This window comes from Lycium barbarum, chromosome 1, assembly GCF_019175385.1.
Source record: "Lycium barbarum isolate Lr01 chromosome 1, ASM1917538v2, whole genome shotgun sequence".
In the NCBI taxonomy this organism is placed as follows: Eukaryota; Viridiplantae; Streptophyta; class Magnoliopsida; order Solanales; family Solanaceae; genus Lycium; species Lycium barbarum.
In genome coordinates this window covers 1123445-1194119 of record NC_083337.1, presented here as the reverse complement: position 1 = coordinate 1194119, position 70675 = coordinate 1123445, and the positions used below count along the sequence as shown (strand labels likewise).

At 34.1% G+C, this 70675-nt stretch overlaps 6 protein-coding genes and 1 long non-coding RNA gene across 14 annotated transcripts in view; 2 read left to right on the top strand and 5 right to left on the bottom strand.

Moving 5' to 3' along the window:
- Positions 1 to 795, bottom strand: part of LOC132631258 (uncharacterized) — a 2731-nt gene extending 1936 nt beyond the window's left edge. Inside the window, exon 1 of the long non-coding RNA XR_009578850.1 lies at positions 545 to 795. This is a non-coding gene — a long non-coding RNA (uncharacterized LOC132631258). The remainder of the gene's footprint in view (positions 1 to 544) is intronic.
- Positions 796 to 2966: 2171 nt separating this feature from the next.
- LOC132628297 (rab GTPase-activating protein 22-like) lies at positions 2967 to 11004 on the bottom strand. Its single transcript, XM_060344098.1, has 15 exons — positions 10574 to 11004; positions 10284 to 10351; positions 9911 to 10167; positions 8348 to 8443; positions 8072 to 8175; positions 7823 to 7995; positions 7603 to 7680; positions 6874 to 6996; positions 6326 to 6414; positions 6091 to 6196; positions 5816 to 5913; positions 5098 to 5355; positions 4489 to 4572; positions 4038 to 4106; positions 2967 to 3232 (listed from the first exon to the last, which is right to left on the bottom strand). Exons 3-14 carry the CDS (start codon positions 10022 to 10024, stop codon positions 4086 to 4088), a joined length of 1344 nt encoding a protein of 447 aa, XP_060200081.1. The 5' UTR covers positions 10025 to 10167; positions 10284 to 10351; positions 10574 to 11004; the 3' UTR covers positions 2967 to 3232; positions 4038 to 4085.
- A 4295-nt stretch (positions 11005 to 15299) lies between these two features.
- LOC132630606 (vascular-related unknown protein 4-like) lies at positions 15300 to 16712 on the bottom strand. Its single transcript, XM_060346436.1, has 3 exons — positions 16321 to 16712; positions 16126 to 16188; positions 15300 to 15591 (listed from the first exon to the last, which is right to left on the bottom strand). Exons 1-3 carry the CDS (start codon positions 16651 to 16653, stop codon positions 15460 to 15462), a joined length of 528 nt encoding a protein of 175 aa, XP_060202419.1. The 5' UTR covers positions 16654 to 16712; the 3' UTR covers positions 15300 to 15459.
- Positions 16713 to 26404: 9692 nt separating this feature from the next.
- Positions 26405 to 31882, top strand: LOC132626940 (homeobox-leucine zipper protein PROTODERMAL FACTOR 2-like). Its single transcript, XM_060341984.1, has 9 exons — positions 26405 to 26447; positions 27074 to 27138; positions 27631 to 28095; positions 28249 to 28350; positions 28805 to 29005; positions 29091 to 29277; positions 29770 to 30035; positions 30985 to 31080; positions 31541 to 31882. The coding sequence occupies exons 1-9, from the start codon at positions 26405 to 26407 to the stop codon at positions 31880 to 31882; spliced, it is 1767 nt and encodes a 588-aa protein (XP_060197967.1).
- A 1420-nt stretch (positions 31883 to 33302) lies between these two features.
- On the bottom strand, positions 33303 to 44804 carry LOC132628284 (uncharacterized). Of its 4 annotated transcripts, XM_060344083.1 has the most exons (16): positions 44627 to 44802; positions 42737 to 42877; positions 41502 to 41593; positions 41192 to 41288; positions 39196 to 39239; positions 37287 to 37375; positions 36812 to 36903; positions 36585 to 36731; positions 36195 to 36342; positions 36025 to 36101; positions 35188 to 35259; positions 34877 to 34924; positions 34656 to 34783; positions 34409 to 34565; positions 34081 to 34291; positions 33303 to 33781 (listed from the first exon to the last, which is right to left on the bottom strand). In XM_060344083.1, exons 1-16 carry the CDS (start codon positions 44741 to 44743, stop codon positions 33735 to 33737), a joined length of 1707 nt encoding a protein of 568 aa, XP_060200066.1. In that variant the 5' UTR covers positions 44744 to 44802; the 3' UTR covers positions 33303 to 33734. The 4 variants fall into 4 exon arrangements, with proteins under 4 accessions (XP_060200066.1, XP_060200075.1, XP_060200069.1 ...); XM_060344092.1 differs by lacking the exon at positions 41502 to 41593 and having other exon boundaries at positions 44627 to 44764; XM_060344086.1 differs by lacking the exon at positions 41502 to 41593 and having other exon boundaries at positions 41192 to 41277; positions 44627 to 44764.
- A 1618-nt stretch (positions 44805 to 46422) lies between these two features.
- Positions 46423 to 51483, bottom strand: LOC132628278 (tryptophan synthase beta chain 1). The gene is made up of 5 exons (XM_060344071.1): positions 51122 to 51483; positions 48784 to 49140; positions 47294 to 47736; positions 47081 to 47175; positions 46423 to 46752 (listed from the first exon to the last, which is right to left on the bottom strand). The coding sequence occupies exons 1-5, from the start codon at positions 51434 to 51436 to the stop codon at positions 46577 to 46579; spliced, it is 1386 nt and encodes a 461-aa protein (XP_060200054.1). The 5' UTR covers positions 51437 to 51483; the 3' UTR covers positions 46423 to 46576.
- A 7407-nt stretch (positions 51484 to 58890) lies between these two features.
- Positions 58891 to 69383, top strand: LOC132628256 (FHA domain-containing protein DDL). Of its 5 annotated transcripts, none has more exons than XR_009578099.1 (11): positions 58891 to 59045; positions 60112 to 61127; positions 61393 to 61421; positions 62274 to 62340; positions 62595 to 62652; positions 63498 to 63590; positions 67781 to 67895; positions 67979 to 68021; positions 68125 to 68170; positions 68276 to 68346; positions 68989 to 69383. XR_009578099.1 is itself a non-coding variant. In XM_060344032.1 (11 exons), exons 2-11 carry the CDS (start codon positions 60141 to 60143, stop codon positions 69023 to 69025), a joined length of 1551 nt encoding a protein of 516 aa, XP_060200015.1. In that variant the 5' UTR covers positions 58891 to 59045; positions 60112 to 60140; the 3' UTR covers positions 69026 to 69383. The 5 variants fall into 5 exon arrangements, 4 of the variants coding, with proteins under 4 accessions (XP_060200015.1, XP_060200032.1, XP_060200024.1 ...); XM_060344032.1 differs by having other exon boundaries at positions 67979 to 68026; XM_060344049.1 differs by having other exon boundaries at positions 58892 to 59045; positions 60115 to 61127; positions 67979 to 68026.
- Positions 69384 to 70675: the final 1292 nt, after the last annotated feature.

Genomic DNA, 70675 nt, shown 5'->3' with positions numbered 1-70675 from the left:
TGAGTCATTAAACACTTATTTCCAACTAGAATTCATATCGACGATAACTAAAATACTAAGCGATGGTAATGTGATCTTCGACATATTATAGGACTCACATTCGTCCACACTACACATATATATATATATGTTAATGTTTCTCATATATAAGGATTGCATTAAACGCACAAAGTTCTCCAAATCAGTCCGCAACGCTTACTATGTCAATTTGGGACATTAAATTCTCATTTCCAACATAAAAGTCGCCATAATAACCATTACGACGCTAAACGACATTAGGGTGCCCTTTGGCATATAGCGTGACTCATGTTCATCTATCACTACCCACATATTTATATGATTCTTAGCCATCCTACACACTACCACAATTAAACATGCTACTTGAAAATCAATTCATACACTCAATTCCAACACCCATTTACACAGCCCCAAACACAATGCACACACTCCACTTCCAACATACTATATTCCACCAATTTCATCCATATTAACATACTACAACATGAAATAACGTTCACAACACAAAAACAAGAGCAAAACATACCTTTCTTCTTCAATCCACCAAATAGTTAGGGTTTGCTAATTGACACAACGGATGGTTGGATGACCCAAACAATACTTCCACGCTACTTAGGGGCTTCAATATAGTGGGTTTGTATCAAGGAAATATTTTTAGAGAGGCTCAAAATGATCTTGCTTTTTCCTCTCCTTGGCCGAAAACAGTGGAGTTGTGGAGCTCTCCAAGTTCTTATTTTATTTGCTAAGTGTTGAAGTGGGAAATGAGAAAGATGACTTAGTTTTCCTCTTTTAAGTGTCCACAAAATATCTCTCTTTGTTTATGGCCCACACATGTGTTGGACCAATTAAAATTGGTCACACAATGTGTGGGACCATTTCAAGTCCACACGGCCACAATGGCATTTGGTGCAAGATTTTTAAATCCCAAATTTATGAATTGTGGTCCCAATTTTCCCTAAGTGTTCAATACCAACAATTTCATATATAACTTATATCTCAAAATAAAATCAAATGGTCAAAAGTCCCGACTTCAATTCCCGGAATAGTCTTGGCCTTAATTTATCATAGTTAATCCGGGTTGTCCCAATGTATAAAAATACGGGACTTAACATAAGTATAGAGAATTTTGGTTGACTGTTGACTAACAGAATGCTCGTAAGGAAAATAGCAACAAGCGATGTCTTGTTTTTTTAGTTTTTATCTACTGTTCAATACCCGCTTTAGCGTCAAACTAATCCGCATTCGCGCCGCGAAACCTCATTTTGGGGAGGGGGGGGGGGCGGTGGAAGGTAAAGCTCTCCCTACCAAAGATGACTCTGTTATAAGGGCTAAAACCTGAAATCTCTAGTTAATTATGGGGGAATACATACTTATCACCCCACCACAACCTTTGATAATGAAGCAATGTCTGATTGATGATTAGTCCAGTAGAAGAAAAGTCCTATAAAGTGTCTCCGATTTGTCCACAATAGTATATCTTTTTTTTTTATATATAAATACAAGCAGCACAGCATATATGATCAGGGAAAAAGAACAAGAAAAACTTTGAAAAATGAAATAAAGTAGTCAAATTTGAAAACGGAATATGGTCAGTAAGAATTCATGTGACTATTCGAAATTTTTTTGAGACCGAGACAAAAGAATTCATGTGTCTATTCGAACTTTTTCTTGAGACTGAGGTGAAAGAATTCATGTGTCTATTAGCCATCCAAAGCTTTTGGTCGTCCCAAATCTTTGTTCTACCAAAAAAGAAAGTGGTTAAACTGATTGAGGCAATATGTAGGATATTCCGATAGACGGGGGTGTTGACGTAACAAAAAAAGCAGTCATTGTTTGGGACAAATTATGCAGACCTAAAAAGTTATTTACAAAATTACCGGGTAACTTCAAGAAAGTACATTGGAGGAGGATAAAGCTTGCTTCTTGTGTTCAACAGGATTTGAAACTATCTCTCATATGTTTTTCGAGGGTGCATTTTCTGCCTATGCCTAGAGTAAAATACTGCTATGGCGAGGGACTGGTCCGACCAGATGACAAATTTCGGGCTGACAAGAGGAGCTGGATTGGATGATTATGCAGATATTATGGGCAAATCTGCTAGTGCAAGCATTTTTATAATGGTTGTGGTATCTGGCAGGAGAGAAATATGAGAATATTTCAGAATAAAACAAGGTATGCTGAGAAGATTATAAAAACTATCATTCAAGAGGTGTTCTACAGAGGAAGTTCAAAGACTAAAATAGGAATGGAGCTGAAATCCTTGAATTATTACCCTGTTTAGTATCTCTACTTAATTTAGGAAGGTACGTAGTTAGGTGGTAGTTACGGCCCGTTCTACCGGAGTTATGCTGTAAATTTTCATTTTTTTTTTTTTTGGTTATGCTGTAATACTTCCAGCTTGGTAATAAAATCGTTTATTGCCATAAGTTATCGCATTATGGCCAGAAATAAGAATTTAATTTTATACACTGGAAAAAAGGGCAATACTGTGAACGAAGCATCCCGTGGTTACATAGGGTTCGTGGAAAGGCCGCACTCTAATGGGGCGGAATGCAAACAATATACCATGACGCAAGCATTAGTAGCTAATTTCACGGTCCGAACCCGTGAACTATAGGTCACACAGAGACAAGTTTACAGTTACTTTTACCTTTGAATTCTTTTTTGGTCTTCTTACTTGTAAGTATGTAATTCCCTTTGAAAAGGATTTAGCTTAACTATATACTTTACCCATTGTAATAACTTATACAATCAGTGTAAAAGAATTTACTTATATCAATATACTGTTCATTATAGGTCACTGACCATCTTCTGCAGGTAACCAATTACTAGTATTATATTTTTCATAATTCCATTATTTTCTTCAATTTGATAACCATTTCTTTACTCATTTTCCTCTCTTAGTTTTAGTCCTATCATAACATGAAAGAATAACAAGTCACAAGTCAAAACCAAGAAGATACATGGCTCTACTAGTAAATTTATACTATTATACAAGTTTTGGAAGAGTATCTTTTGTATACATCATCCCTGAGGGCATATTTACTAGGAAAAAAATTACATGTGCATGATGGTAGTTCCAATTATGGAACCAGAAAGAATTACAATTTACATATTTCTCTTACTAAAACAATAGCACAGTATACAAAAACAGCCATTGTCCCTTGACATGGCCGAAAAATCCGAATATCAAACTTGTCAGAGCCTTCTTGGCCTGCATAAAAAATGGCCAAGTTCATTTAGAAAGCTAGGAACCAGAGGCGAATCCAGAATTTAGAGTCGGTAAGTTCGGAACCAGTTTGATCTTGTTACATAAATGGACCTTGGTCTAACTCAACCCCAACAGCTAGCTCTTGAGGGGAGGTCTGCCTAAGTCTACATAAGCAAACCACCAGTCCATTCCCCAACCAATGTAGGACTATAGCCCACTCTAACACTCCCCTTCATGTCCAAGCCCAACTGGAGCATGGACTGGGAGCTCAAACAGGGATGGATTTGGCTCTAATGTAATGTTACAGAAATGGGTCTTGGGAAACTGAAATGGGTCTTGGGAAATTTAGTCCCAAAAGCTAGCTTTTGAGGGGAGCTTTACTCAAGTCCATATAAGCAGACCACCAGTCCATTCCCCAACCAATGTGGGACTCCAACCAATCTAACAGATCTTATTATATACTCCTTGTTCCAATTCATGTGACATAGTTTGAATCAGCACAAAGTTTAAGAAAAAATAAGATTTTTTAAACTTGTGGTCTAAGACATGCCATAACATTTGTGTGGATGTAAAACTTTTCAAACTTGTGCCATTAAGTATGGAATAACATCTGTGTGGTTAAAAAACTTTTCATTAAGAAGTGTGCCATTTTTCGAAACTGACTAAAAAGGAAAGTGTATCACATAAATTGAAGTCAGAGTACATTTTATAGGTTATTTTACATATGCATACATTGTTCGAGCCGTAAAAAATGTGTTCAGAAAGATAGCCACAAGGTTAAAGAAAGTGAATAATAAAAGTTACTTACATGAGCTCCTTGGTTTATGAATCACCTAGCAGTTTCTTTGGGCTCGGGCTACCTGTTGGTGTTCGCCGCCTGTTTTAACCAGCATCAGTATTTGGAAAGATAATAGATTCTTGCAGAATTAATCTTGCATATATTGCTAATATATTCGGTTATAAGCCAATAATAAATGACAGTTTCTGATAGACAACGCCCGCACCAATGGCGGAGCCAGGATTTTTTCACTAAAGGGATTCAAAATATAAAGAAGTAAGTACACAAAGAAGCTTGTGTATACATAAAAAAATAAAAAAATAATATTTTAAAAAACAATTTTGACCCTTGCGGCCCTAGCTCCACCCTGGGCCTAACCACACTGTTGTGCATTAGTTTAGAATTATTGCTGGATTGGCATTTGAATGTAGCCAGCTGGATTGGCATTTGAATGTAGCCATCAACAGGATTCAGAGATTACCTTTTTAAGATACTTCTTGTGAAGTTTCATCGCACCAGTGCAAGCCTTTTTAGCGTCCAAGTTTCCGTTAACGTCATTCAGTATCTGGAAATAATAACCAAATGATTAAAGTATGAAACCATAAGGGACAACCAATGAATTTACCCAAAAATTGAGTATACAAGTATGTATTACTCCAAGTGGATAACTAATTTAGAATCTATCATTTCTAATTAAAATGACTATCATTAAATGTTTATCCTGAATTCTTAGTGTTTGAAAGTTGCTTTCCACGGACTTCTAATTATTTCACTGAAATCATTTGAAATTGCCTCTATACTAGTCCTACAGCAAAAATGCATGGGTATTTTTAAGATTTTCACGACATGTGCTTATTATTGCCAACGTCGTGACCTCGTGGATTATGAAAGTTGCCTACAAGAAGACCTTAGGAAAAGGAGTTTAACTAATATCCACTAATGGTGTAAGAAATTTTTATACTATCAGGTCACCTTTACCTGTTGTACCAAGTATCCTTTGTCTGACTTGACAGTGTAAAATTTCTTCGCACCGTCAGTGTATATAAGTTAAACTTCAAAGTAGACACTTAAAATTAATGTAGTTGAAAACCTTAACAACATCGTCCAGTCCTCTTGCTTCTGTCAGCAATTTATCACTCTTGTCTTTCAGGACGCTGGCTACTAGGAAAACGGAAATAGGGAGGGGAGCTTCTGCAGCTTTTCCAGCATTTTTCATGTTTTCTCGCTCATATTTCCCACACTGACGTGACTTTGATTTTGCTTTAGATTCTTCAGGTTTGTCCGCAGCTAATTCAGGGTCTTCATATGTAAGAAACAAGTCTGGATCATATTCCAGGGCCCACATCATCTGTTCGAAAAAGGTCAAGACAAAGCAAAGAATATTAAGGAACAATAAGAACATGATTATTAGCCTGTTTTGGCCAAGCTTCTGAGAAGCTAAAAGTGATTATTTTGGACAATTGAGGTGTTAGGGAAAAAAGAAGTGCTTTTGAGTAGTAATAGAAGTTGTATTTTAGAAGCTAAAAATGGTAGTTTTCCCTTAGAAGCACTTTTAGAACACTGACCAAGTGCAAAGTACTGCTCTGATATTCGCAAAAATGTTTTTCAAATTGGTTTGCCACACACAATATGCTATTCTCGTAAAGTATTTTTTCAAAAAATACCTCTGACAAAAGACACTTTTCAAAGCAGATTTTGAAAGCTTGACCAAACAGGCTATTAATAGTACTTAGCAGGTAGCCAAATGGAAAAGCAATCTGAATAACCAGTCAGAACCAGGGAGAGGTTTTTCAGTAAAGAAACCTTACCTCCCAAAGATATAATGAATCGCAAAAAGAAAACTCTCGACGGAACAAAACCATGAGCATACGGACAGCAAACAAGTAATCACCTCCACCTAATTTATCTGTCGGCCAAGATCAGAAGGAAACAACTATGTTACGTTTTTCAAAAGAAGATACGAGGAAGTATTAAAAAAAAGAAGGAAAAAGGACGTCATAATTCTCTCTCTTTCTCCTCTAAGCTATTAAGAAATTAGTGCTTAGTGCTCAGTTTTTAAATATTAAAGTAGAGAGATTTTTACCTAAGTGTTGGTGAAGTTTGGGATCAATAACTTGAGTTACTGAAGCTAGATTATTTAGCTGCGATTCTACTCCAACAGAACTGTCAGTGTACCTGAAATTTCCTCTCTATGAAAAACACAAAAGTTGGTATCAGTCACAAAAATTGCAAGTATATAACATACAGTCAAAATATAATACTTGGAAAGAACATAATTGATGCAAGAGTGCTGTTTGAGTAAGATTATAGATATGTACCAGTCTTCTCATTAAACGTTCGAAGCACCAAAATGCATCTGCTTCATCGTCAAGAAGAATAATCATTGGAGAGCAAAGATCACTCATCCCTGTTCAGCAATGTCAAGATCTTTATAGTTTTAGAACAAACAAGAAAAAAGTATAGATAACTACAACAACAACAACAACAAGAAGCCCAGTATAATCCCACCATGTGGGGTCTGGGGAGGGTAGAGTGTACGCAGACCTAACTCCCACCTTGAAAGGTAGGGCGGCTGTTTCCGAAAGACCCTCGGCTCAAGAGAGGAAAAGTATAGATAACTAGATAAGCATATAGTCACGCTACTTAAAAAGAGGTCAATAGATTGAAAAGAAAATGGTACTGCCTCCGTTTCAATTTGTTTGTCTCAGTTTGACTGGGCACAAAGTATTGAAACAGAGGAAGTAATAGTTTTTTCTTTGATAATTGCAGATAAATGCCATAATTATTTGGGGCTCATTAATTGTAGGATCAAAGAGAAACCAAGATAGTAAAATAATAATGTCAAGAAGATATTGCGACAACCCACCTTGACAATAATTAACATCTTTGTCAAACCAAGCATAAACAGAAAGGATATCCCAAAGCTTTGATAGATTCTCTTGTTTCTCATAAAAGACAAGTGACCTGTCAGTGCGAGCCACATCGAGTCCTAGCATAAGCACAAATCCAAGAATAAAAGTTACAAGACATAAACAAGAAATTATCAATGTGAAGAGAAAGGAACGACAAATATTCTCATATTGAAAAGATAAATCTGTTAGCGCATCTGTCAAATCCATACTAGATTTGGCTAACTGAAAAATGAACGGAGATGAACACTTTTGCAGATTGACTAGGAAAATAGTGTTATCTTCCTGTTTCTTTAACCAAATTTAATAAAATGATGAAATATATATATATTTTCAAACCGAATAACAAGTCGGAGTAGAAAATCACAAGGATTTTAGTCTCCACAACGGGAGTAGAAAATCACGAAGATTTTAGTCTCCTAATGACAGAAAGTAAGATGAATACAGAAAATATCAATGTAAAGTAAAATTTAATTCCGAGCCCACAGAATCCATTGTGTGTCCTTAAGGAATTTAATCCCTTAATTGGCCTCTGAATTTATAGCCAATGTAGGTGTACCTGGTGCTTTTTTGTGTGTAATTGGTGGTGCCTTTTGGAAAAGAGACACAGAAAAAGCTCTATTTCCCATTCACACCAAAAACCCAATAAGTAGATCAAGGAAAATAAATCTATATAGATGACCAACCTATCTGGTGTAACGAGAGTTTCCACTCTATCACTCTTTTATCATGCTCCTTTACCATTTCGTAATCATCGGAAGCACCTGTTATTGCATGGTCAGTAGATGATTAAATCTCAAAGGCATAAAGGATCCAACAACCCTACAGACATATAGAAGAAAAGAACAGAGAGAAAAAGAAAAATGAAAAGGACACAAGTTGAGAACTCTACATCATCAGGATTACCATTTTGTTGACCAGCTGAAGTCGCTTCTTTTGCTGCTTTTGCCTCTTGAAGTACTAAAGGATCTAGAATAGGATCACCATCTTCTGTTATTACAGGTGCAGTAATAAATCTACCACTTCCAATCACCGGAAACATTGTGCGGCATTCTTCTTTTAGTATAGCATATTGTGTCCTGAATGTACACAAGAAATGCATGCGTATCATTTAGTAAGCAATTTATACTTTTGTTAAAAAAGAAAGTAAAGTACCTCCGTTGTTGTCGTATATCCTCTCGTTCCGCATATGTGCTCTTTGGATCATAGCAACCAAGTAAGAATTCCCAAACTTCACCTCTAATTGATGGATGAATTCCCTAAAATGTCACGGATACGTTATGGTTACTATATTACTATACTAATCATATCGCCTAGAATTAGTTTAGGAAAGAGCAAAGCCAGCATGAACAACAAAAATTGAATAGCAATATTTGTGAATCATATGCCATATAAACCTTCAGAAACTTTAAGTGATGAAGTGAAGCTTACCCCTCGATGGATTCGACCGAGTGTTTTGCCTATATCAAGATAACCTTCTGGAGAAAATGCAGCACGCCATTTTCTTGCACTTAGTGTTTTCCCATTCTGAATAAGTAAATTGCTCGATAGTAAACATGAGCCGAACATATGAAAGCAAGGGAAGGATGGATATATGACACATTAACCACAAGAGCATTAACAATTCGAGCCTTAGATGGCTCGATTAGTATGTGTTACAAGCTGAAACATGAGGTGTAAATCTCAACACAAAAAGAAGAAAAATAAGGGAAAAGGGGGGAAAGAAAAGGAATACTTCCTCTATTAAAACTATTTCCTTATTAATCCGTTCCAAAAGACTGACACGTTTCTATATCTCGAAACAATTTGACTTTGAACCTCATTTACCTAATAAGAAGTTTTTATAGTTCCAAAAATGGGATGTGTGCAATCAAACTACATGCTCCCATAAAAAAAGGAAGTACAACATTCTTCAATACCCACAAGAGCGATAACAATCCAAGCCATTGACGGCTCAATAAGTATGTGTTACAAGCTGAAACATCACGTGTAAATTTCAACACAAAAAGAAGAAGAAATTAGGAGAAATGGGAACAAATACTCCCTCTATTAACATTATTTCCTTATTAGTCTGTTTCTTAAAAAATGACATGTTGCTATATTTGGAAATAACTTAATTTTAAGCTTCTCATTTTATCTAATAAGAACTTTTTATAGTCCCACAAATGTTATAACATGTTTAATACATCAAGTTTCGAAAATATTATAGACACACAAATGCTATATCAAAGACATCTTTCTTTCTTTGGCCCCGCTTGTCCATAGATTTGTTTTCAGTGTATTCTCATGTCCAAGCACAAATTCAACTGTGTTTTTATGTCCAAACACAACTTCGACTTCAAAATAACTAAACTTCGAATACTATTATTTGATAACCAAAAACTTCAAATACTATTTTTTTATTCAAATATCTGCCGATTCATGTCAAAACGCCTATTTAAACTTAGTGCTGAAGCAAACCACATCACATAAACTAGAACGAAGAGACTATAATAATAATGGTGATATAATAGGTGTGCTATACAACAACATAATACCCATGTAGTCCCACAAGTGAGGTCTAGGGAGGGTAGAGTGCAGTGGCGGAGCCACATATAGCCGAGGGTGTTCATCCGAACCCCCTCGGCGGAAAAAAAATATTGTTTTTATAAGGTTAAAATTATTTTTTATGTATATATAGTAGATGATGAACCCTCTTAGACTTCTTTGTATGTTTACTTTTTATATTTTGAACCTCCTCGGAGGAAATCCTGGCTCCGCCACTGGTAGAGTGTACGCAGATCTTACCTCTACCTTGGTAGATAGAGAGGCTGTTTCCGATAGACCCTCGACTCAAGTAACACAGAAGCAACATCAGAATAGCAAGAAAACTAACGCAGAAAGGACAACAAGTAGCAATAGAAAACTAAGAATAAGAGATATGCGAATGCTAAAATAAAAATATAAGAAATTGACGGAAATAATACTAGTGTGCTATGTGCCGAAAATACAAACCTTGATTCTAAATTTGGACTTGGGAACATCCTTACATTCAGGCCGAACCTGATAGAATGAATCAGCTGGAGCACCAGGGTCCCTCCACATTTTTGTAATATCTAAAGTAGCCATCTTTATATATAAATTCCACTCAAATCACATCCAAAATTCAATCTCAAAAAAAAACCAGCACCCACCAGCTTGCAGCTCCTTACCCAGATCAAAAATTTCAACAAGAATTAAATTACCCAAATAACCCTTTGCTCTGCTGGTGTCTTCAAAAGAACCAAAAAACAAAAAAACAAAAAAAACAAAAAAAAAAAAAATCAGTCCAAATTTCAATCTGAAGAAGAAAAAAGAAAAAAAACACCCACCAGCTGCAGCTCCTTACCAAGATCAAAAACTTAACTTTCAGCAAGAAACCAATGTGACCCAGATAACCCTTTGCTCTGCTGGTGGCTTCAAAACAACAAAAACCATTAAAAAAACCAACAAAAATAATTCATGAAGAACTAAATCAATAAAGGGAAGCCTAGTGCACTAAGCTCCCGTTATACACGAAGTCCGGGAAAGGACCGGACCACAAGGGTCTATCATACGCATCAAGCATTAGTATGGTATGATCACATCCAAGATCAAATTTTTTAAAACAATCTATAAAAAACAGCTGTAGCTCCTTACCCAGATCAAATTTTTAACAAAAAACAAATGTGACCTCAGATAATCTTTTGCTCTGCTGGTAGCTCCAAAACAACAAAAACCACAAAAAAAAAAAAAAAAAAAAAAAAAGAAGAAGAAGCAAGAATTTTTTTATTTTTTTATTTTTTTTTTCCTTTCTTGCTTTTGTTTCTGCTGTTCTTGCTGGTGGTGGCGTTGTGGTGGGGGGAAAAGGTCTTTTTTTTTTCTTCAAAAATATTTCTTTTTCTTGTTATAATGAAATATCTGTTTTACACTCTTTGATTTGTTCTCTCCCCAACACATGCACACACAAATATTTGGGTGTTTAATGTGTTGAAAACTTATAAAATTATGTTTATGGTCTTACGTTTTTTGTGTCTTTGTTTTCTACCCATTGTGTTTTTTTCGTGTAGAAGAGTTTAGCGAGAAAGACGCGGGATCAAAGGACTTGGTAACTAAATTTCCATCCATACGTTGGTACTACTGAATTTTTGAATGGTCGTTGAAAGGTCTATTTGACTTTGAAGGAAATTGGAAATGGTCAAAAACAAAAAACAAAAAAAAATCATTGTGTATTGATCTGATCAGCTTAGGCGCACCTCAACTTTTTTACTAGGTATAAGACACTTTTCATCGATACAAGTTCTATCTTATCATATTTTTTAGGAAATTTTACATGGTGTTTATATTAACTATAATTAAAACTAATTAACTATCCTATCTATATAATGTAATTACCTACCGTAATTATGTTATACACCTCCGTCCCAATTTATGTGGCATCATGACTTGGCACGGATCTTAAGAAGGAAAGAAAGACTTTTGAAATTTGTAGTCCAAAACAAGACTTAGATATTTGTGTGTCCGTAAATTATATTCAAAAATTTAAATTATTCTAAACCTTAGAAAAGTGACATACTTTTTGGAACAGACTAAAAAAGAAAGTGTGTCACATAAATTGAGATAGAGAGAATATATTAAAATAAGAGTACTACGCCATAGAGAAAAATACATTGAGAACAAAGTCTCTTTCCTCTCCCTCCACCGACAGAGTCGTCTCCCACCGGAAACTCTAGTTCTAGCGCCGCCGTCATCTCTGTCTACTCCCTCCACTGACGTCGTCATCTGCCGTCGAAAAAATCAAGAGTTCCAGCGTCGTTGTCATCTTCTCTTTCTTGTGTATCTCAGATCTTGCTGGATTTTAGTTATTCATCATTTTTTTAGTGTAAATACAGTGTATCTTTTTGTACTTTCGCCTATATTTTTTTTAATTTTTATTATTTGAATACAGTCAAGTTGAATACAATGAATTGAATGCAGTGTATAAGTACCTACAAATGAATACAGTGTAAAAGTAGCTACAAATGAATATAACCAAATTAAATACAATGAATTGAATAAAGCTGTATGTCAAGGAATTAGTAGCCACGAGTCGTAATTAGCTATAGTACAGCCATGACAGTTAGAAGCGTCCAAAATATAGTTGTTTCTGTAAGTTTTTCTATTTTTTATATAATAATATGTGTCCGGACCAACTTCTGTGCAGAATTTTCTATCAGAAATGGTCAATTTCAAAAAGTTTCTCAATGTGGGTTGCCCAGGTCAATTTGGGTGCATCTTAGTTATTTTATTGAGTATTTGTTAATTACCACTGGTACATATACCATTTTGTATATTTTTTATATGATGGTGTGGACTTGAGCCAATTTGCGCACACCTTGACTAAGCTATCAAGTATGTGCTACTTTCCCTAGCATAGGTACCATTTGAACATTGTTTTTAAATGTGGTGTGCGTCAATCCAACTTGCGGACACCATGACATTTCATCGATACCTGCTATTTCTACCTGCAGAAATACCATTTCACCATATATGTTTTTATGATAGTGTAGGTTCGAGGCAGCTTATGCACACTATGACTATTCTATCGCGTAGTTGTTGAGTTAAATCTATAGCAATAATTAAAGCTTCACCTGCCACTGGTTGGGATCCCCTCAAACTTGTACCCCTTTTATTTCATTTTGTTTGATACTAATTTTTATTATTCCGTTAAAAAAACGATATATTTCTATATTTCCTTAATGAGAAACTTTTTAATGATGCAGAATTGGGTAACTATTGCATACTCAGAAGCAAATCAAGGTTAAGGAAACAAGGGATCTTGGAAGCCTTAATAGAAGGTTCTATGGAGGATTTATTTAACCTTTTGGATTATAGTAATTAATGGATAGTAACTCAACCGGTGCATTTTGATTTTTGACGACATTATTACTTTAGAGTTGCATCTTTCTCAACAGGTGGATTTAGAGCAAGTTTTATCCGTTCAATTAAACCTGTTGTTTTCGGTTTCCAGGAATTCTCTTTAAGGGTATACACAAATATACATTAATAGAATACCTATTCTAAATTTATTTACTCAAAATCATAAATTCGCCTCCGACAGAAATCTATATATAATATTGTACATAAAAAACATTGAGGTTGACTTTTCAAATGTCATCTATTCTAAGCAAATACCATTCTCTGGTGATCAATAACCAAATATGGCATGTACCACATTGTACGTTGTTATCTATGTACTATATGTTATCTTAGTCAATACCACAACGTAGACTTGGAAATATATGTCGCTTCATTGCCTTGAAAGTTAAAGATGATTTGGAACCTAAGATCAACGGAATATATAGCACAAAATCGCTTTTTCTCATTGTCATTGGGTCAACATGTAAAAAAAGTATCAATAAAAAAAGGAGATACCACATTGAGTCCCTAACCAGGTTATATACTGCCCAATTAAGTATTTTTTTTCCCTGATTCAACTGTTTCATCACATACCAAAACACAGAATCTGCAGATGGGGAATTTGGAAGTCCCTTTTTTATTATTTTTATAATTTTCTATTGTTGCATGGTTCGAAATTCTGTAGATAATAAGCTAGCTCGTTCCTTAACTTTATCCTCTAATCTGTGTCATTGTATTATGCAAAAACGTATTCGCATCAAGTGTTTATTAAATCAACAAATGTATAATAGTTATTTATACATTAACTATTATCACTAATTAACCATGATTTATAACTAACTTCATTTTATCAGCTAATCATGATAAGTTAATATAGTTAATTATAAACAAGTATAGAGGGTATAAAGAAAAGTTTCTAACATTGAAAATTCTAATTATTAAACCGTACCGTCATTCCAAGTTTCCAACTATGTACTCTACAATGAGCATTATATTATTCTAACAGTAGCGGATCTAGAGCAGGTTTGTGCGTTCATCCACTGAATTCATTACTTTTGATTCAATATATATGTATATATATTAATTAAGGAAGAAGTTGAGTCATTTTATTACTCAATTAAGTACTTGGGGATAGAAAGTCTAATAATTAAATGTCAAGAAATAATATATACCAGGTAGGTATTATTTTTGGAAGGTCCGATATTCTCGATTCATCTGACTCAGGAGAAAGAGACCAAGATGGACCAGTCTGATGTTAACATGAACATGAGCTAGATTCTTTTGTCTTCTTGTTTTTCAAGAGAATCGGTTCTTCCACCCCACGCGACTTTAATAATACGAGAAAGGAAAGTACTTGATCCATAAAGTTCTTGTTGGACCTAGAATTTATAGCTAGTGGATTTGTATATATGTATGTATACATGTTATATTTTTATTTTTTTTTCTTTTCAATATTTTCGCAAACTAAAGGGGCAGTTTAGGTAATTTGAAAAGAATGCTACGTTTCACCTAAAAGAAGAAGACTTTACGAAAATATTTTTTTATGAAATGGCTAATTTCAATATAGTGTATATATTGGGAATGGATCATTGTGGACTTGTGGAAGTCAGCTGCTAATTTATCCATAATTTCTGATTTTCCCTGTACTTAATAAGATCTTAGGAGAATGTCAACTCTGGCCTTTAATACTAAAAATCAAATACTTTATTCCTTCATTATATTTTTCTCTGTTTTAGAGAATTAATGAATGAAATCTCCAAAGAGTAATGTGTTAAATTAATTAACTAAACATATTTATTCATCATTGAGAATTTTGTTGGTTATGAGGAACAGATGAATTATTCAACAATCCCTTAAGTTATCAACAAATACATTAATAACTTTTGGAGGTGCATCAGTAATTGACTCATCGGAAGCTTTTCCACGGACTTTCTATCAAACATTCCATACTTCTGACAGATTCTCCTTGAATTTTCTTTTTCCATTGGAAGATGACTTGTTTTTACTAGTGTGATTAATTGAATGAAATAGGAAAACAAATCTTAAAATGAAAAGGAATATGACATACCTATAAATCTTTATCTAAACGTGCATTAATGGTACTACACCTCTCATATAGCTACATTATCTACTTTTTTTCAGACTTTTGCGCACCTCTTAAAAAATATATTTAATATATATTTTAGTTTGTAAGAGTATTTTTTTAATCATTAGATATCTCTCTCTCAATGACTCATTTACTTAGGTGAATTTTGAAAGAGAAGTAATAAATACGTCTTGTTTTTTTTTTCTATAACTACAGATATTTTAGAACGATCTATTAAGTTTTCCAAAACGAGAAATAACACATATAGCAAATGTCAACTTCCATTTGCAGCTAAAAAGAGTGATATATATATATATATATCTCTTTACCATCATTTTGCAAGAAATTGATAGAGGAGATACATATATGGTACATAAGTTTATGTCTTTGGATTCTAACTCAGGATATGAAGTCGGCTTTGTTAGGAGCGTTTTACTCCTCAATGTAGATACCGAACACCGGGTAAAAAACCAAATAAGAGTTTATGTCCATGTGCATAAAATCAATAGGGAAATTATATATACACTTTTATGTAGCAGTACCAAATTTATATTTCCATGCATCACTTTCTGAACATAGATATAGGTACTAAGCATAATCCTTTTTTCTGCAGTTCTGTACGGTCATTATTGTCCTTTGTAGAAATATTCAATCCACTAGTCATCATTTGCTGGCCAGAATTATTTCCCCTTCCCTGTTGAAAACAAATTTCAAAAGGGATATCTTGAGTACATAAATGACAAGTTACTATATATATGAAGTGCTACGCGGTGGAGTCTAAATTTTTACTAAAGGAAATCAAAATATAAATAAGTAGACACACAGAAAATCAAGGGAGTCAAAATATAAATAAGTAGACACATATTTTGATTTATCTGCCCAGTGTAATTTTCCGACGAAATTGAGAGTGCAACATCAACAACTTAAAAGAGATTTTTCTGCATTTCATTTTCTATGAATTCCTCCCTTTATAGTTCTATCCAGAAAAGAATCGTACCTTTTTGTATTTGAAACTTTCTAAACTTAAAATTTTTCATTTTTCCTTAATGACATGTTCTTATCTCCATAAAAATGTGAGAGCATAATTTAAGACTACAAATTCTAAAAGTACTTTTATTCTATCTTTCTTTCTTAATCTTTATGTTCAATCAAACACCATGAAATAACATAAATTACAAGGATGGCGTACTAATAGAAATAATCCTTTTTTTTTCTCCCTCTCAATTACCTCTATAATACTTGCAGTGCTCTTCCCTTTCTGACTATTGCAAAACTGATCCATATAAGAAACCTGAAAAATAAAAGAAATAGAAGAACAAAACAAATAAATGAGTAGATATATACTAAAAAGAGAACAAAAACCCTAAAGTAATACTACAGTGTTAATAAACTTTTATTTAGAAATTATAATAGATTGGCTGACCTTGGGACTATTGACAGGTGAACTTGCTGTATCTTCAAGATCATCATCAACTTTTGCTGCTCCTTTCATCTTTCTCTTCTTGGAACCAACAAATTTCTTATTATTATTTTCATTATCATTAATGTCTAAAGTACCAATATTATTTCTATTGGTGATGAGTTCATAGGGTGCTAAAGAAGCAGCATCAGAACAAAAAGAAGTTTGTTCACTACAATTATTGTTGTTGGACTTGAAATCTTGAAAATAAAATGTCCAACTACTTTCTTCTGGAGATTCACCTGAGTTTGCACTATAAGAAAAACCCTTACATGTAGAAGAATTATCCATTTGCATAAAGAAAAGGAAAATTAAGGGAGAAGAGATTATAAGTTTAGGTTTTTGGTCACTCTCAATGAAACTCAGAAAAGATGGTTGAATTATATATAGTGGAGATAAATGATTATAGAATAAGAATGTTAGAGAAAATGACAAAAATGGTCCCTTATGTTTGAGTAAGTTTAAAATAATCCCTCAAAAATATATAATTAAGCAACCTAGTCCTTTAAGTTTGTCAAAGATGAATACTTTTGGTCTCCGTTAAATATTCAACAATCTCTAAATGTTAGAATTAACAGGACTATGGAAAAGAATTAGCAGAAGAATATATTTGGAGGTGCAATTTGTGCTTTTGATCTATTTTTGGCGTCTGGTGCAATTCCGTTTTAGGTTTTACAATTTCTGGTATTTGACAGGAGTGTCCTTGAGTTTTGGTTAAATCCTATTTTCATAGTTCCTGTTAAATCTAACGGCCACAGTCAAATATATGATGGAGACAAAAAGTGTTCACTTTTGATAAATTTAAAGAACCAAAATTGCTTAATAATATATTTATGGGACTATTTAATACCTACTCAAAATAGAAAGGACCATTTTTATTGTTTTCTCAGGAATGCAATAAAATGAATTTACAAGACTTGCAGGCTTGGTGCGGGATGGCCGGGGGGGGGCGGGGTGTTGTAATGGAATCTTGATTGTGGGCCATAGGAGAGTTGAATTATAGAGAAGTTTAGAAGATGCAACAGAAAAATATATGAGGGAGAAGTTAGAAGGATTTGACCTTTTGTCATTTAGGATTAGATTAGTGGAACAAAGATTTGCCAAATCTTATTTTCTATGGTGCATTTCCTCTCAATTTAATATATTGAAATGGTCATTAAGTCATCAAATGACTTAGACTTTTTCATTAGTCATTTTCTTCCTTCTTTTTTCAGCTTTCTTTTTAGTTTGTACAAATTTCTCGGAAACTTATTGCATTTACTATTCCTTCCGTATCAATTTAGGCGAAAGGCTTCGAGTACAAGAACAAAAGACTTAATTTTTTTTTTATGTAAATTTGGATTAAATATTTAAATATTTTTTAATAAAATTTATATATAAGAAAACTACATGCAAATTATTGAAAATAAACATATATAGCTAATGAATCAAACTATTTTTAAAAATTTGAGAAAATCGTAGTAAAAAACACTATTTGACGCCCCAAATTAAAAAGTGACACCTTCACGTAAGATGGGACGAAGGGGAAAATAGGCGTTTGGATAATATTTGGTTGAAGTTGAAGTTTAAAAAGAATATTTGGAAGTTGAATATGTTTGGATCGGCAAATTTCATTTTTATTTTACTTGAAATACTTCTCAATATTTTGATATTTTATATATTTCAAGTAATGAAATGCATTATTTACAAATAATTATGTCAAACTAATGCTTGATAAACTTAAAAGAAGAATATTGGATTTGATAAGCTGCTAAATTTTTTGCTGGTTATATGTTATCACAAAACAAATGATTTAATTAATAAATGTGTGTGATTGTCAAATGTCAACTCATGAGACCTTATAATTGGATGTTAATTATGTCTTGACTTCAGCAAGAGCCAAGAGTATAAAAACGATTTGACATAACTACTTTTTTTATAAATATTTAATGAGCTTATGACTAATGGAATTTATAATCATTATTAGTTAGTTTAGTATCTCGACTGACGTATCAACAAAAAGTTTCATTCTAATGATTATCATTTGTTTTATAAACGTGTCATTATCCATTCTTAATTAGTACTCTTGTCCTTTTTATTTGACATTTTATCCTAAAATTATTTGATATAAAATATTTGTTGCTTTAGAAATTAAGAACGCTATAATTAATTTTTACTACTCTAAAAAGATATATATTCATCAATTACTCATTTAGGGATGAATTAATAGAAGAATAATTTAGTCAGATTCCTTGCATTAAAGTTTTTAATTTTTTAATGAGTGTACTAAAACCTTAACGATAAATAAAAAGGATAAGAGGGATTACTTCGTACCTAGCTAGTTGCACTTGTCCATCACCGAGAATTATGGTGGGTGAATAAGATCCTTTCATTTTTAATTAGAGATCTCGATTTCGAGTCTTCGATATGAAAAAAGATCTCGATAGAGACTGCTTTCCACCTTAAATGGACATACGTGGCGCATATTCAAATTAATTCGAGTCACAATAAGTATCGGACACCGAGTATGAAAAATAATATAGTTGCACTTGTCCAAAGTGAATAGTTAAAAACCCTTGCTTTGCCCAAGAGTCAAATCAAGAAAGCGAAGGATAAGACAAATAAATAAAAACCCTCTAAAGTTGCAATTAAATAGAAATGAGTTGGTATAAAAATTATGTGACTTTTACTGGCTCGATTAATTTGGATGTGCACCGTCTAAGAGGAAAGTGATCTCCAAAAATTAAAGTAGAAAGAGATGTTTCAATATTTTTTCCAGTATATGTTTCATTTGAGAAAGGATTATTGAAAAGGAAAAATCTTAGAACCAAGAATTAGGTTAGACAGATTGACAAGTACAAACATAAATAGAAAGAGAAGTACATCTTAGTGCTTGGTTTGAGTAATTACTACAAAGTACATTACACAGAGAACTTCAGTTAGGCTATGTTTTTTAATTAAAATGTGTAATATTTATTTTTATTAAGATTGAAAGTATTTGAATTTAAATACACATATATTATATATTAAAATGTTGTATTTTAATCTAAATGCTGTATAATTAAGATTTTTTATTTCATCATTATCTGAATAATTCTAATTTATTTTTAATTAGATATTAATAAATATATTATTTTTAAAAATAAATTACTGGTGATCGGTGGCCTACGCATACAACTGTCAATATGGGTTGGGCAATTCGCAGAATTGCCCTTCTTTTGGGGTGGTCTTTAAATTTTGTCCCTCATATTTGAAATCTTTAAATTTTGCCCTTCGCTAAATCTCATGGGTTTCAGGTTCGAACCCCCACACAGTCAAAATTTTAAAAAAAAATCGCAAGGCAGAGTTTAAATTTCGCTATGCCCCCATCGGCATACACTTGTGAAGGAATTAGCAAAGTTATGCCGGACCCGGCATACTTATGCCTTATGGGCAGACTTGGCATAAGTATGCCGGTTCCGGCATAACTTTGATAATTCCTTCACAAGTTTATGCCGGATACGGCATAAAAGTTTGCCCATTAAAAGTATGCCCCCATCGGCATAAACTTGTTAAGGAATTACCAAACTTATGCCGATGGGGGCATACTTATGCCTTATGGGCAAACTTTGCCTTGAAGCATATATATGTATTTTTTTTTTAACTTTTCAAGGTAAACCTTAAGTAATGCCTTAACTAAAAGTGTGCCCATAAAACATAACTAAAAGTATGCTCCATAAGGCGTAAGTTTTCCTTAAGGCATAACTAAAAGTTTGCCTTATAAGGCAAAGTTTAAATTTTGTATGCCCCCTCCGGCAGACTTTGCCTTGAGGGGCAGACTTTTAGTTATGCCGGATCCGGCATAACTTTAACTTTTTCTTAAAGATTGTATGCTGGATTCGGCATACACTCCCCCAGTCCTGCCTTGCGAAATTATTTTTTTATTTTATGCCTGAGCGGGGGTTCGAACCCAGAACTTCATGTATTCGCCCATCTTTCCAAGCAAAGGGCAAAATTTAAAGACCACAAATATGAAAGGCAAAATTTAAAGACCACAAATTTGAGGGGCAAAATTTAAAGACCACCCCAAACGAAGGGCAATCCGCGCAAAAAAATGATATGGGTTGGCCTGCGAAGTCGGCCCAACCCAACCTTTTATTTAAGTAGGGTTGGGTTAAGATTTCTTTGGCCCATATAGAAGTGAGGCTCAAAAGTCCAGCCTCTCTTGGCCCGCCAGCCCTTGAGGCCAGAAAAGAATAATAAATTAATTAATTTAAAAAAAATATAAGTAATTAAACAAAAAGATAAAAAGTAATGAGAAAAAAAATGTACTTAATACTAAGAAGTAATTAGAAACTGGAGTAATACTTTCTAGTCTTAGAATTTATATTATGTTTAATTTCTTTTGAATGTGATCTGAATTAGTGATTAAAAATAATAATTTATATTTGTTCTCTTGAATTTTTTCTTCTATGATATGGATTTGCGCAAGAATGGGTGGTAGAAGATTTTATTTTGCAAAAGTTTCATGTTCAAATTGTACCAAAATTCACTTAGAAAATGTTTTTCAAAAGACGAAAAAACTAAAAGGGATGACCCGTCCTAGCCCGCAGCTCACTTAGGACTGGGTTGGGCTGTCATTTTGCAGGCCCTTCAATTAAAAGAGTCAGCCCGTCCTAACCCATTTAATTCTTTGGCCAGCCCAACCCATTTTGACACCTCTACCTACGCATGGTAATTGTATGGTGATAGCTACAATAAGTAATGGATGTGTGATGGCGGCCGATGGTGGTCATGTGTCTATCAAAAAATTGAAGACATCATTTATACTTGATGCTATCCACACGAAGGTTCAATCACATTCTTTCTTTGTCTTTATTATTATTGCAGGACAAATTAAACATTGAAATTTGAAGGTGAAGTATTAATCACTTTCCCTTTTTGTATTTTTGTGTGCAAACATCTTCTTTATGATGTTGTTTACCCATGTCTTTATACAATTTAACTTCTGTATTACTCACAATCATCGTTTCATAAACTTACAAAAGTAGTCTTGATAAAGACCTAGCTTCCAATTTTCACTCGTCGGATATGATAAAAATTATTATCATGTCATAATTGGTCGAAGGGGAACTAAAATTGGCCACTTGTATATATTTATAAAAATTAGTCTCACAAGAAAATATGTGATAGGTGGGGGGTGGTGACTCTCTCAATCTTACACCAACCTTTCATGATCCCCATTAATTTCCACTTTCTATTACTCATATTGATAAACAAATTAAAAATATTAGGGGGAAAATAAACATAAACAATATGAGACACAAGAGAAAGGGATGCATGCCCACTTTATGTTGTGCCAAAATTGTGTGTGACTCCTCCTTTCTCGTGTTTAGACGGCACCTCTTTTTCTAATTTGAACTTTTTATAATAAATCAAATAATTAAAGTATATTAAAAAAAATTGACTGCTATATTCTTTATGTTAAGAAAAAAAATTATTTAGGCATTAATGGGATTCATTTTTAACGAAGCCTCAACTTACTACTAAGGATGATCTACCATTTACACTTACTGAAGATATGGGGTTCGAATCTTGAAAATAGAGTAATTCGGTGAAACAACTCCAACACAGGGTGCATCCGCCATTTATTCCAAACTTAATTTAGTTCCAGAATTAAGGTTGAGTACTATGTAAAAGAATCTGCCATCTGTTTTGTCTTGCTAATTATGCAGATTGTGATATATGAATGTCATAAATTGCATACCATCAAAAGTTGTGGTAAGAGAGTTTGTACTTCTTTATCTTCGATTAAAGGTCTCGGAATCAAATTTTGAGAAAGAAATCATATTTGACGACGTAGGACCTTTTGAAACAAATTTGAATTAATCGAGCCCTAAAATAAATATCGAGCACAAGTGAGAACAAAAAAAGGTCCAATGATAAGGTTAGGAAGAAAAATGGCGTTTTCGAAGTTTCAATCATTAGTTAATTGAGGAGCCGACTCCTCTCCGTTACCCTTTCTCTCCATTTCGTCAAGTACACATTTAGATGAGAGACATGTGTTTTAAAGGTCAATATTTTATTACACTAACAAGTATATTAATTAACCATAGTTAAGTGAATAATTTTGGAAAAGCACTCTCCAACTTTGGAAAGAAAAATATACTCCCCACAATTTTTGGTACCCATTAATATCATTAATTACATCTTATATAACAATATTTAAATGTTAAAATTGTAGAACATGAACCTAATAACGTGTTTGTTTAGCCTGATAACAGTAGTCTTCAAAAACATTTTGGGTTTTGAACAATGTTTTATTTTATTTCATAAAACAAGAAAAAGATTAAAGAACATGCTTAAAAGATTTCTTCTTTTTTTCCTTCAAACACACAACAGGCTGATGACCTCTCCTCTTCTTCTTCTTCTTCTTCTTCCTTTTTTTCTGTTTTTTATTTTGTGGTTTTTTTTTCAACATTGAAATTTTTCCCCTTAATTGTTTCTCAACATAATATTTCAAAAATAAATTTACTGCCACCAAAAGTCCTACAAGTTAACATTTAAATATTGTTATATAAGATGTAATTAATGATATTAATGGGTATCAAAAATTGGGGGGAATATTTTTTTCTTTTCAAAGTTGGAGAGTGGTTTTCCAAAATTATTTACTTAACTATGGTTAATATACTTGTTAGTGTAATAAAATCTTGCCCTTTAAAAATTAAATAGGACACATATTTCTCATCTAAATGAGTACTTGACGAAATGGAGAGAAAGGGTAATGGAAAGGAGCCGGATCCGTTAATTGAGGGATATTGATTAAGCAATCTCATGATCATGATCACTCACTCACGTGCGTCCAAATCATTGTTCTTCACATAAAATCCTCTTTTAAGAATATATTTTTTTTTCTTGAAATAATTGGTATTGTTAAATACAGTGATATGCAAATCACTTTCTCACAAAGAAAAAAAAAAGACATTCTTATAATATGATTTAAGCGCAGATACATTCTCTATATTACCCTAATTGTCTATACTGTGAACAATAGAAATCATACAAAAGTATAATAAAATATTCTAAAAAAGTTAAACCTATCATGCAGTGAAAATCTTACATAAAGGCATGTTCATCTATTTCGAATTTTAGTTTATTCTTTGTAATTATATTTTAACATACTTAATTATGAATATACTACACAATTAACACCCTAGTAAAATGAAAATATTGGTCAAGTAAATATCTGCATGCGTTGGATTTCCATAGTACAGGGGTGTAACCGTGTAAGTGTCTGATTTAAAAATACATAGGATATCTGGAATTTACTAAATTATACATATTATAAGAAATGTTTAACGTAATTTATGTTAATTTTAATTTACAACTATTTTGTAAAGGCTCTAGTTCTTAGCAGTGTGTTGGCAGTCTAATACGTAATATAGAATAGTTTTAGACTAATTCAGAAGAAAATAGAATATAAAACAGTAAACATGAGAATGAAAGCAAAAGCCTCACTAACGAAGAAGTTGCAGGAGATTTAATTAGTGCTACAAGCAGTATTTTGAAGATAGTCTAAAATATAAGTATTATGTTACCAATTCTAACACTTGACGAAATCCCAAGTAGCATGATGCATGTTTTAGCAGTAGTATATTTCGGGGAACTAACATAAAAATAAATTAAAATGAATATATTCCCAAGTAAAAGTTCATTAAGTGGAAGAAGCAAAAATGGAAGAATTTAAGCCAAGGAGGATCTAAACTTTATGGGTTTTGAATTTTACAATGACTATAGGTGTTAATAATTGGATTCTAATTTTTTTTTTTTAAATTTGCATATATTTAATGAATTTCGTAACATATAGGATTTACTATAAACCTAATTAGGGGTTCTGCCAAACCCCTAAGTTGTCTTCTAGCTCTGCGCTTGAATATATGTAAATTTGACTGGTTATTTTCGGTCTATTTTTCTGGATTACCATATCAAATATTTAATAGGAAGAGTTATCTATTATTGTAGGTCAATTTATCTGATGGTGTAATTCATAGAACTTAAACTTTAAAAAAACTTATCTACCAAGAGAGTGTAGGAGATTTAATAATGTCCACAATATTCCGATCGATTATATTTCAAAAACTAGCATGAAGTATAATAACAGCAATATGACGAATTAAGATCCTGAAATTATTTAACTCATTTACAAATTAGGAAAATGGCATTATCCATGCTTTTGTACGGCGTTTTATAAGCTGCACTCTATAGCTTGCCTGCTCAAAAAGGCCTCTTATTATAATACTCCATTCCTCCTAAATTATCTGTTTTTTAAAAAAAGTTTAGTTGACCGATATTTAAATATATGTAGAATTATATGAAAATATGAATTCAAAGTTTGTCCCCAACTCACAGAAAATTGTTAAAATTTAATTGAATTTTCACATAAATATCTATGTTCCGCGTCGAAAATATTAAATTATGATAAACTTGTTGTCAAAGAGTTGCATCCATAGTATGTGTGGCCAAGCGTTCGAAATCTACTTTTTTAGAAAAGTGTTTTTTTGTTTGGAGAGTAACAGTGTGTGTTTGGCTAATCAATTTGAAAATCACATTTGCCAATTTTAAAACAGAAATTTGTGTTTGGTAGGGATAACTTTTGGAAGGAAGTGTTTATGCCAAAGTAAAATTTGTTTAGTGAATCTTGATTAGTCGGGCCCCAAAACGAATAGTGGACATCGAGCGGGAAAAAAAGGCTCTATCAACAATCTAATCGAGTATCTTAAGATCCTGAAATAATTTAACTATCCTGAAATAATTTAACTGATTTACAAATTAGGAAAAAATAACATTATCCATGCTTTTCAAAGTCTTTCCATCTGTATTACATAAGCTGGCCTGCTCAAAAAGGCTTCTTATTATAATACCCAGTCCTCCTAAATTATCTGGTATATTTTAAAACAACTTGATGATATTTCAAAATATATATTTAAATATTGTAGAATTATATGAAAAGATTAATTTAAAATGTGGGTCTGATTCAAAGAAAATTGGTTAAAAAATATTTACCTTGTTGTTACAAAAGTACCGATTATCGAGCAGTCTCCTCTCATCGTCATTTACATAGTGGATAGTTTATATTTTACGGAAAAGGCTCATAAATATCCTTCACCTATGGAAAAAGGCTCATAAATACCCTCCTTCCACCTTTGGGTCTAAAAATACCCTTAAGGTTTGTTTTTGGCTTAAAAATACCCTTTAAACTAATAGAAAAAAATTGGCTGTTTAAAAAGACACGTGTCATTTTTTAATTGGTGCCATATTTTAACTCAAAAATAATTAAAACCCACCCAAGTTTTTAAACCCAAACCCGTTTTCACCTCAACATTAAACAATATGTTCTTTTTCTCCATGGTTCTTCTTTTTCAACATTCAATTTGATGCGCTTTTCAATTCACTGATGCAATAGTAATATTTGTGACACTTCATTCCCCTGAAATGGAGGTGATTGGACTCACAATAATATTTGGTAATCTCCACACAATGGCCGCAAAAAAATCACTAGCTGCATTGGCTAAAAAGAACTGGTGCTAAAAAAAATGAGGGCAGGTAGAAATTAGCTTGAGTATCAACCTTTATAACCCTATTGGCGGTATAGAAACTAGCTTGAGAATATGCCAGTACTAGCTTATTTTGCATCAAGCCTTATAACTCATTAGCATTATACATCAAATGACTATGTAAAGTCTTATTTTGCAGCAACAAAATAGCCTTCAATATAAACCAAATTTTACAATTTCAAAAACCAAATGGATATAGTCAACCTCCATTTTAACATATCACCATTGAAATACTAACTGCATAACTTCAAATCTGAAATTTTACATAAAAAATGGTTACTTTTAAATCTGAAATTTTACATAAAAAATGGTTACTAATCACCATTACATCACTTAAGCAGCAACAAAAACAATGAAAAGAGACATTTTCGCATAAAAGAAACAAACTTATGCAAAGATAACAGTAGATTTTGATAAACAAGTTTGGAAGAAAGAAGAGGAAGAAGAAAGAGAAAAAGAAGAACCATGGCAGAACCATGGAGAAAAAGAACATATTGTTTAATGTTGAGGTGAAAACGGGTTTGGGTTTAAAAACTTGGGTGGGTTTTAATTATTTTTGAGTTAAAATATGGCACCAATTAAAAAATGACACGTGTCTTTTTAAACAGCCAATTTTTTTCTGTTAGTTTAAAGGGTATTTTTGAGCCAAAAACAAACCTTAAGGGTATTTTTAGACCCAAAGGTGCAAGGAGGGTATTTACGAGTCTTTTTCCATAGGTAAAGGGTATTTACGAGCCTTTTCCGTATATTTTATAATGAATAAAAAAACCCTAGAGCAAGAGAAGAATAATAGAGTCACACAGCAAGCAATATTCAGTATGATTCATTTCTTGATTAATTTTGCTTCTTATCAACTAATATAATGCATGGGCATGCATGTCACCATGTATATATACTTCTCATTTAATTTGTTATTCTGTATAGGTTATCACTACTAAAAACACGCATATTTCTCAATGAAATTCGTCGGAAATGTCCAGATTTCTATTAATTACGGCCTTTTTTCTCTCATTAAGTATTATTTTTTTTTGGAAAAAGTGGCATAATTGGGGTTTTTAGAATTTAATAAGGACTTTAAGTATAGCAATCTTTTCATGTTTTTAATTTCGGATAGATCATTTAATGAGAGTTGTTATTGTTATTAGGTTCTCCAAATTACAAGATGTTTCCTGAAGACAAACCAGGGTTGGAGCACTATGGATATTCAGAGGTATATATTATTGAATACTACATTCACCAAAATAACAACTATGTTAGAACTAAGATATAGTCATTTGGATAGTATCTGGTTGAAGTTTACAAAAAAAGAGTATCTGAAAAATGAATTTCACTTGGAAGAAGTTCTACAAGTGACAACCATTATTTTAACAAGTTTTGCCAATATCACCATTCTTTCAAATACTGAAGTTTCGACCAAAGTCACAAATATATACTAAACTTCACTAATATTGGCCTATGTTGTTCAGACTCTTCAAAATAGTCACCTGGTGTGTGTTGGATCCTCCAAAAGATATGCATTGTTTGAGGATCCGACACAGGCGCGACAACATCAATGGTGGATCCAAGCAACATATCGATATTGTCAAATAATGAATATTATCTATCTTGAAACATCAATATCATGAGTATTGGGCAAAATTGTGTATGCAATTTGATGTACAAATTTTTGTATGATAAGAAATCTAATTACTTTGATTTTCAGTCCATGCAAGTCTTGGAAAGGGACAATATGCCTAGAGCAAGTGATCTCCTTTTATCAGTTTCAGTATGTGCTGAAGTATACAAAACCAAAATTGTTGATCTTGCCTTAGCAGCAAGTGAAGAACTAAGGCAAATGGCTCAAGAACAAGAACCATTATGGCTATTTGACACTAATAAGCAAACAGAGGTACTCAATGAAGCAGAGTATAAGCGACGATTCGTTCATCTTGATCCGACTTTAGAGGAAATAATCCAATTCCTTGCAAATGGAGGGCCTATTGACGTGCCAAACTTTAATGGAAACGTCGAAATTGAGATGGAAAATTCAACGACGCCCTCTGAAATCGAAGCATCAAGAGCTATTGGGATTGTCCTTGTGGATCCAATCAACCTTGTGCATATGTTGATGGATGTCGTAAGTTACAGATACTTGTGTTGCTCGGACTCTTCAGAAATACTGTCTAAGGTACGTGTCAGAGCCTCAAAAGTAGTGCATTTTTTGGAGGATCTGACACGGGTACGGCAATATTTTTGAACAGTAGATAACCATAGTACTATTAACCTTTTTGTTCTGAGTTTTGTTGATCAATTGAAAATATGAAATTTATTGTGAAAACAGGACCAGTGGTCATGTGTGTTCTCCAACATTGTTTCAAAAGCAACAAATATTGGACTTCTATTGACAGGAGGAGATGGAAATCTTAATGGAGCTTTACAAGTGGTAATCTAAAATTAGCACTTGTCTGATCTTGTTTAGAAATAAATCCATTTTGAATCACGTGGAAGTACTCTCTAGCTACATATACATTTGTACACACACAGGTTGCACGTTGCTTTCAGCTCGAACTATATATACATATGTAAAAGAAAACCTAAATGTTACATATAATAAGATTGCACCTATTTTGAACTCACTGACTCAATCTAAATCATAGATTCGTCTTATAGCAGCCACACACAAATGCTTCCTTCTTACTTAAAATTCTCAAGGCTTGTTATTTCAATAAGCACCTGGCTTGTTGGTGCATCTAAGCAAATAGGGAGATTGTTTTATTTTTTCCGGATGATATGAATTGAGCTTAAATGAGGAAACATATAGTTAGTGAGGATTCATATAGCCGACCCCAAATTGTTTGGGACTAAGGCGTAGTTGTTGTTGTTTGGTTTTATTTCAGATGACAGCACAATTTCATCTTCCTTCTCCACTTATTAGGCCCCGGGAGGTCTATTTCGCGAGGCACTCTCGACAACTAGATTTCAATACTTGGCTAGTAGCTGATGTCTCCTTAGAGAGTGTTTTTCCTAGTCCATTAGTCCGGTGTCAAAGAAGACCATCCGGATGCCTAATCCAAGGGCTTCAAAATGGATTATCATTGGTAAAATGAATACATCTTAATCATCAAAATTTCAGTTCCAAGTTAATTAGTGCCTTAATCATAAAGATTTTGTGTCAAATTTTAGGTTACTTGGGTGGAGAATAATGTAGTCTGCAACGGTTTGGTTCCCGAAATGTTCAGGCAGACGCTTAAATCAGGGATTGCATTCAGCGCAAAGCGTTGGATGATGACCATGGAGAGACATTATGACAGACGTGCAATTTTGCATAAACAACATGGTCAACCATTGCAACAACCTTTGCAAGACATCAGTAAGCTGGTTTGCTTTTTTTCTCTAAATCCTTGTTGTTTTCATTCGGCACAAAAAGGTCAACAGTACTTCTTTACAATACAAAATATCTCAAATTTTTCCTCCGTTATACTTTGGAGTCATTCATACTTACGTCATGAGCATCGTGTCCCTTAATCCTAACAAAGCTCCAGCCTGAAGTTCAAAAAGTAATTTTAAACTATAGTTAAAAGTAGAGGGGTTAATTTGGACTTCTTTTCCTGAAGTATTTGGTCACATGGAATCAACTTCGTTCCCCCTGGAAATCTTTTAAAGTAAAGGGAAAATACAAGACAATTTGCTAATAGCAAGGGTATGAATGGCCCCAAAATATAGCAGAAAACGAAATTAAGATATTTCGTATAGTAAATGACCTTTCCCTTTTCATTCTTCAAGATGTCTAATTGTGAAGAAAAAAAGAACTTGATTTAGTACTGATTATTGGCGTTTATCATGTTATTTTTCATATTTTTAGACATAGGGGAAGGACAGAAGAATTTAATGAAGCTGGCTGAACGAATGATCAGAAGTTACAATGATATTTTTATCTCGTGCAGTGAAAACCAATGGATGCCCTTAAGTATACATGGTGGTGAAGATATCTTTGTGAAAACAAGCATGAATTTAGATGATCCAGGAACCCCTCGTGGTGTTGCAGTAACGATTTCAACTTCCGTGTGGGTACCAATCCCACAAAACGACGTTTTTCAGTTCCTTCGAGCAGGAGCAAATCGCTGCAAGGTACACTGCTGCAGATATCTTTGATCATTTAGCCATGCTAGTATACTGTAGTAGTGCGTTTTCTTATTTTCTTAGAGCAGAATGCAGATCCACTTGTTTTTCTTGTTCTCTTTGCACCAGTTTTATGTTTTCAATGATACAAATATACACATGAATAGATAATTGGAACATTTGTTCAAGGCAAGCTTATCTTTGGACATATTGTCATTTTACTTAGTTCCAGTACAGATTATACTTAATGCCAATACATTTCACCAGCTTACCATCTGTTCCTGAACCTTAAAAAGAGTAATGCTTAACAGGACATTGTAACAACCCACAGTCCGCCAGCGGTTGAACTCAAAAGGGCTCATTATGAAGCTTGCCTTTGACAAATTTTACATTGGAATAAGACAGGAAAAGTTAGGGGGCCATAAATGGACGAGTTTAGGATTCAACTGCAATACACCTTTAAGTTAAAAGGGGACAAAACTGTGAGGCCACAAAGGTTGGGCCGACAATACCTTGAAAATTGTGCCTGGGCCGCTACAACACTATCATGGCAGTTGAACTCAAAAGGGGTTCGTTCTGAAGCTTCCCTTAGAGATATGCCACCATCAATATAGGAAAGTTAGGGACCATAAAAGGGTGAGTTCAGGATTCAACTGTCAAGGCGCCTCTGGTTAAAGTTGATGGGGACAAAACCGTGAGGCCCCAAAGGGTGGACCAAAGAGGACAATACCTTGAAAATTGTGCCTAGGCCATCACAACACTATCGTGGCCTCATAGTCTTGATTTTAATTAGCTCATAAAATGTTTCTTAGTTTATTTAATAGAGTTTATCCGGTCAATTAAAACTCGCACTAATTCCATCCATCTTCAGTACTGCAATTTGCATTATGAACTTATGCCACTTTTCATATATATTTTGGTATATCACTTTTTCATAGGCTACTAAATATTTTTGTAGTGGGATTTACTCTCCTATGGGTGTATGACTCGAGATGCACTACATATTTCTTCAGCAAGAGACCCTGCAAACTCTGTTTCACTAATCATGTTGGAGGTAAGATACTCCCTCTATTCCATAAAGAGTATCACTTTTCATTTTACTGTTGAAAAGCTTTTATAGGCCCACAAAGATTATGACATGTTTAAGACTGCAAGTTTCAAAAGTCTCTATTTCTTTAGGCCCACAAAGATTATGACATGTTTAAGACTGCAAGTTTCAAAAGTCTCTATTTCTTTCTTAAACTTTGTGTAAAGTCAAGCTATGTCGCATAAGTTGGAAAGAAGTGCATAGTTCGTTTTGATTTTAGAATTCTTTCTTTTTTGTTGTACAATGGTGGAGTTCGGGTCAGCTTGTGGCCACCTCGACTATTCCACCGGATACCTGCTACTTCCCACCAGTACATGCACCGGATAACTCTAAACACTTAGTCAATGGAAAGAATCGCCTAACTTTTTTTTATTTAGAATTCTATGAGGAATGAAGCAAAGTTTCTAATAGTTTTCTTGATCAACAGCCTCCAAATGGAAGACCAGACAAGTCAGAAATTTTTTACCTGCAAGAAACCTTCACAGATTCAACAGGAATGTACATAATTTATGCACCAGTTGATGCCTCAGCTGTGCAGTATATTTTGGAAGGCAAAGACTCTGATGGTGTAGCCATGTTGGCTTCAGGATTTTCTGTCCTCCCTTGTAATTCTGAGGGAAGTGTTCTAACAGTGGCATTTCAGTTGATGGATGAAGAACTACTAACGCCGCAGTATCTTCCCCCACACTCGGTGTTTACAGCAAACAGACTCGTATCTGAAACAGTCTCCCTCATCAAGGCTTCATTGTTGCTCAACTCTGCATGCTGAGACATTATTTTGTTTTCTTTCTGATTTTCTTCTTTACTGAGATGAGAGGATGCTTGGCATCTAAAGAATATTTTCCCTAGTTTTTTTCTCTCTAACTTAGTTAATAGAGAAGGTTCGGTTGGACGTCAGGACGTGACAATCATGAGTTTAGTAGCCGATTTTACATGTGCTATTGAGGTTATGTTCAAGTTTTCCGAAGTATTTGACTTGTAGCTAGTGTTGGCGAACTTTAGACCTGTGCTGTTGCAGTTGCTTCGCTTTCGTCTTCTTCTTGTTTCTTCATGATGAGAACTCATGCACTGCATAGCAACTGTGTTTTCTGTTTAGTGGCACGAGCAATTGTTTCTGGTTCAAAGAAAAATGGAACCACCTTCAGTCGTGGAGGTTCAAAGTGCTAGAGTTATGCCAACTTCACACTTAATCTCAACTTCAAACAACTGAAGTCCAAGGTTTGATAGTTTAAACTTCATACAAACAGGTTCAAAGTTTGGGACTGTGAAGCCTATTTTTATACCTAAATGTATAAAGTTTGAACTGCAAAAGTAATAAGCCAACTTTATACATAAATGTCTCACGTGACATTTTAAATTTAGATACAGTTTAACTTTAAATTTTTTAATTTACCTGACATGATTTTATAGTCATAGATATTTCTCTTTATCAAACACCGTGCACGGATTGCCCCTCAAACACTCTGGTCTTTAATTTTTCCCCCTCATATATGTGACATGCTGCTCATTTAATGAAAATATCCAGATCTGCTTTGCTCGACATAAATTCTATAACATTTTTATCTTTAGAAACTGAACTTTTGCCTCACTTGACATAAGTTCTGTAGGAATTAAGTTATGCGGCATAAGTTGTATAGTATTTTTCAAATTATGTTGCGTGTTGAAAGTTTGCCGTGTCCGGCACAACTTATGAGATGTTATGATACATATGCCGAGCGGAATCTAAACTTATGTCGCTTTCTAATTTTGGCTTGTCTGGCATAACTTGTGACATGCTGCTCATTTGCTCATTTAATGAAAATATCCAGATCTGCTTCGCTTGGCATAAATTCTATAACATTTTTATCTTTGGAAACTAAACTTTTGCCTCACTTGACGTAAGTTTTGTAGGAATTAAGTTATACGACATAAGTTGTATAATATTTTTCAGATTATGTTGCATGTTGAAAGTTTGCCGTGTCCGGCACAACTTATGGGATGTTATGATACATATGCCGAGCGAAATCTAAACTTATGTCGTTTTCTAGTTTTGACTTGTCTGGCATAACTTGTGAAATGTTACGATACATATGCCAAGATAAATGTAAAACGAGCGAAATCTAAATTGCCGCGCCAAAAGAGTTGAAGGGAAAAAATTAAAGACCAAACACCATCACATAAAATGGGACGATAATCTCTCTGCACCCAAAAAAGAAAAAGGTATTGTATTGATGATAAGGCAGTTATCTGACACTACATGTGATAAGTAAAGCCAACCTACCCTTGTAAGTAAGAAGGCATTCAATAACCAAAACCATACATGCAAACATGAGTTTATGTACATTTTCCTATTCTAATGCTCCAGCATAAAGCAAAACCATCCCTCAATCAAATAACAAAAAGCAAAATGTGGACACAAATGGACTATTTTAGATCTTTTTATTTTGGTACATCAAGAAGACCAAATAAATTACTTATAATCTCTCATACGGAACATGGCTTAAATCAGAAAGGAGAAGAAACTCCATTTCTTAACGGCACCTCCCAGATTATCAAATCTTCTTTGCTCAAACACATTGTTCTCTGTTTTCTGTACTCAACCGGAATGTGTAATGAAATCGCAAGCAATTCCTGACGATACACTATCTTCCAGGAAGAACATCCCTAAGTGAGAAATCATGGGGCGGACCTGCGTATCATGTTTTCTACATCATCAATAACGATTCAAGTTTGCTTCATTGAAAAATCAAAGTTCAAGTAATATTAAGTTAGCTCAATTGGCAAAGGTTGAGGAACTTGTATCTTAGATCACAAGTTCGTGTCTTGCGCCAATTGAACTAAATCCAATATATAAGTGGAGAAGAGTAGAGGAGCAGGCCTATCATCCCTGAGTTCCGAAGGCAGCGGTTGGCCCAAAGAGTTGGCTCCGTACGGATTCTCGGTCATCCCAAAAGAAATGAAGAAAAAAAAAAGTTACGCTCAGCTTACCTTCTTGTTCACCTAAAAGGTAAAATGGAAGGTGAGAAACCATTTTAGTTCCCCCTTCACTCCAATTCACAGTGCCAGGTTTCTGCGTCCCTTTACTTGAAGATTCACAAGGGCCCAAGACAGACAAACATATAGCAGGTTCATTCATCAGACCCAAATAATCACGTGCACGCTTCCACACCCTTGCATCTGAGATTCGCGAACGTGCAACCTGTCAACCAGATTGACCAAATTAAGCTTAAAATCCAAAATCTCAGACATTTTACCACCATGATCAAACTGCTGCCATGAAAGCCTATTTTTCTTGAAGGTGATAGCTTACGCTAACCTTTGTCAAGGATACACGGGCCCTGGGCAACAGTTCGCGGTGATACGTGGCAAGCTTTGCAATGGCAGTCACCACAAAACATAATAGCCTTGATTGTGATGATTTTCTGAATTTTGCAGAATCGGACCCAAGAGCTGATTCACGCAGACCCAGACGGCTTATCAGCAAAAGGAAAACATGAACAATCAGTAAAGAGTGGCATCTTAAAATGAATCTCTAATGTTCGCAAAGCAGTCGATCAGTCTACCTTGACGAAAGGTTTTCGTACAGAAGCAATTCCAAGCTCTCGAAGAGTTCACGAGCAGCATCTTTGTGGGCTTCACCACCACCTCCATACTCCCCAATTGCCCAGCATAATTGTAATGCCAATTCAGTCTGGAGAACAGTTTATCTTTTGTCAATTTTTTCGGGTTAAATGAGATAGAGACTATATGCCTTATTGTGACTTGGGAAAGACAGTCTAATCACCTTTGCCGGACTATCATAAGCTTCTCCAAGTCTGTCCACTATAGGCTTCTGCACAAATATAAGGTTGGCTAAGTACATGAAATCGAGGAAAAAGGGAAAGTAAAAAGGAAAGAAAGGGGATCACGGGTCTTATGATTCATTGAGAAGAAATTAAATATATAAGTTATGAGATGAGATATGGAAAAATAGAAGACACAGAAGATGCTCTGGTCATGCAGGAATGCACTTAATTACAATTCTAACCACTCTCGATCTTGAATTACTATAAAAGATTAAAGATGAGGATTTGCGAGGTGTAATTAAGACAATACCTTCAGAAGTGCAATGAAATTGGGAGCTCGACTAAAGGCAGCAAGCATGAGCTCTAAGATCCTCTTTTGCACCTACAAATATGTGTAGGAATTTATCACTAATTCAAGTACACTCAAACAGTAAAAATGACCAATAGGATACTGTGCAAAAGTGACATCCACTCAAAGGGCCCCAGCATTAGGAGAAGGATCCTTCTATAAGAGATGAAGCGTAACTATCCCGTTCAAAAATGCTCCTTTCTTCCTGTCTTTCTTTCCTTAACTTTTTCTTTTGTATCAGTGAAAGTCTCCTCTTTCTAAAACTCTACAAACAAGGACAGAATTATATATCCATAATTAGACACCATGGTTCGTTGCATGGATATATTTTTTTTAATTTTTTTTTTTCTAAATTACATAGTGGGTAGGGGAAGGGGAAATGGGGGAGGGGATTACAACGTGGGGATTCGAACCCTCACCAACAAGGTGAAAGTTCAGGTAGTCAACCAACTGAGCTACTAGATCCCTACTTTGCATGGATATATTCAGTTTTGAGTATAAACTTCAATTCCTTGGAATAATTCTTAGACAAAAAAGCAAACTTCATTTTTAAAATCATGAGAAGGCCTGAAAAGAAGAAGCAGGGCAATCTGCTCCACTGAAAGGAGCCACTCGTACCTTTGCTCTACACAAAGGGAACACTAATCCAAGCACCTTTAAAACTATATAGCAATAACAAAATGCTAATGCTAATGTATAGAGCTAGCATAAGGGATTTCTCCAATAGAATATTGCCTCATCAACATGAAAATACATTTGAGAAGGCAATCTTCAATTTATCTAGATGAACTTAGATACCTCGTACAAGAATAATTTTTCTGGAAATAGATTGGAATATCTTGCCATAAGTAGGGGAACCAGAGCACATAGAAGAGCTGCAACAGAAACGTAATGAATCAAATACTTCGGAAAGCTGTATCCTCGTTATTAAAAGAAAATCCTCTAGTGCATAAAATGGATGAACTTACAGTCATCAACTTCCCGGATTGCTATAGCAGTATATATATCAAGCAGTCGAGGTGTCATTCTCAGTGCTTGTTTCAGCCTATCAGACATAGGCGCACTAACTGCTGCTTGTAAAGTCGCAGTTACAGCAGGAGAAGCCCAATGGCGTTCCTAAAGATCAAGATCGCCATGAAAGATTCAAATCAGAAAAACTTGGTAAGAGAACCAACTATAGGATGATCTAGTAGATGATATCATCAAAGGAAGCATGGATTGACATTTTGGAACTGAGACATAGTTATTTGCACTTTTTCTAGCTAAATAAAACTAGTGGTTTTACTCTAAAGTCTAATCTCTTTTACAGCATGCAAACCTGCAGCAATCTAGAGTTTACAACATAGAAAAGACCATACAGCTAGACCATCATTCTCATCCTTGAGAAGCTCAAGAAAGAATGGATCAGCTACTGCAATTGTGGAGCTATCCTCTGATTCAGAGTCCGCTCCTCCATCTCCTATGGTTGATCCAGTATATGCTTCATCCATGAGCGCTAACAACATCTGTTACCAAGAGGAATCTCCTCAATCATCCAAAATACGGAAAATTCAGTAATCTATAATTCAGAAAAGTAGATAATAACCTCTGGAGCTGTACTCTTCTGCATTGAAGCTATGCCACTGCCAACCAGTGATCCTGAACTCTTCTCCACCCTTTCCAGTGCCACAACCAAAACTGGCAAAGATGAAGAAAATGTCTTATACTCGCATAAAAAGAGGAACAACTAGAATGCATCACTAATGGATCTTTCTGGAAAATTGATAGAACAACAGCTTAAAGTACAAAAGTAAATTCTGTTTTTTGGTCAAATATCACTTTGCAAGATAAAACATAAGTCTTTTTGGAACGATTCAAAGAGTAAAATCAGAAGCCATTGCCAATGAGCCAAGGTTGATGCCTTCTAGGGAGGGAGTGGGGCCACTTATTAAGGTAAGTAAAAGTGTATAACAGCGATTGTTGTTCAGTTCATAAAAGTCATGTACAACCCTGATCTTATTGTTTTACTTTTTTCTCCTTTGGAGTTAGGATGAGCAAGAAAGACATAAAGTAACACTCACTAGGCAAGTCAACGATCGATGGAAGTTGTGGAAGAAATGACCCCTGGGAAATCAAAGCCGGACATATTCTATGAAATGCTTTTTCCAATCTGCATCGATGATCAAAAGTATTTGTTAAGTGCAGTTTCGTAAACATGAAGAGATTTAAGTCTATCATACTGTAAAAGATTAAGTACTCCATACAGCAAATTCTGTTAGCCACTGGACTAAACAACAAAATGAAATAATTGAGGAGAAACTAGCTAGAAAAGGCACTATACATTATCCTCTCCACCTCCAGCCTTCCTCTTTGACAGTTGATTAACTTCCAAATTATTTATCCCAGCATAACATAAGTACACCAAATAGTCCAAAAATATGAGACATCAAATGTTGCAAAGTGCCCATTCATCATATGGCTTAGCGTGCTGGAGGTCTCACTAGGGTCAATTTCTATAGCTGAAGAACACACATGAGAATTCAAGCAAAACTCCTGCAATCATGGAGATGTCGCCTACATCCATGATGGAAAATCAAATTTGGGAGAATCCGGTTAACTACAGAATTCTACAAATAAGAGAAAACATGGACACCAAATTTTAGGTTGCACTAGGGAGTCATACTCAAGTCCAACATGACAATGGTCCTGGACATGTGGTTGACACTTTCCTATACCTCTATATTTTTCTAAAAGATTCAGACAATTCTCACTAAACTCACACTTGTATCATTCTTTTGGACACTGACCACTGTTCTGAACTATTGTTTCTTTCTTTAGGGAATAGGGCACAAGTTGGATCTATGAAAAAAGAAAATTTGACACTTCTTAGGGTTTACAATTATTTCAATCACTTTTATAGGGCCAAGTTGCATATCAGAAAAGAAGAGGAGAAGACTTCTGCATTAGATTTAGACATCTAGTCGTCTTAATAATGTTTTCCAGAGCACTTCTAAGTATATTAGCACTTCCTATGCTTCATTGTAGTTTTTCACGACGTGAATATATTGTTTGTGATGTCAGAACCTATGAGTTCGATGGAGTTCTTCTTCATATGTTGAGCTAACAGTAATTAACGTTATTTGATGGATTAAATTCTTGCTGCGTCCCCCTTCTTTTCAGAGTTTTTCTGTCTTCTGCATCCAAAAGGACCAAAACAAAGATAGTGTTCTTGATCGAGTTAGTATCTGATCCTCCTCCAAAATAGGACAAGAGGCAAGTGATGCAGTGTTCTAAATTTAAGAAACTCAAGAAGCTAAGAAGTCTTTGGTCTTGTAGCTGTAACACCAACTCTTGAAGGATGATACTACTATTAATTTTATTATAACTGAGAAATCCGGCTGGGGCCAACTGTTAAGACTAACCGCAGCCCTCGAAACTCAGGGATAATGAGCCCGCCCCTCTACCTTCTCCATAATTTGTGCATGGCGCAAAGCTCGAACCTGTGACCTTAAGTCATAAGTCCCTCAACCTTTGCCACTTGAACTGAGCCCTGGGGACAAAAACTTAGGAAGTGAAAAGGAACTGTTTAGTCCCTTCATGGGCATTGCCATCACAGTTATAAATAAAGAGCCCTATACAGGCATGTGCCAGAACAAGCAACAGGTTAATGGATCACTCCATGTAAAACAGAGCAGCAACCAATCTGTTCTACATTATTAAAATGACAAATCTTGGATTCATATAGTGCAATAACGGAAATCTATTTCAGCACAATTTTTAAAAGAAAAGACAAAAAGAAGCTGAAAAGAATAAGGATATTGGGCCAAGTTATTTTCTCTCCGTTTCAAAGTCAAGTTTGATTCTCCATTATAAGATACAGAGCAATGAAATAAAAGAAACAATATAGTAACATAATCTATCCATTCATTGGCACAATTCTAAAGAATTCCACATCCTTTATATAAAAAATGAGATGACAATCAGACTTACTTCTCCCCATTCCATGCAAATAGCTTGAGCAATAACGGGAAAAACTGCAATGTCGTGAGAGATCAGATGACAGCACTTGCATGCTTCTAAGTGGATATAAACACCCAAACGAAAATATAGACAAAATGACCAGCATATTCCATTCTTACAGAAATCTGAGTATATGCTTAAAAGGTGCACATTATGCTTGATTTCAAATGATTATAGAATTCAATCAATTACATCTTAATCCCAAATTAGTTGGAGCCAGCTATATCCATCCTTGTATCCAAGGCGCTCTACTTAGGTCATAATTCATTCAAATAATTTTTTTTTATTTTTTTTTATTTTTTGATAAGGATAATTCATTCAAATGATTATAGAGATCTAAATCCAAAATCATTTCACCTGTAGCAGTATGTTGAGAAAATGACAAAAATGGTCCCTTATTTTTTGGGGTAGGTTCAAAATGGTCCTTAAATATAATCTTGAGCAGATTTGGTCCTTTAAGTTTGTCAAAAGTGAGTAGTTTTGGTCTCCGTCAGATGTTTAACAAACTATGCTTGTTAGATTTCGGGGAAATATAATAGAAAAATGGATTTAACATGAAGTCATATTTGGAGGTGTAGTTTTTGCTATTTTTGGTCAATTTTTGGAGTCCGGTGCCGCTTTATGAGGTACAATTTCTGCTTTTTTTCTTTCTATTTCTAGTGTTTGGTACAGTTTTTTGTGTTTCGGTTTCTAGGATTTGACGGGACTTTCGTAGTGTTTCTAGTTAAATCTTTTCTTTCATAGTTCCCATTAAATCTAATAGTCAGAGTTTGTTAAATTATCTAATGAAGAGTACAAGTGCTCACTTCCAGCAAACTTAGAGGATCAAAACTGCATGGATTCATATTTTAAAGACCATTTTGAACCTACCCCAATACATGAGGGACCATTTTTGTTAATAGCATTGACGGTTTTTTCGACTTTGTTAGCTCCATGGTACTAGTATAGCTTTAATGTAATGGAGACTAACATTTTTTTTGGCTTCAAAAGCCCTCTGGCTTTTGCTTCTGTACTATGGCACCTTCCAGTTGCCCTATATCAATGACAACATCTTACTTCATCAAAAAAAAAATGAGGGACCATTTTTGTTATTTTCTCGTACTATGTCTGAGGCATTGTAACGGTTACACTGCCTTAAGATTACATAAGGAAAGGATCCAGGTTCACTACATTGGTGCAATTTAAAGCCCTTCTGTTCTGGGAAAATGTTCTATGTTTCAAAAAAAAAAAAAAAATGGGCTTCCTGGACAAGGAAGAATCGAAAACATTTCATAGGTACCAAAACTTTTTCTGTAAACATCTTTTTGTGAGTAAATTCTATGGAAAGATCTAGACTAAAATTAGAAACAAGATCTAGTCTAAAATTAGAAAGAGTTTGCACTACACGACCGCAGCTAAGAGAAGAATCAATACTAGGTTAACTTATGATGAAACAGAAGGCTAACATGTGCATATTAGACAGATAAAGGTGTACAGTAAAGGCCAGCATGATACGCAGGACTCTTACGAATTTGCATGTTTAGAAATATTACATATATCAATTTTTTAGATGAGTAGCATATATCATTTTTTTTTAGATGAGTAGCATGTATATCATATTTGCTAGACTATTCAATAGTGTTAGCAGACTCAATCTATCATCAGGTTACAGCAATATGACTTATACAATCAGGGTAAAGAAATGTGTTAAAGCTACAGATGTTTTAGATTCTTTTAGATCAGTACTAACTACAGAAATAAAGGAGAGGGGAGAGGAGATTTACTTCACCTGCACTGTGTCAATACAAAAGAAATTACAGTACCACATGAAGGTATCAAATTTGCACTCTTTATTTCTTTTGGCCATCAAAGATCAAATTTGCATTCTTTAAAAGATGCTATTCCACTCTTTGTTACAATTGATGTCTTGAGCATTATACTCCCAGAAATTGGAGTTACTTATCAGCAACGTAACTTGAATACGTACCTGGGGCAGCAAAGTAGGAAACGAACTTGAAAATTTTTTCTTGTTTGCATTCAGAAAGTCAAGGGTTGCTTCTGCAACAATAGGGTCTGCAAACTCACTGCAGTAAGGATTAGGAATTGCTCAACAAATCCACGAAGTAGAATGATTTAGTTACTCTATGTCTGGTAAAATAAAACTATATCAACCTAACTACATCAAAAGAGGAACTTCTAATTGCATACTTATAGCATACTACCACGTTTGTGAAAGGTTCAGCTCAAATGAATATCATCGAACTTTTAACAAAGAAAAGGAATGACATTCTCCCTACCGGCTCAAGCATGATTTAAAAAAAGTCCGTAAATTAGGATCAGCATCATGCAGGACCACATCTCCAAAGTCAAGAAAAAACTGGAGTATAGCCTATATAACAACGAAAAAAGACATCTTTAGCATTAATATATACCTTGTCCCTTAAAAGAAAAAAGAAAAAACATAATAGTGGAAATAACTAATGAGTGTTTACTTTGGAACAATACAGCCATAAAGTGGCCCGAAATTAATCATTTATAACAATACGAGGTAATTTTAAAGCAATCGACGTGACTTCCTCAAAACAGTGTAGAAGAAGCACTTTCACATAAAACAAAGTTCACTATAGACAGTTCATAAATTCTCTTTCACATATTACTATGCACTTTATGTCCAACCAAAGGTTTATGTCCAAGTGTGCAAATGTAGGTATATGGACATACATGTATACATGAGTGCCTGTTGAGTGCACTACATATTCTCCTTCAACACTGATAAAGGTAGTGCACAAGATGTTAAAATCTAACTGAAATAGTTCCACCAGCCAAGACTCAGATTCCAGAACCTTTTCAGAATTATCTGAGAAGGCTGTCTTTTTCCTCCGAGGTAGCTCATGACACAGTTATCTCTTTAGATAATAGCAGCACTAGTCCTTTTTAATCTCTCTCATTGTCTTGCTATTGTCAGCTCCACCGGAATTATGCATAATTAGCTCTCTCTTTCCGGCAGACTAAATTATTTGATTTAAACAAGCAGGTTAAAAGGAGAAATTGTACATTCTTATAGAAATTAGCATCTGATAATTGATACATCAAAAAATTTCAAAGTTCTAACAATTTCAACTGAAATAGTTCTACCGGCCAAGATTCAGATTCCAGAACTTTCTCAGAAGTCAGAACTATCTGAAAAGACTGTTTTTTTTCCTCTGAGGTTGCTCGCTAACAGTTATCCCATTAGATAATAATAAGTAACAATGCTAGTCCTTTTTAATCTCTCGTCATCTTGCTCATAGTGAGCTACACCGAAATTATGCATAATTAGCTGTCTCTTTCTGGCAAACCAAACTATTGATTTAAACAAGCAGTCAAAAAGGAGAAATTTGACCTTCTACCTGCAGAAATAGGTATCTGATGATCGACATATTAAAAGATTTGGAAAGTTCTAACAATTTTAGCTTATTACTGTGCAAAGTGCAATTAAAAGTTCAGTTTAAAATAGCACACAGCATAAAAGTAAAAGCACAGAAAAGAGTACCAAAAGAAGAAGACCATTCGAGGTTTGAGACTGCGTAATTGAAGAAACACATCGCTGAAATATCCTATTCAGATGAGGATAAACCCTAGCAATCAAATCTTCTGATTTCTCACTTCTACATAAATCGCAAAGACTTTTGACCTGAAAATGACAAACACAATCAATAATCAACTGCTATACACCTCAAGTCCAAATGAGTTAATAATATCGGCTAAAATCATCTATATCAACAATCTTCTGATTTCTCATGATTTTAAAGCAACACTTATAAAACTAGAAAACTTTTGCTTTTTACTTTAATTAAGTTTAGCTCATTAGATTCAGTAATATACTAATTCACATAATATCTTGAATGATTGAGAGGAAGAAAAAGTTATCTCACAATCCCTTGAAAAATCTGTTTTTTGGTCCAACTAGTAGTAATTTATACTAGGTTCCACATTCTAACTTTCTTCTACATAAATCACAAAGATGTTTGACCTGAAAATGACAACACAATCAACAATCAACTGCTCACCTCAACTCGAAGTAAGTTATTATCGGATTAACAATATCATCTATATCAACAAACTTCTGATTTCTCACTTCTAAACAAATCACAAACTCAATTCTAAATGAGCTAATGTTTGCTATATAAATCATCTATATCAACAATCTTCTCATTTATCAATTATACATAAATCACAAAGACTTTTGAACTGAAAATGAACAACACAATCAGCAACATCAACTGCTCCACCGCAGTTCAAAATTAGATAATATTGGCTAGTATATAACCATCTATATCAATAATCACAAAGAACTTCGACCTGAGAATGAACTACACAATCAACAATCAACTGCTACACCTCAATGAGTTAATATGGGCTATATAAGTCATCTATATCAACACTCTTCTGATTTCTCACCTACATAAATCACTTTTAACCTAAAAATAAACAACACAATCAACAATCAACTGCTATACACCCCAATTCCAAATGAGTTAATAATATTGGCTATATAAATCATATATATCCACAATCTTCTGATTTCTCATTTCTACGTAAATCACAAGAAATGACAAACACGATCAACAAAATCAAACTGCTATACACCTCAATTCCAAATTAGTTCATAATAACTATATAAATCATCTACATCAACTGCTACTATTACTACAACAACAACAACAACGTTTGTATCCATCTACATCAACTGCTGCACCTCAATTCAAAATTAGTTAATATTAGCTATATAAATCATCTGCTACACCTCAGTTCAAAATTAGTTAATATCTTCTTCTTCTTCTTCTTCTTCTTCTTCTTCTTCTTCTTCTTTTTTTTTTTGATAAGGTAAATAGTTAATATTTTATCTATATAAATCATAAACATTTAGTGAAAGGTTCAACTACTACACCTCAATTTCCAAATGAGTTAATATTAGCTATATAAATAATCTTCTATTTCTCACTTCTACATTGTAACCTGAAAATGAAAATCAACAATTCAACTGGTACACCTCACTTTAACTCTAAATAAGTTAATAATATTAACAATATATATATATATATATATCACATATATCAACAATCTTCTAATTTCTCAAAATCTTCTGATTTCTCACTTGTACATAAATCAACTTTAACCTAAAAATGAACACAATCAACTGCTACACCTTAATATTGGATATATAAATCATCTATATCAACATTTCTTTTGATTTCTCACTTTTATATATAAATCACACGGACTTTTTGACCTGAAAATGACAACACAAGCAACAATTCAACTATTTTACTCGTCAATTTCAAAATTAATTAATATTAACTATATGAATCCTCTATATCAATTGAACAATGTGAACTAGTGTGTGTGTGTGTGTAGAGCAAGAGAGAAGAAAAAAACTGACGGAATTGAGGAGAGAAGGATCGGAAACAGGGTCGTTAGCGAAATTGGAGTCTCTAGCACTTGAAGATAAACATCTTATATGATAATCAAACTCTTTGTATTTCTCTTCTCCCCCCATTTTATCCAAACAGTAACGTCAATGCCTCAACTTGCTATCGTTTTCCAGATTAATATCTTCGTGTTCTGAAATTTTATTTTGTACTTACTTTTTTATAAAATTGACCCTGCATTAAGTTTATTAAAAAAAAAAAAAATGAATTTTGTTTTCCTAAATTAAGAATAAGATTATAGTTTTAAAATGTGCTTTGAATATATTAACTTGTCACGTGAATGTTTCAATTATTAAGAGATATTATTTTTGAAAAATCAAATACTCCCTCCGTTTCATATTACTTGGCCACGTTACTAGAGATAGGGGTAAGTTAGTAAAATACTTATTTTATTTATGATTTCTTAAGAGGCGTGCAAAAGAGAAAGTGGTCAAGTAATATGAGATGGAGTAAGAAAATAAGACATTTAAATCGAGACGGAGGAAGTAGTAATTGATAATTAGGAAAAAGGCGTTTGGGAATAATTTTTTGGAAATAATATTTTGACTGAACATGGGGTTTAAGAAAATGAAAAAAAAAAAACACTACTAAAACTTGTGTTTAAAATGAGTCGTAGATCTTTTTGTAGCTATAAATCATTCCGATCATTTTATTAAGGGTAACATGGAAGCTTGACATTAAACTTGTAACTGATTATTCTTTTTTTTTTTTTTTAAGTGTCACATAAATTGAGACAGGAAGTAAGTAAAAGACAAAATGAAAAATTAAAGGACCTTAGATGAAAATGGATCTCTTTGTAATGTCTTCTCCAGTCATTTATCGAAGTCGCATTAATGGCTGAATTTGCGACTATCTGCTACTGTTTTCCGGATTAATGTCTCTGTTGTTCACCTCTTAATTGTTTGTTCTTTTTCTACCTGAAATAAAGCGTTTGGGAATAACTTTGGAAATTAGCGAATTGTCAACAAAACAAAAAAATGAAAAATTATGGAAGTAAAAGAAAATGATGAAAATAATTAAAACCAATTTATATGAAAGTAATATCTTGTCAAAGTAATATTGCATTATTTAATAAAAGGGTAGTTCGGTGAGCTTCTATTCAGAATTTAAATTTGACGAGTTCAACCTTTCAAAAAATTTATCATTGAACTTATTATGCTTTCGAAATTGCAAGTTAAACATTTAATAATTCCGGAAATTATAATGATTGCTCACTATATGTTGCATTTCATGTAAAATATATTAGATTCGATTGAACCCGTTTTATTTTGGTACTTTAGTGTTCCATGCTAACTTCTATTTCACACTCATGGGTTCTTCTCGCTTTAGTGTTCCATGGTAACTACTATTTCACTCTTGTGAAGTATTTTCACCTGTCTTTCAAGATCACTTTGCTATCAATCATCCACAAAGTTTTTTCCCCCACGGTACTACTGTGCTATTACTTCGCTATCAGTAGTCATCCACGAATATTTTTGCAAGGTATATTTAGCCTTGCAAGATGGTGTCCTTGCTGATTCACTCAAAATTTACCGTGAAATTTTCGGCTCCTGCATTTGCACAACTGTTGTACCAAAAAGAGTTTCTTCAACTTGTGTACAACAGCAGATATTAAAAACTCCGCATGTGTGAGCGTATTCATATTCCAAGCCCGAATAAAAGAAGAGGGTTACACGGAAATTCATCGCGGTTAAGTTTTTCTCATGTAATCAAAAGATACGGCTACCAAGGGTTTTGAACCATCAGCTCCAACAAAAACTTTCTTCAAGAAAAATCTTTATTCATGAGAATGGCATTTCGTCAAGAAAAACATGTATTCATCAGAATGGCATTTTTACTAATACAACAAACATGATCCACTCAGTTTCCTAAAGTACAAAATGAATCCAAAAGGGATTCAATCAAACCTTCAAATACTTAATAGCTGTCTGAACATCTTTATCTCCTCTACCACTGCAGTTAAGCACCACCTTAGTCCCATTGGGTAGAGTTGGACACAACTTCTCCAAGTAAGCCAGTGCATGAGATGTTTCGAGCGCAGGTATAATGCCCTCTAACCGAGATAATCGCTTGAAGGCTGCAAACAAAAATCAGCGCAGCACGAGAACATTAGTGAAACTTAGAATGTTGTACGAAGATGTAATGACGAAAGCTAAAACCTATGTTGCTTGGACTCCTAAAAAAATATTATCGGGTGTGTGTTGAATCCTCCAAAAGCTATGTATTTCTGGAAGATCCGGCACGGGTGCTGTAACATTTTGGAGGGTCCAAACAACATAGGATAAAACCAAGTGCAAGCCGTTTTGTGTTATTTTGAATTAATTCTCAGATAAACAACAAAAAAAGAGTGAGTTCAAATGGAACCAAGATTAGAATCAGGAACTAGTAGAGAAGTCAACAGTCACCTTCTAAAGCCTCTTCATCAGTAATGCTATAATACTCTGCTCGTCCCAAGTCTTTCAAAAAGCTGTGCTCTGGCCCAACTCCAGGGTAATCCAATCTAGTAATGCCATAAGGAAGAGAAGAAAAGAAAAATGAAAATGGACCGTTAAGTAGATGTAAAGACCTCTATAGAACGGCTTGCTCAAACTTTCACCACCAAGAAAAGAAGTTATTACCCGGCACTGATGGAATGGGGCTCAACTATCTGTCCATCTTCATCTTGCAGCAGATAGCTCATAGCTCCGTGCAGTACTCCAACCTCTCCCATTGTCAGAGTTGCAGCATGTTTTCCACTGTCTATACCAAAACCAGCAGCCTCTACACCAATCAACCTGACATCTTTATCATCAACAAACTCATGAAACAGTCCGATAGCATTTGAGCCTCCACCAACACAAGCAACAAGCACGTCTGGTTTCCCACCCCATTTTTCCAATGCTTGTTTCCTTGTTTCTTTGCCAATCACTGCATGGAACTCTCTTACCATCATGGGGTACGGATGAGGTCCGGCAACAGATCCAAGTATGTAATGAGTTGTTTCGACATTTGTAACCCAATCCCTTATAGCCTCTGAAGTGGCATCCTTGAGCGTAGCAGTCCCAGAGTGGACTCCTCTAACCTGCATGTAAATTATGGAAAATGAAGTCAAGAAATGCTAGCAACTCAAGGAAAAACTGGTTCAAACTATTTTTGCTCAAATTATAAAAACTAGTCCTTATTAAATAGAGAATCCATGGTTAGCAATTTGACTTGTGACAAAGAGGAAGAAAACTAAGCCAAAAGTAACCATCTAACAAAATACTTTGTTCAATTTTGTTAATACTATGTAATTGTATGTCCTTTAGATGAGTCACAGTTAACACACTTCGGATTTGGTCTTTCAGACAGTCAAATCAAGAAAACTGTGATGGCTTATACGGGTGTTGCAGAACACAATTTGCAGGTAAACTTCTTACTTGCATTTGCATCCATCAAGGCTCATTCATGGATTTTAAAGGTAACTCCATCTCCTTATCTATTTAGATATATCCTCCTGATAGCTCTACATCAAACTCAGAATTAATCATTACTAATTCCTGCCATTAACAGTATTAGGGACTTAAAACTTTTGGTCACTGAAACTGTGGACAGCATTTACCACATCAGAACTCCAATAAGCATAGGAATGTTACCATTCTCAGAGAACTCCAATAAGCATCGGATACAACGAAAAACTTACTCCCCTCGTACCGAACTAACTTTCCTAGTTCAATACGGTTATTAACTAGAAGTTGTAAAATTGAATTATTATATATTCGTTGGAAGATGTGAGGCCCTTCCTTTTCTTAAGAAAATAGAAGAAAGTAGTTTTTGAAAGAGCAAATAACATCCCTTCTAGTTTTTCCCCCTTCTTTTCTAGTAGAATATGTTTGAAACATATTTTTATGAGAAAAATGAACATTATTGTGGGACAGACTAAAAAGGAAAAGTTGCCACACATCTGCAGAGTGAAAATGCATCTTAGTGGACATAGAGAAGTTATCAGACAAGTTAAATGGCAAATTAATGAAAGGCACACTGGTGAATTCCATGGAACAGCAAAGTCAGTCACTAAATTCTTTGCATAATGATCTCTATTAAGTAAGCTAGGAACAACCACAACTCATAATGTACAAACGAAACCAACCTCAGCTCCAAGAAGCTTCATTCTGAAGACATTTAGTGCTTGTCTCTCCATATCTTGAGCACCCATATAGATAATACATTCCAAACCAAAGCGAGCACAAACAGTAGCGGTGGCAACACCATGCTGACCTGCCCCTGTCTCAGCAATGATGCGTTTCTTGCCCAAGCGCTTGGCAAGCAAAGCTTGGGCAACAGCATTATTGATTTTGTGGGCACCAGTGTGGTTAAGATCTTCCCTTTTCAGGTAGATCAGAGGCCCTTCGCCATCTGGACGCTTGTAGTGCTCAGTAAGTCGTTCTGCAAAATAAAGAGGGCTCTCTCTGCCTACATAATCTTTCAATATTCCATCTAGCTCTTTCTGCAGACAGCAAAAATCAGTTAAAAAAGCTACATGCTTTAAGTGGGACACCACAAGCCTTCACAATGAATGGGATTTGAAAACGAACAAACGAGAGTTGCTAACAAAAAGAAAAGATCATAGCTAAAATTTCTTTTCCAGAAGATTTGAACTGTGCTAAAAAGTCCAACAAACGTTTCACTCATGTAATTTGATAACCTCTGTTATCAAATTACAGTTATCAAATTACAGAAGTTCAGGCAACAAAACTATTAAGAAAGGAAATAGCATTTGCTAGTTGAATAATCAACCTTACTTGGGTCCACATATCCAGGAGGTAGAAAGAAGCTGATTTTGTGGAAATGGTAAGCTTTTATTCATAAACAGCACTAAAAATGTGCTAGATTATCTGATTATGTACATTATGCCAAAAGTGTGAAGACAAAAGTATAGCCCTATGTTAAATCTATAGGGATTCTAGGAGCTACAAAGAGACATATTTTACATCACCGGCTTCCTTTGCAAATCAAGGTTGATGACTCGATGAACTAATAGTTTAAGAGGAGTATACGGCACGTCGGCACCCACTGCACAGTTACCGGTCCTGATACTGAGGACAAGCCTTTGTGCCATGGTAAAGTTCCTCCTTTTGCGATTTGTAGGTTTGTGTTCAAGGTGTGAAAGCAGCTTCTTTGCAAAAAATGCAAGGGAAATGTTGCTTATGGTTTTCGCCTACTCTCCCCTTCTACCCTAAGCTAGTTAAGGAACCTCTATCCACGAAAAAGGGTAGAAGATCAAACGATACAGAACTAAATCCTGAAAATTGTTGCTAATTATATCTCTTTTAAAATTCGACTAGCATATCCATGATAGAATGCAGGTTATTGCAGGGTCAAAGTTTAATAAAAAAATAGCAACCAAAGAAATGAAATCAAATATCATGAATCAACATCATACTACATATTATCCATTCTACTCTATTCGGACCCATTTCATTTCAATACTACTAAAAAAATTGTCTCTTAAAGCAACTGATATCAAATCACCGATTCGAAAACTTATCAACCTGGAAAATTAAAACAAAACAAAAAACTCAAGAACCTGGAAAATCCACATTTCAATACTACTAAACAATTTGTCTTGTAAAGCAAATCAAATCAAATCAAATCATCATTTTGAAATACTTAGGTGCCGTTTGGCCATAAAAATTATTCACTTTTTTTCGGAATTTTTTTTTCACTTTTTTCACTTTTGGGCGTTTGGCCATAAATATTCCGAATACAACTTGAAGTTGTATTCCAGAATACCAAAAACTCAAAAAAACTTGTTTTTAAAAAAAAATCACTTTTTTACAACTACATTTCACCAAAAACTACAATTTCAAAAACTACAGCCAAACACAACTCCAACTCCAACTTCAAAAATTCCAAAAAAAGTGAATTTGTTTTTGGTATCTATGGCCAAACGCCTGCTAAGCAAATTAAAAAAAAAATCTAAAAAATCATCCGCGAGAACCTGAAAATCCAAATTTCAATACTACTAAACAGTTTGATTTGTAAATCAAACAAAATCAAATCATCAATTTAAAATATTTAAAAAAAAAAAATCATCCGCCAGAACCTGAAAATCCACAATTCAATACTTCTAAACAGTTTGTCTCCTAAAACAAACAAAATCAAACTTTCTGCAAATTAAAACCAAAAAAAAAAAAAACTAAAAGTTCATCTGCGAAAACCTGAAAATCCACATTTCAATACAGGAAACGATACTATCTATCCGAACATTATAGCCTCAAAACAGTACAGTACATTATACTATTATGATACATTATGAATCTATATATGTAATAACCATCCAAACAAGTACTAAACAATTTGTCTCTTAAAAGAAAATGAAATCAAATCATCAATTTGAACATTTGTGCAAATTAAAATAATGAGCCTGAAAATGCACATTTCAATACTAGTAAAAAAAAAAAAACTAAAATTTCATTTGCGTGTACCTGAAAAGCTTCATCTGTAGCGAGTGATTTAAACGCGGTTTCAAGTTCATCAAGCGCGTGCATTAGGGTTTCAGGTACATATTTCCCGCCAAATTTACCGAACCGGCCAAACGCATCGGGTCGTTGAAGAACCGCCGGTTCAGCCGCCATTGATTGTTTTTCTGTAAGAACACAAGCAATGGGAAGAGGATTCTTTGAGGGGTAAAGTGTAAATTTGTTGAATTTGAGGGGTGGATCTTGGGATTTAGGGAAGTTGGAGGATGAGGAAGAAGAGAGGCGGCAATTTTTGGGAGAAATGGTGGAGGAGAAGGCCATGTTTGGATGAAGAGCTTTAAAGAAACAGAAAAGATGAATTGTTCTTTTTTGTCTTTTGGAAAGTTTAAATAGGGGAAGTTTGTGAAACGTGGCTGAATTTCCTTTTCAGAAAAAAATACATTCTTACCAAACAGCAGTCACATCCAACGAGTCTAACTTGTCTCAATTTACGTAGCACCAAACTTATCAATTTTAATTATGTATTTAGATAAAGATTATATAAAAAATTAGATGAAATTTACATATTTATAAACTAGATAAAATGTACTATAAATCACCACAATTGATAATTTAAAATACTTTTAAGGCCATATGAAAAATTATTTGTAAAAAATTCATTTAAATCTTCAAATTTAAAAAATGTCACATAAATTAAGACTGAAGAAGTATTTAAGATGTTTAATCTAGTTATTGGGGTCATTTGATAGCTTGTTAGTGTTATACATGTATTAATAATACTGGAATTGATTATAAGATATCAGAGATCCATGTATTATTTTATGTAGAGATTAGTGAGTAGGATTTAATTTTTAGTAGTACCTCATAATTTTTACATGTAGTGCTATTAGTTATGCATGTTCTAAATTATAAGGCTAAATACCTAGTTAGACCCTTAAACTTGGCAAATTTTGTAAGATGGACACTCAAACTTAGCAAGTGACCAGATAGACACTCGAACTTGGCAAAAGAGTGTCTTTTAAACATTTTATGCTGACGTGACAAATGATATCTTCTGCACGCGCATATGAGCGATTGACTAAGTTATGATTTCTTCTTTCTTCTTCTTTTCCACATAATTTCTTACGTATATTAATGTAGTTGATCTTTTACATTTCAATATATTACTTAATGTGGATCCTACAGTTTTCAGTTACTTCTTCTTTGCGACTCCTTCCGTCTCAATTTATGTGATATAATTTAACTAGGCATGAAATTTAAGAAATAAAGAAAGACTTTTGAATCTTGTGATAATTTAACTAGGCATGAAATTTAAGAAATAAAGGAAGACTTTTGAATCTTGTGATCCTAAATAAGTCAAAGATATTTGTGTGGTTATAGATCATCTCGTTAAGCATAAAAGATAAAGTTTAAAAGTTAAATTGTTGTCAAATAAGGAAATGTATTTTTTTTTTTTGACAGACTAAAAAAAAAAAATATCACATAAATTGGGACAGAGTGTATTATATTATCATTCTTCTCCTTCGATCATTAGCTTCATGTTTTTCATTTTTACAAAGATCAACTTCTTTTTCATACCAACTTCTTTTTCATCATTAGGTTATTACTATATCACCCAAAAAGCATAAAAATTCAAGTAGACTATCGAATGTTAGGGAAGAAAACTCAATAAAACATAATTAATACAGATAAATCTTAGAATTTATTCAAGTTGCATATTGTAAAAATCAAACATCCCTCAAGAAATGAGTATTTCTAAAAATTAAATCTTTACTCAATTAATGGTATATCTTGGACGGATTTTATTCTTGGGAAAGAAGATGGAAAAGAGGGTGGGAAAGAAGATGGAAAAGATTACATTTATCTTTTTTTTTTTTTTTTGAAATTGTCATTTAACAATTGGTCCACTTAACACATTTGAAGCAATTGTATTTCACGCACTTGGGCATATGTACACGGATGTCCAAAAGACACTCTTTTGTCAAGTTCGAGTGTCTATCTGATCACTTGCTAAGTTTGAGTGTCCATCTTACAAAACTTGCCAAGTTTAAGGGGCTATCTAAGTATTTAGCTAAATTATAAATACCGTATTAATTTTTATATATAAATAACCAGCTACCAAACCGGTTGAGCCGCCATTGATTGTTTTTCTGTAAGGACACAAGCAATGGAAAGAGGATTCTTTGAGGGGTAACGTGTAATTTTGTTGAATTTGAGGGGTGGATTTTGAGATTTAGGGAAGTTGGAGGATGAGGAAGAAGAGAGGCGGCAATTTTTGGGAGAAATGGTGGAGGAGAAGGCCATGTTTGGATGAAGAGTTTAAAAAACAAAAAAGCTGAATTGTTCTGTTTGTCTTTTGGAAAGCTCAAGAATATATGGACGAAAGTTTAATAAATAGGGGAGCAAAATACATCAAAACACCCCTAAACTATACCCCAAAAGTCATTTTCACACTTAAACTATCCTGGCGATCCATTACACACCTAATATATGAAAAAGTGATATTTTTTACTCCCTCATATAATATGACCAGTTACACTAGGGGAGAGTGTACACACTCTCTCCCCACGTCAGCGCCACGTCAAAAAATTCTTTAATTTTTAATTTTATATTTTTTTTCCTTTCCCCTCCTCCCCCACCCTTCCTTTCTTTTTCACATTTTCAGCTCAAATGTGAAATTCATGCTAAAAAAACAAGTTCAACTTCTACCATCCATGAATGTCGTACCAAAAATCCTTCAATAATTATATCTTCTTCATCACCACCCCATCTAACCAGAACTACCAATCCGCCACCACTTTCACCACCACCAATCCTCCAACAATTGTGAATAAATAAATTTGAACGGAGGGAGTATTAGTAATTTTACTACTACTTAATCACCCACCTTCAAACCCACCACTAATATCATTTCGATCACCAGAAAATTCAAGCTACACAAATTGGATTCAAAATGCTCTCTTGCATCCAACTGCTCATATGTTTAAATATTCACCCAAATAACCAGTAATCTACACAAAAAGACAGAGGCAAGCTTTATGAAACAAAAATCGGAAAAAATTGGAAGAACGGGGGAACATGGACATCCAACAGCTGCAAATTTTTTCATGAATTTGGGTGAAGCGGAGCTCTTGACAGTGACGGGGGAGGACGAGCAGTCCTTGCCATTTTTTATTTTTTTTTCTTTGAAAATAGCTTGATGAAATTTGTTCTCTTCTTTTTTTGTTCTCTTCTTTTTTTGGCTTGTTTTCATGTACTGATGCAAAAAAATTGAAATTGGATATTTTGTTTAGGTGCTGGCATTGGTTGTGGATTTGGGGTAGGATGGGGGAGGAAATGAGGGTGAGGAGATTCCATTTGAAATTGAAATTCCATTTTTGGGTTACGGAGGAAATGAGGGGAGGAGAGAAGAAAGGGATGGGTGGGGGTTGGAAGAAAGGGAGGGGTAGGGGTTGGGGGAGAGGATGGGATAAAAAAAATATAAATTTGGTATTAAAAAAAAAGAAAAATGAATTAATTTTAATTAAAACGCGCTTATTTTTTAGTTATTTTTACATTTTATGTCATATCAGTTTTCAGGGAGCAAATAATATCACTTTTTTATATATTAGGTGTGTAATAGGTCGCTCATATATTTTATGTGTGATATCGATTTTTCGGGTATAGTTTAGGGGTGTTTTGATGTATTTTGCCTAAATAGGGGTGGTGGTAGTGAGACGATGGAATTTTGTGAAACGTGGCTATTTTGCCTTTCAGAAAAATATTCATTTATGGTCGTTTGGTTCACGGATAAAAAAATTGATTTCTGCTTATATTTAGTGGGTCTTATACTTTAATTATCTTATTATCTATGGTAACTAATGCTCTTTTTTTTTCACATTGTTCTATCATGACTTTCTCGCTTTTGTTATTCCTCGTTTTCATATTATTTTTAATATGCTTATCCCTATCTAACTTTTTATGTTGCTTTCTCCCTTGAGCCGAGGGTCTTTCGAAAACAGTCTCCATATCTTTTAAAGTGGGGTAAGATTTGCCTACACTCTACCCTCTCCAGACCTCACATTGTGTGATTCTACTGGGCATGTTGTTATTGTAGTAGTATGATAGTTTTGGAATCATAAGTTTTGGACTAATTAGAATAAAATAATCTCAAATTTAATGGGATAAGATGGGATCGTCAAATAAATGCATTATAAATTTAATTCCAACTTTAATCTTGGAATATTCACCTTATCTCGCGTATCAGGTGATATTTTAAACTTTTAGCGGTCATTCGTTAGCTAGTTAGAACTATACAGGTATTAGTAATACAAAGACTAATTATGAGGAAATCTATGTATTATTTAATGCATGACTTAGTTATACATGGTTTTAGTTATTACACATTATAACTAATAAATGAATTAGTTATATGAGTTCTTAAATTGCAAATCAAACATCATATTATTAATTTTACATATAAATAACTAGCTACCAAACTACCCCAAGATTTGCTTGTATTTAAAAGTTACTGTAATTAAGATAAGATGGGCTAAACCTGTTAGGGACTAGTAAGGTATCTTGAAATTTTAATATGAGCATTATCTTTATTTCTGTAAGGACACGAGCAAGGGAAGGAAGAAGCTTTGAGGAGGAGGGGCAAAGTGTAATTTTGTTGAGTTTGAGGGGTGCTTTTGGGATTTAGGGGAAGTTGGAGGAGGTGGAATAGAGGCGGTGATGTTTGGTAGATACGGTGGAGGAGAAGGCCATGTTTGGATAATGAGTTAAAAAAACAAAAAAGCTGAATTGTTCTTTGTCTTTTGGAAAGTTTAGATCGGGGAAGTTTGTGAAACGCGGCTGATTTTGCTTTTCAGAAAAAATATATTCTTACCAAACAACAATCACATCCAATGTCAGTTACATATGTGGCACAATTTCTATTTCGAGAGTCGGAAGCCGTTTGGACATGATTTGAAATTCGTAATTTAAAATGATGATAATTTTAAGTTAAAGTTTTATTTGGACATGTAATTAGAATTTTTTAAGTTGTATTTTTTCTCATATAAAAAAAAAAAAAACATCGGTTGTGAAAACCATTCAAAATTTTCTCAATTCTTATATAATCCTACCAAATTAGCAAATCGTAGTTCATAACAAAATTAATACGCTATTAGAAGGTCTTTCTAAAAAATACAACATCAAATGATCAAATTTTGGCTCAATAAAAAAGAAAATTGAACATGAGTTGTATAAGTAAATGCAGTTGGTAAATGGTTGATAAGAGTAATAGCCTGTTTGGCTAAGCTTCTAAAATCAGCTTATTTTGAAAAGTATTTTCTTTGAAAAATGCTTTTTTAAAAAGTATTTTTTTGTGTGAAGCAGTTTGTGTTTAGCCAATTAATTTAAAAATCACTTTTGAGCAGCAGTTAACATTTGGCTAAGCTTTTAAAAAGTGTTTTTAAGTGTATTTTTCTCAAAAGTACTTTTTAAAAAAGTACTTCCGGAGAAAAATTACTTTTTTTAGCTTCTGAAAAACTATTTCTGTTACTCCCAAAATTACTTATTTTCTCCCAAAAGTTTGGCCAAACACTTTACTTTTTTCAAAATAAGCACTTTTTGAAAAAAAATAAGTACTTTTGGAGAAAAATAAGCTTGGCCAAACAAGCTATAAATTTGTTATAAATATATTATCAACTTGTAGATCTTTTACTGTTTTATATAAATGATTGGTAAATATAGTTGCTAAATATACCTACCAACTTATGATTTTTTTTACAAAATATGAACTTATGAGTCAAGTTTTACATTTAAAATAATTTAGAATCTCAAATCATACCTTTTTGGAAAATTTGGGATTTGAAATCATGATGTAAAGTTGGAGTTGAAATTTTGTGCAAATTTCATAAACAAACGTTGATTTGAAATCAAAATATGAAATCGTGATTTTATATTGAATGGTCAAACGCCTACTAAGCTTGTAAATTTTGATTGCGTACTGGGATAAAGAATTTTTAAACTTTTTTAAGATAAGATTTACGTATTTGTAGATTATGTAAAAAGTATTACAAGTCACAATAATTGACAATCAAAATTTAAAAGACATAGAAAATATTATGGTCAGAGGAAAACTTGTTTGAATCCTGAAATTTGAAATATGTCAAGTAAATTAGAATGGAGAGATTGTTTAAGATGTCTAAATCACATTATTGGAGTCGTTTGGTAGCTGGTTAGAGTTATGCACGTATTAGTAATGCAGGAATCTACCTATTATTTATAAAGAATTTAGTTATTTATTAATTTCACACAAAACAAAAACGTTTCTCTTAACCAACTACCAAACGTGATATTACTTATGCAGAATTCAATACTTGCATAACTCAAAGCATAACTTGTGGATTATTATGATGCGAAAAATATAAATTTATACTCCGTAAAAAATTATTAGGCTTGAGGGGAAAATATTACAGGCCAGCACAACAAGTGCAAATGTCCCTTAGGGATCGTTTGATACGCGGGATAATGTGAGATATTCCAAGATTAAGTTTGAGATTAAGATCCTGTTTGGATTTGCTTATTTTAGGTGCTTTTAAGCTAAAGTAACTTTTAAGCATTTTTGTAGTGTTTGGGCAAAATAAAATAAAAAGTACTTCTAAGCACTTATTTTTAAATCAAAACAAGCTAAAAGTCACAAGCTAGAACAAAAGCCATATCCCATAATAAATTTACACCTTCTACCAAACAGATTATAACATGAAGCCTAAATTTAATTATAATATATCCACTTTATCCATCAAACTTAGAATTATTTTACCCGATGGGATAAATTTTTCCCAAGACTATAATCCCAGAATTATAATTTCGAAATAATTTAAGTCCGCGTACCGAACGATCCCTTAACCCAAACATATAACCGAAATGGGAAAGGACATAAATGGCCGGTCGGCCAAAACTTATCCCATCCGAGATGGCTACAATTCTTTTAAACCCAAATTATAACCACTAAACTAATTCCACTTTCCCTTCTTTTTCTGCCTTCTCTATTTTTCTTCTTCCTCTTCCACCTTCTTCTTCTTCATCTTCTCCTCCTCTTTCCTCTTCCACCTTCTTCTCCAATTTTATTTAGGCGTTGTAGGTTACGAAAAATAGTAGAGGATTCATATGAAGACGCCATTGCAGGACTGAAAAAGCTTTGATGTATAGAATTTGTATCATATGTGTGTATAATATGTATCCCTGCTGTATATGTATATAAAATATATCATATGTATAAAAACTGCATCATATGTGTATATAATATGTACCCCTGCTGTATATGTATATAAAATGTATCATATGTATATAAACCGTATCATTCTTGTATAGAAAGTGTATATATAATTCCAACATATGTATATAAACTGTATCTGTCTTGTATAGAAAGTGTATCATACGTATAAAAAATGTATTATAGAAACCGTGTCATTATGGTATATAATATGATCACTATTGTATATGTAAAAAAAATATCATATCATTATTGCATTATATGCGTATAATAAAGGTATAATTAACGTATAATTTATGTATAATAAATGTATGATTAATTCCAGTATATGTATATAAACTGTATCATTCTTATATATAAAGTGTATATATAATCCCAACATATGTATATATGCTGTAGCAGCTTGGGCTGTTGGGCCGGTCAGCCTTGGCATTATTTTCAGCCAGCCAGTCATTTTTTGGTATTATTTTGGGTTGAGCGAACTCTTAAGGGTATTAGGCCCCAATATTAGCTAAATGTGACATTACTTTGGGCCATTGGACACAACGTCCAAGATGTTTTCTGGAGAAAGTGGCCCATAAGCCCATTACAAAAAGCCCAAAAACCCGAAGATCCAACACTATCATCACTATCGTTTTCTCCAATTGTTTCCAATGCTCGATAAACCCTAATTCTTATCAGCTTTGGGTAAAAACTCCAGTTCTTCACACTATATATATGCGCGCGCGCACACACACACACACACACACTCTATGTTAGCAAATGAATAATATTTAAGGTTTTATTTTTATTAACTTCGAGTTTTTTTTTTTTTTTTTTTTTTTTTTTAATATTCGATGCAATTTGAGTATTGTTTGAATTCACGCTTATAAACTGTATGCAGCTTTCACACTAACAATTCTTCATTAGAAAACGAGTTATTTTTAAAGGTTTTACTTTTAGTAACTTCTTTTTTTTAAAAAAATATTTGATGCAACTTGCATATTTTTTGAATTATTTGCAATTGAAGGATACTTATGGTTCCTTTTTGGTATTAAAGTTAAGGTTTTTAAGTTATTTAGAAAATATTTAAGGCTAATTTTGTTAGTCGAATTGTTTGTTTGGAGTAATATGTTGTGCTGTAACGGTGTGTATATGTAATTTTTCAATCGGCAGAACAAGGTTAATGTGTGAAATTACCTCTAAATTACTGTTTAACTGGACATGAGTTTAAAGTGTTAATTTGGCTTTGTCTGGATTATCCTATGTTGTTCGGACTCTTGAAAAATGTCGTCGTGTGCATGTTGGATCCTTCAAAAGTAGTGCATTTTTGGGTTAGACACCCGTGCAACAACATTTTTGTAGAGTCTGAGCAACATAGATTTTATCAAGTGGTTGTAGAAGAACTTATTAGAAAAAAGGTGCAATGTAGTTTGTTAGGGAAGACGACGTATCAAAATATAAAATTTGAAGCTTGAAAGTAGTGAAAGTTACTGAGATGAAGAGTATCATGTAAATCGAAACAAAGGAAGTAGAATAATTTTGAGTCTCAGGATATGAAAGCATATTGTGGAAAATGTAACTTGTGTATGTGTGTGAATTCTTTCAAAAACTTAAGTATAGTTAAAGAATTGGATTTTTTGTTGGTTATGTGCTCCAAATGGGTAGGTTGTCTAAAAGAGTGATGGATTTTTGTACTTGTCAAATAATTTTGATTTTGCTTATGGGTGTTTTTCTGAAGGATTAATCCTATGTTTTTTACTTTTTGCCTCAGAAGATTCACCAGTCAATTCAACCTCTATAATGGGGCGCAGTGACTCTAGATCACCTGCCAGGGGTCGTGGATCTCCTCGTAGGAGGAGCCCTTCACACAGGGAAAGGTCACCAGCTCGGAAAAGAAGTTCACATGCTGCAAGTTCAGCTGTAGCAGAGAAGCCTGTAAGCCGCGCAAGGTCAAGATCTCCTGTTCCTCTTTCGCCTGCTCGAGAGAGGCCTTCTAGTCGCAATAAGTCCCCAAAGCGTAGAAAATCAATCTCCCCAATCAGAGAGAAACCCTCAAGTCGCACGAAGTCTCCCAAACAAGCTAAGTCAAGGTCTCCAGATTCGAAGTTGTTACAGGGAGAGAGGTCTTCAGGCCGAGCCAGGTCTCCTAGACGTGCCAAGTTGCCGTCTCCTGAACCTCTCTCACCCTCACCGCGAACAAAAAGACTAAGGAGAGCAGAGCGAGAGACTGAAGAAAAGCCGAGGGAGCGGGAGCCTGAGAAAAATCATGTGAGAGCTAGTGATAGGGCTACACATAGGGAAAAGGATTCTGACAGAAAGTTGTCTGACTCTCGCTCACCCTCTCCACGAACAAAAAGACTAAGGAGAGCAGAACGGGAGGCTGAAGAAAAGCCGAGGGAGCCGGAGCCTGAGAAAAATCACGGGAGAGTTAGTGATAGGGCTACATATAGGGAAAAGGATTCTGACAAAATGGTGCCTGAATCTCGCTCACCCTCACCACGAACAAAAAGACTAAGGAGAGCAGAACGAGAGACTGAAGAAAAGTTAAGGGAGCGGGAGCCTGAGAAAAATCATGGAAGATTTAGCGATAGGACTACACATAGGGAAAAGGATTCTGACAGAATGATGCACAGTGAAAAGAGAGAGAAAAAATCAGGAAAGGACGCAATAGTCAATGGATCTCATAAGTCAAGAAATGGTCGATCGGCTTCACCTTCAGAACGTCAGCATAGGAGTCGGCACAGATCGAGATCACCTGCAGCAGGGGATAGTAGAGCACATGCTGAGGTGTCTGGTGATATTCGATCACATTAACTTTTACCATTATATGAAACTAACGATGCCTGCATTTTACTTGCTTGTGACAAACCTTAGAACTTATAGTACTCTTTGACAGATTCACCACTGAGTTGTCCTTTCTTTCTATTTATCTCCCATTTAGACTGGGGAAGCAAAGTAATGATGAAAGATGTAAAGCAAGAAAATATGGTTGACAGCTTACACTTACTGTAGTTTTAAAGTTGAGCTCTTATTAGGTGCTTCTGTTGTGCAGGGGACAAGTTCAAGGAGAGGTGAACACAGGTGAGTTGCTGCCTTATCTCTCCATTAGAATATTAATTTAGTAGATTTAGCTGATCATAGTGGTCATAGGAACGTATAAACACATGCTTTGATGAATTTTGAACATTTTGGAGTAAATTGCCATCTTTCTCATGCTTGGTTGAGCAAGATGGTTTAGACTGGCTCCCTCCTGTTCCTTTTATGAATAGTTTAAATTGTATTTGGAGATTAAGGATTTAGCTTGACTACAATTACATTTGTTTTGATGGAACAAAGGTTAAATTAATTGTTAGCGCAGGTTAGTCTGGAGGAGAAATCATCACAATTACATGTATTAATTTGCATTATCTAATGAATTTATTTTTTGAGTCCTGGTAAATGGTGCATCAATTAGCATCATCGGGACAGATATTCCAAACATACTGGAATATTTCTTTTGTAGAAAGCTTAACATATTTGTACTAGGCTGTTAAACAATGTGAATTTGGGCAGTAAATCTCAGGGTCCTGGGTATTCCTGTTGTACTGCTGATTGACAGTAGTAACGTGCTATGTTACCATATATTAGGCACTTAGCTCTATAAGCTCATAAGTCATTTGACTTTTATTACTTTACTTATGTACCAATTGGGGTATTGATAATAAATTTTCTCAAAGCCTTAAAAGTACTGTGCTTAGTGGGTCAATATAGTGATTTTGTTGTATGGATGCTGCTGCTTACTGCTGAGTTTTTGAATCTCTGTTTTACTTGTTGCAAAGATTTCTAATTCGTGAACATCTGGTATGTTCTCCTGATGTGCTTGCATATAGACTTGAATTTCTGTGAGAAGTATATAAGCTTGAATTGCTAATAAGTATTCCTTTGCTTGGGCAGGAATGGTGAAGATGACTCATTATCTAAAATGGAGGAAGCTGAGAAGGCCTTGGAAGCTAAAAATAAAGTATCATTTCTTCCCAAATTACCTTGAGTTTCATTCCATCAATTTTGACCCGCAGTTTCCATTATTTTGCTTTAAATTACAAAGAAAAAGGGCGTCCTTCCTGATTTTGGTGTGACGATGATCTGTGTTTATTCTCACTTTAACTGATTGTTATTATGCAGTTATTATGTAGATATGTGGATCTTACAGCCTTTTGATTAGTAGCTTAATTAGATGATTGTAATAACATTATTTATTGGTTCTATGATGTACAGGATAAGCCTTCATTTGAGCTCTCTGGAAAGCTTGCAGAAGAAACTAATCGAGTAAGAGGTAATGACTAGCGACTAAAGTTGCTAAAGGCTTTAACTTGATGAATGAGTTTACATTCTTATTGCAGCTACTTCTCTTGCAAGTTATATTGCCTTTCTCTCCCGAGAGTTAGTAAATTCAAAATTCCACTGGATTTTTGGGTAATCTTCCCATGGAGCTCGTTTCTGTAATCTTATTAAAAGATCTCAAGTTCATCCTTCTATTATTGCCGCCGGTACCACCTTAATGGGCTTCTGGATTGAAGGGAAATTATTTGATCTGTTCATTTTTCATAAGCAAAGTTCATTTCTCTTCCACAAAGTCGTTATTTGCTGCATATAGTGGAAAGACCATACAAATTAATTTGAGAGAAAATCCACACATAATCTCAACTCTCAAGTATCTTTACTTTAGTTTTGAGCATTGGTGACCTTGATGTCTTGCTGCCAACAAGTTATTGAAACCTGAAGCTAGATTTTGAGGTATTGATGAAACTGGATCAAGTGAGCCCCTGAGGCTTTCAGGCATGGATTGCTCTAGGTCTTGTCAGCTTGTAACATTGTGAACTTGATCCGCCCACAAACTAATACAGTTTAACTGATTGTCCATATTACGGGTAACATGGTCTTAACTATGGTTTCTCCAAAAAAAAAAAAAAAAAAAAACTTTAACATATACTATGGATGTCTTGAAAGTGAAATTATTGGGAAGAAAATGAACACCTTGTCGGCGATAGGAGATTTTGCCTTATGTTCGAGCATGAGAGGAAAAAGAGAGCATATCTTGGCTTCTGTTTGTCACCTAACAAAGAGAATACCCCTCTATTATATATTTGACTTTCCTCATTGTATGTTGTTTCATGCCAGGTATAACACTTCTCTTCAATGAGCCACCAGATGCTAGAAAACCCGACATAAGATGGCGCTTGTATGTCTTTAAGGGTGGTGAAGTCCTTAATGGTACATTTGCTGGATCCTTCTATTTATTCATTCTTTCGCCGCAGTGTATGTTTCTTTTGAGTTGCTTCATTCATGGCCCATTTGCTTTTTTTTTTTTTTTTTTTTTAAGTATGTCTTGAAATATTCAATTTTAACAAATGTCTTCTATGTGCATTCAAAATTGTAGTGTCACTCTGCCAATAACTAGCACATTGTAGTATTGCAAGTTTGAGTACACACGCTTCCTTTTATCTTTTAAATAGCGGCGGATTGCACGGTAAGATGATACTACAGAGGGACTTTTTACTGGGTCAATAACCCTGGCATGGAGGTTGTCTAACTTAGAACAGATCCAAAAACAGCCCTAACGCCACCTCGGCTCAGCGGGCAAACAAACAGGACCATCAGCTTGAATTTAAACATTTCGCTTGCGTTATTCTCTGTCCGACCTCATTACCATCTTTGGTGAATCTTAACTAATTAAAGCATTTTCACCATAATACTTAGTAGTCTAGTGTGATATAGTTTAACACAAGGTGTTTAGCCTATCATTTAGGCTAAATATGAATACTAAATTAAAATTTAAAACAAAATAAAAAGAAAATTATCGAAAACTTGTAAGTTGTGCTCAGAAAAAGTTGAGATACTGCAAACTGCAAACTTTTATTATAATTGGAGTATTTTTACAAAGAGAGAAAGAGAGTGGTTTCTAAAACCTGCCTCTTGCATAATTTAATGATCCTTTATATTGAGGATCGATACAACCAACTGCTAAAATAAAAACAGTACACTGGTCGACAAACGAAAAAGTAAAAGGTATAATAATTTAAAACAAACAAAAAGCTAACAAACAAAAAACTTTAACAGACTTTATTAAAGTTTGTGCTTCCTTTATTAAAGCTGATGTTCCCTTTATTAAAAGTCTTTGTTCAACATTATTGATGGGTCTTCTTATCATTTCATTTTTTCTTTTCCCTTATCACTTGCTTGTGTGGAAGATTCTTCCACCTGACTCTTAAATTTCTTCAAGAACTCATCAATATCTTCGGTATTATCGAAAGGCTGACTGAGGCCATTGATAGATCTGAAGGCAATTCAATTTCTAGGTTTTCCATTAAATCATTTTTAGCTTCTTCCATTAAGAAGCTAAAATCTCTGAGTTAGACATAAGTCCTTACTTCATTTGAAGTCGTCTTGCGATGTGATTGAATGGGCTATGAGCCTCTTTCTGATGCTTTGTATTAATTGAATACTGGCTATAGTTGTAGTAATTTGATCAGTCAGTTCTTGCCCATGGATATTACCATTGTCCGACTTTTGAGTGAGTTTTTCTAGAATTTTGTATAAAAAACTCTATGAAGACAAGGAATATTTTGAGGGGTATAACCCACTTCCACAGACCTTTTCATGATCCAAGGAATTGAAAATTTAATGAAGAAATACATATTAGCAATTCCTTCAATAAATGTATTATCATTCTTCAAGTCTATTAATTTAGGAGAAACCTTGACCCATTCAATATATGAACTTTTGAATGGTTCTGGTAGAATTTTTACGGATGGACCATAATTTATCCACCATTGACAAAATCAATTTGGTATGCTGTTTATAAACATTAGCACATATTTTAATAAACCAAGAATGCTTTTTATTAGCATTTTCATATAATAAAGCTTTATTAAAACTCTCAACATAGTCCCAGTAATTGAATTTAACAGGGATTTTCTGCTCAGGATGGAGATATTCGCTTTCTCTGAGTGTACTTATTCCCCATTCTTGTGGAGTAAAGATTTTTTTTATTATAATTTTTGAAAAGTTATAAACTTTTCTGCTATTTGCAGGATAAAAATGTTGAAATTCTCCCGATCCGATGGAAGAGAGAATCATCTCATAATCCATCCTGTATTTATAAGTATGATTAGCGTATGACGCTGAGTCCAATTACCTTTGCATTATTTGCTAAGGTTCATCCTTCCATTGAAGGTCGTTAGTTTCAAGGAGAAGTATTACCTCTCTATTATTACTTTGCTCATATGAAGCTATGTCCTGATGATCATCCTTAGTAAGGGCATTAGAGTATGAGGGTGGAATATCATCCTTGTTTTTTGGATTTTATAAAATCTTACTGATAAAACCCAACTCCAGAGATTTCTTGAAAGTTTGAATTATATTTCGCCATTTTATAAAGATTTGGCTAAAGATAGATCTATTTTATATAATAGATTAAAAAAGATTCCTAAAGCTTGGATTGAGAATCATACCCAAGCTATTAGAAAAATCAAGGAAACGGTTAATAACCTTCCTTGCCTTTAGATATATCAATGGCCTCAGTTAATACTACAGATAATGAGGATGAGGACAATAATTTAGCAGGAGAATCTCAGCCTTTCGGTAATACCGCAGATATTGATGAGTTCTTGAAGAAATTTAAGAGCCAGGTGGAAGAAATCTTCCTCACAAGCAAGTGATAAGGGAAAAGAAAAAATGAAATGATAAGAGGACCCAGCAATAATGCTGAACGAAGACTTTTAATAAAGGGATCATCGACTTTAATGAAGGAAGCACAAACTTTAATAAAGTTTGTTAAAGTTTTTTGTTTGTTAGCTTTTTGTTTGTTTTAAATTATTGTACCTTTTACTTTTTCGTTTGTCGGCTAGAAAATATTGTTGGCCATTTTACTGTTTTTATTTTAGTAGTTTGTTGTATCGATCCTCTATATAAAAGATCATTAAATTATGTTGAGGGAGGTTTTTGTACTTCCAGGTTTTAGAAACCAGCCCCTCTTTCTTTGTAAAAATACTCCCATTATAATAAAAGTTTACTGATGTCTTTGTTCTTTGTAATATGGTCGGTAGAAATCATAACTATCCATTACAATTGATACTGCCTTAATGTCCTATCTGACTTTTGGTTGCGTTTAAAGATGAACTATGGCAGAACAATATGAGATTCCCAGCTGTTTAATAAAACTAAATGATCCTCCTCTTCGTTTGTAAATTTGCAGAAACCTGTATTTCCTAAGAGTTACATAGGATGGTATGCATGTTTGAGAATTAATCTGATGGCTTTCTTTTATAGGTTTTTCTTGTATTTTTGTAACTGATTCATGCATTTTATCGACGAAGACGAGTACCCAGTGTAATCCCACAGGTGGGGTCTGGGGTGGGTAGGATGTAGCAGACCTTACCCCTACCTTTGTGGGGTTGAGAGGATGTTTCCAATATACCCTGGGCTCGAAAGAAAAGAAAAGAATTTGAGCATGGTCGTGGTATCAAATAAAATATGACTGCAAGATACAAAGCAAATGAAACAATATATGATAATACACATTGAAGGAAAGAAACTACGCGATTACTAACTAAATATTACTATAATACGTCGTAGGTCGTGACTTTCCATGATGTTACAATTTTCCATTTTTTGAGAAACAAGGGTAGAGGTAAAACTCAGGAGATGCCAAAGTAGCAGGGGTAGTTTTTCATTTCTTTAATTAGACGAGAGTGTGACTGTCACGTGGTAATTACAGGAGAGGTACGTCTAATTGACTCCGAATATTTTGGCGGAACAAGTTTCATTGAGCTTGAAAAACATTAAGCTTGTGATATATGGATGTTAGTGTGAGGGTGGGTGTCTTTGAACTTTTACTTTAAATCGTTAAAGTGGGTTTTGGCAGGATCAAGATGGAATCTATGACATCTCAAATGGAGGGACATGACATTATCTTATACTCCCTCCGTTTCAATTTATGTGAACCTATTTGAATGGGCACAGAGTTTAAGAAAAAAGAGAAGACTTCTGAACTTGTGGTGTAAAATGAGGCACATATATTTTGTGTGACTATAAATCATTGCATAAAAGTAAATTGTTTCCAAATATGGAAAGGGATCATTCTTTTTGGCACGGACTAAAAAGGAAATAGGTTCACATTAATTGAAACGGAGGGAGTATCATCTATTTGGTGCACTTCTCGGTTATTCGAGAATTATGTTCCTTCAACCTGTCTGCATATTCGATTGACTTCAACACCCTCCCCCCCTCGTTTCCTGCGAAACCAAAAGAGAGAAAGAAATCGTCTTCGTTATGAATATTGTAGTGGTTGCATCACTGAGCTCCCCTACATTGGATTACCGTCTTTACTTTCATCTCACTTTCCTACGGGATATTTAATGGTAATGGAGAATGATCTATCTGATGTAGTTTCCTTTATGTAGAGCCTCTGTATGTTCACCGCCAAAGTTGTTATCTTTTTGGGAGAGAAAGGAGGGTTGCAGACATTCCTACGGATCACCCATCTTGCAGCAAGCAACATGCCGTCCTCCAGTACAGGTACAATATAGTCCCAAGTACTAATTCAGCTTTCAAAATTTGACAGTCTGTTTGATTTTGATATTTGGTTATTTGGATTATAGGCAAGTTGAGAAGGACAATCCTGATGGCACTTCATCGAAGCAAGTAAGGTGCGGTGCGACTGTGGCGCTCAGTTGTTTGATACAAGTTTGTGACATAAATCTCTATGTATAACTTACTGACAATTGTCTGTTTAATGGGTGTGTAGGCCATATGTAATGGATCTTGGGAGCACTAATGGTACTTTCATTAATGTGAGTCATGCTTTGCTTTTCTACTCTCTTAATGTATAAGGTTGTGTGTAGAGGATAAGATTGGTTTTCCCCATGGTTTGATGACCTTCGCTTTCTTGTGTGCAGGAAACTCGTATTGAGCCAGAGAGATACTATGAGCTATTTGAAAAGGATACTCTTAAGTTTGGTAATAGTAGGTAAGTTTCTTTCACTAACTTGCTTGAATTTACAGGCTTCATTTTTATCTTCTAAAAATTATGTTGATAGTTTGAATAAGGGCCCGTTTGGATTGGCTTATAAGTTGCCTATAAGCTGTTTTCAGTTTTTTTGAGTGTTTGGCTGGCCAGCTTAAAGTCATTTTGTGCTTAAAATAAGCCCAAAAAATTAATTGGACCCATTTGGCTTAGCTTATCTAAAGCAGCTTATAAGCTGAAAACAGCTTATAAGCAGCTTTTTTTTAAGCCCATCCAAACAGGCTCTAAGTCTCTTATCTGAGCTTTACTTCTATCTTTTTGCTATTTTTGTTCTTTTAGATTAAAATCCCCGTTATTGCTCATTTCATATCTTCAATTCCCATCAACATCATTGACTCCAATTGCTCATTTTATCATAGATGCAATTTATCACACAACTTAACAAGATTTTGGAGTTGATTTAGGAGTTTGAATTAGCTTGTTTTATGTTATTCTTTCATCTACACCCGCTTTGCCGTGAGGAGTTTGCACTTGATACTTTTGAATTAACTCTGTATCTTAAAATTTAAAGGTGATTTTTAATGGACTGTTTCTAAACGCTCTCCGGCATGTTTTTCATTAATGTTTTGATGGGAATATTTGCAGCCGAGAGTATGTGCTACTTCACGAGAACTCAGCATGATGAAAGTCGCTTAAATGCTCGACAGATGTGTCATTTGCATCGATTTGGCTATAAGATGTTGGACACTTTTATTCAGACTATGAGATATTTGGTATGCCGAGTTTACCAGCATGATAGCCATTGCAAGTGCTCAGCTGAAATCGTGTAATGTGCTTGAGATTTGGCCATTGCTTGCAAAGTTTTTTTTAATGCTGATGCAAATTTTGGTTTATATGCCTCTACCATTCTGGATGGTTGCTCCAGTTTGTTTATAAGCTCTTAGTTCCCCAAAAATGGGATTATGTAATTGTTGATTAGGTTGTTACTTGTGAATGTGCACTCACATTTCCTTTAATCAGTGAATGTTTCTCCTTTTCCATTTCGTTGTCATAGAAATTGAATTTAATGATTTTGGATAGTGGATTAACATCCCATCACGAAAATTGGTCATGCTTTATCATCATTTTAACAATGGTATTCGTATCAACTTGCATGCCCCTCAGGCCTCAACTACATTGCATATATAATGTTAAAATTACTTTTTATATATACAAATAGGAGTTAATTTCTTTGGCCTTTTTGTGTGTTTATTTGTTTATATATTTTTTGAATTCTCTTAGTAAAAAGTTTAGCTCCGTAAATACGTATCGACAACTAACCATTAGGAAAAAGAATGGGAAGTATCCCTCGGTAAAAAGAATGACACATTAAGGTTAAAACTATTCACTCTTTCATTTTTCTATCTTTTTGTCTCCCTGAATTTTCTAGGCAAGGAAAGCTTTTCGAGTAAGGATGAGATAACTAGTTACACCGTTTCACCAGAACAAAGGAAAAAAAGAAAAAGAAAAAAAAGAGAGGACTATTTACAGATAATTTAATAATACCAGGAACACCAGAGATAATACTCTTTTCCTCCCCTTTGTAATAGCTGAGAATGCATTTCCGAGGGCTAGTGGTGCGCGGTTCAAAACTCGAAATGGGTTCGCCTTTCTACCTTTCTTCATTTAAATATCAAGCTTTTGCTTGCTGCATTCAAACTCGTAACCTACACGTAACAACCGGGCCTCATTCTGAAATTCGATACATATGAGACCGTCCCTTTACTCTTTTCCTCTAAAATATCAGGCTTTTATCAACTGCAATATTCGAACTCATGACGTACGCGTTACTCTATTACTATCAGCTGCCTGAATCTCTAGAAGTCAATAATGGGCTCGCCAATAGTGAGATTTCTCTGGACCGTCCAAGGCAAGTTAAAGAGCTTGGCCATAATGAATTTGAAGATCTTATTCACATTGATGTTATGAGTTGCACTTGAGAAGAAGAGAGTTGCTTTCATTGCCTTTGCATATGCCCTTGCCTGCAAACACCATTCAAACTTTCTTAATTATAATATTCAACAATTTAGATTTACTGGTGGATTCAGAATTTAAAATTTATGATATCTAAAATGATCTCAAGTTAATATATAATAGTAACGGGATCACCATCGAATATTTAAAGATGCTTAATAGACTTTTTAATACATACATAGAGTAGTAATGGACAAAAATTAGGCAAATTCAGTTCCGCCTCTTTTTTTTTTTTTTTTGTTAAAACGATTACTGCCAAATTTAGTAATTTTAGTTAATTATAATAAAATTACTTTTGATAGTCCTATAAATCTTGTAG

Bases quoted from the DNA above. Each gene is read 5' to 3' on its own strand.
- LOC132628297 (XM_060344098.1), bottom strand. From the start codon at position 10,024: ATGGCTACTTTAGATATTACAAAAATGTGGAGGGACCCTGGTGCTCCA. The intron at 8,176-8,347 runs GTAAGCTTCACT...GTGACATTTTAG, and splicing joins TCGGTCGAATCCATCGAGGG to GGAATTCATCCATCAATTAG. The intron at 4,107-4,488 runs GTAATCTCTGAA...TGGTTAAAACAG, and splicing joins ACAAGAAGTATCTTAAAAAG to GCGGCGAACACCAACAGGTA.
- LOC132630606 (XM_060346436.1), bottom strand. From the start codon at position 16,653: ATGCAAATGGATAATTCTTCTACATGTAAGGGTTTTTCTTATAGTGCA. The intron at 16,189-16,320 runs GTCAGCCAATCT...TTTATTTTTCAG, and splicing joins CACCTGTCAATAGTCCCAAG to GTTTCTTATATGGATCAGTT. The intron at 15,592-16,125 runs GTAATTGAGAGG...TGTTTTCAACAG, and splicing joins GCACTGCAAGTATTATAGAG to GGAAGGGGAAATAATTCTGG.
- LOC132626940 (XM_060341984.1), top strand. From the start codon at position 26,405: ATGGAGAAAAAGAACATATTGTTTAATGTTGAGGTGAAAACGG. The intron at 26,448-27,073 runs GTTTGGGTTTAA...TATTGTTATTAG, and splicing joins TAATGTTGAGGTGAAAACGG to GTTCTCCAAATTACAAGATG. The intron at 28,096-28,248 runs GTACGTGTCAGA...TTGTGAAAACAG, and splicing joins CTTCAGAAATACTGTCTAAG to GACCAGTGGTCATGTGTGTT.
- LOC132628284 (XM_060344083.1), bottom strand. From the start codon at position 44,743: ATGGGGGGAGAAGAGAAATACAAAGAGTTTGATTATCATATAAGATGT. The intron at 41,594-42,736 runs GTACTCTTTTCT...GTTGTTATATAG, and splicing joins CGAATGGTCTTCTTCTTTTG to GCTATACTCCAGTTTTTTCT. The intron at 34,784-34,876 runs GTGATTAGACTG...ACTGTTCTCCAG, and splicing joins CTTATGATAGTCCGGCAAAG to ACTGAATTGGCATTACAATT.
- LOC132628278 (XM_060344071.1), bottom strand. From the start codon at position 51,436: ATGGCCTTCTCCTCCACCATTTCTCCCAAAAATTGCCGCCTCTCTTCT. The intron at 49,141-51,121 runs GTACACGCAAAT...TGCTGTCTGCAG, and splicing joins CTACAGATGAAGCTTTTCAG to AAAGAGCTAGATGGAATATT. The intron at 46,753-47,080 runs GTGACTGTTGAC...TTTTGTTTGCAG, and splicing joins TGATGAAGAGGCTTTAGAAG to CCTTCAAGCGATTATCTCGG.
- LOC132628256 (XM_060344032.1), top strand. From the start codon at position 60,141: ATGGGGCGCAGTGACTCTAGATCACCTGCCAGGGGTCGTGGATCTCCT. The intron at 67,896-67,978 runs GTACAATATAGT...TTTGGATTATAG, and splicing joins CATGCCGTCCTCCAGTACAG to GCAAGTTGAGAAGGACAATC. The intron at 68,027-68,124 runs GTGCGGTGCGAC...ATGGGTGTGTAG, and splicing joins ACTTCATCGAAGCAAGTAAG to GCCATATGTAATGGATCTTG.